The sequence below is a fragment of the Alnus glutinosa genome, chromosome 9 (assembly GCF_958979055.1).
Source record: "Alnus glutinosa chromosome 9, dhAlnGlut1.1, whole genome shotgun sequence".
Classification (NCBI taxonomy): domain Eukaryota; kingdom Viridiplantae; phylum Streptophyta; class Magnoliopsida; order Fagales; family Betulaceae; genus Alnus; species Alnus glutinosa.
The window spans coordinates 12300613-12372701 of NC_084894.1; the positions used below are offsets into that span (position 1 = coordinate 12300613).

At 37.5% G+C, this 72089-nt stretch overlaps 1 protein-coding gene, 1 long non-coding RNA gene and 1 pseudogene across 2 annotated transcripts; all 3 read left to right on the forward strand.

Moving 5' to 3' along the window:
- The first annotated feature begins 4628 nt into the window (after positions 1–4628).
- LOC133877261 (uncharacterized) lies at positions 4629–5210 on the forward strand. Its single transcript, XR_009901718.1, has 4 exons — positions 4629–4653; positions 4725–4822; positions 5008–5087; positions 5181–5210. It is a non-coding gene; the product is annotated as an uncharacterized LOC133877261 (long non-coding RNA).
- Positions 5211–13898: 8688 nt separating this feature from the next.
- LOC133878572 (ABSCISIC ACID-INSENSITIVE 5-like protein 2) lies at positions 13899–29495 on the forward strand. Its single transcript, XM_062317135.1, has 4 exons — positions 13899–14230; positions 16604–17262; positions 17368–17439; positions 28906–29495. Exons 2-4 carry the CDS (start codon positions 16615–16617, stop codon positions 28984–28986), a joined length of 801 nt encoding a protein of 266 aa, XP_062173119.1. The 5' UTR covers positions 13899–14230; positions 16604–16614; the 3' UTR covers positions 28987–29495.
- Positions 20746–22034, forward strand: LOC133877609 (alpha-galactosidase 3-like; annotated as a pseudogene).
- Positions 29496–72089: the final 42594 nt, after the last annotated feature.

Genomic DNA, 72089 nt, shown 5'->3' on the forward strand with positions numbered 1-72089 from the left:
AGATACGATAGCTACATCAATTATGTGAGTGTTACTGTCTATTTATTAGCTTTGTCTTCTGATAGTGAATTTCCTGGGTTTGGCTACTCCAAAGTGGTTTTTTTCTTAACTGAGTTTTCACTTCGTTAACAAAATAATTGTGTCATTTAAATTCTGCTTTTACATTATTTTGTTATACATTGTGCACACACACACACGGTTAAATTAGAAGTCATCTATTTTTCAATTGGTATCAAAGCTTGGTACACTCTAGTTAGATTTATTTTTTGAGTGTAATCCTTTTGACTTCTATTTTTTTGCTGTCTCAAAACCTTAATATTGTTCATGCCTTTGATGGTACGAACTATGGCTATTGGAAAGCTCACATGCATTTCATTTTAAAATCCATTGATTGTTGGCAAATTGTTAAATCTGGTTGGACTAAACCAGAGGATGCAACTCTCGAACTAATTCCTACAAGAAACTCACGACTTGCTAACGATGAAGCCCTCCATGCTTTCTGTCAAGCTCTTTCACCATCTGAATTTGCTAAAATTTCAAACTGTGAAATCGCTCAAGAAGCACGGCAAATCCTAGAAACAACATATGAGGGCACAAAATTTGTTAAATTTGCCAAGCTCCAAATGTTGATTTCTAGATTTGAAGAGATTAAGATGCTTGAAGATGAGACATTCGGAGAGTTTTACACTAAGATAAGCGACCTGAGAAAATCAATGGTGAGTCTCGGGAAGACCGTCTAGAATGTAAAGCTCATCTGAAAAATTCTAGGATCTTTACTTGAGTCTTTCAGAATTAAGGTGACTAGCATTGAAGAAAGCAAGGATCTAGAAGAGATGAAGATTGAAGAGTTGGTGGGATCTCTTCAAACATATTAGCTTTCCCTGCCTCCAGTCAAGAAGGTCAAGACCTTTGCCCTCAAGGCATCCAAGAAAAAGGCCAAAGTCTCATCTGAAGAAGATTTTGATAATGAAGAAGACGTTGTGGTAATGCTGGCCAAAATTTTTGGGAGATTAATGAAGAATAATAAATTCAAGAATAAATTCTCCAAAAGACTGAAGAAGGCCCCCAAAGAATCTAATCCTAAAGAAACTGAGAAGAAAGACCCAAGAGGCCCCAAATATTTTGAATGCTCAGGCTTTGGGCATATATGGGCTGACTGTGGGAATCTCAAGCAGGGAAAAGGGAATGCCTACAATGTGACTCTCAGTGATGAGTCTGAAGAAGAAGAAACTCCTGCTCCAAATCAATTTCTAGCCTTTGTGGCTCCACATGAAGACGAGGAGAATTCTTACTACTCTGAGCACTGTGATGAAGACGGGGAAGAACTCAAAGAGGTTTATAAAATCCTCTATGTAGAGTTCGAGAAGTTGAGGGAGACTCGCAAGTAGCACATCCATGAGTTGAACAGTTTACAGACTGAGAAGAGTTTCTTGCTGCTCAAGATACATGATCTAGAGGAGAAGCTACTGGAGACACAGCTACAGTTAGAGAGGGTCATTGATGAGAAGCTAACCCGTATGCTTTCAATCCAAAAAAAGCCCAACAGACAAGACCGGACTAGGGTATGTAGCTTCTTCCTCTGATATCCCCTCTACTTCTAGGACTGTATTTGTCAAGCCCACAGTCCCCGAGCCTCCAACCATCATCAGGGATAAAAGAAAGGAAGTTATTGGTGGAGATGTTTCGACTACTAAATAGGCTACTCAGAAGCTCCCTACCATTAGTCGGCTTCCTATATGCCACCAATGTGGGTTAAGTGGTCACATTTGACCTCAGTGCTCCCTTCTCAAAGCTCAAAGATCAAAGGTCAAGAAAGAGGTGCCAAGACAAGCTACATTTGGCACTAGACCTCTAGCCCAACATCAAGCTCCCCAGTATCAAGCTCCATGGCATTAGGCTCCCCGGCATCAAGTCCCACAGCATCAGGCCCCATGGCATCAGGCTCCTCAGCATCAGCGGCATCAACAGCGATTTGTTCCTACCAATCAGAATGGCAAACCTAAAAAAACACAAATCAAGGAACTACATGGATGAGCCGTAGCAGCTTGAGAATGATCAATTCCATAGGGAGCTACCTATATGGATGCAGAGTATGATACAGTGGATGGATCACCAGATGAAGCCCTGTCATCAACCACTACAGGGAAGGCATGCATGGGTCAGAAAGGATGAATACATTTACCCCTTAAGGGGGAATAGACTCACCTAGATGGTCAGGGTACACATGCCTAAGATTTAGTTCCTAATTCTAGAGCAACAAGGTTTGATTGCATTGCTTTATTTTTTCCATGACATATTTTGTTTGCTTTGCAATCTAGGAACCATTGTTATTTTTCCCCCTATTTCTTTTATTGTTTTTGAAAAAATTTTGCAGGTACTATTTGGGGATGACAGAAAAAGCACGTCAGGCGGCTGCTTTTCTATATTGGTAATTTTGATCATTTCTCCTTATAGACAGGTTTGATCTTGCCACACATGCTAGGTTTAGTTTTATTTTCTTTACCGTTGAAGCATGTTTGTGTTGTTTTCCATAAAAAAATAAAAAAATAAAAAAAAATAAAATTTTTGGGTAGAAGATGCAGATTTCTATACTTTCTTTAAAATAGCCTACCAGATATTATATGTATTTTCGCCTGATATCTATGTTCATTGTGCATTGATTGACTATGCTTAAATATGATTGAGAGTTTATGCCTGATATCTACTAAGTTTTCCTGTGCATCTTAATGCTGGATAGATACTTTTCATGCGATAATTTTGTGCACTATCTAAGACTCTCCTAAGGTACATTTTTTTTTCTCTCTGACTTTTAGCTCCTGAAAATTCTATTAAGAGAGATTTTTTTTTTTTTTTTTTTTTTTTTTTTTTTTTTTTTTTTTGGCTCAGATGATCAAATTGACCAACTTGCTAGTTGAATCTAGAACCTAAAAATTCTAGCATTTTAAGTTACAGCACCAAGTGATAAAAAACATTCAAAAATCAATAAATATGGATAAATAAAAAGATTCACTACTTTTATGCTATAAATCTGTTCTTAAACTTGTCCCTAAATAAACAATAAGTGACCAAATTATTGTAGAAATAAACGATCACTAAAGGACTAAGTAAAAGAAAAGTGTTGCATCTTAAGGGGAGTATATTAGATGAGGGTGGCTAGACCTTAGTAAGATAAGGTTTGACTTTTGACTGATCCATCATTGATTTTCTCTCTTGTTTAGAAAATTAAGTTGGTTTAAGTCATATCAGTGAACTTCATACCTTATTGAGAAATTCTTCACACACACACACACATGCACGCATTGCATGAGTTAAGTAATCTGTTTAAAATTTTTATCTACAGGAAAATTTGTGCTAATTGAACCCTCAACTCTCAATTATGTCTTTGTATATTTTTGAAATGCTATTTGACTGCTATATCAGTTGATTATACATGTGTGATCTGAAGCTATTTTTAGAGTAATATATTTTTCTGCAATTTTTCCTTAAGTTTCAGATTTTCAGTGTGAAGTGTCAGGACGGTAGTCTCTTACTTCCGGACGGGTGCAGTTTAGACGGCCGGACGGTCAAGTGACACGTCCGGATCCGCGTGGTTCTACCGAAGGATGACATGGCAGCCCGCGTCCGGATGGGATAAGTGATGCGTCCGGATGGTTACCCTACAGGTTTTAAAATCGAGTAATGATAGGCAGGGGCCATCTTGCCGGCCCCTGCCCGGCCCTTTCCTACATGGAAAGGGCCATTTTAGTTTTAGAGTATTTTTTTTTTTCAACAAAAAAAAAAAATTAAAAATTAAAAATTTCGAAATTTCACCAAAACCAATTCATACCCCCCATTTTTCTCATTTTTGTTTCACCGAGCTTCCCCCCAAATTTTCCCTCCCTCTCTCCATCTACCCCAAAATCTTCCCACCGTCGACCACCACGCACTACCCGCCACCGTTCAGAGCTCCGTCGTTCTTCCGGTTCCAGCGACCAGTTTCGCACGAGCACCGTCGACCACTGCCTACTTCCATCTCCATCTCCATCTCCGGCCACTAGGTACTGCCAGGCGCCATCTCCGACAACCCATACCCAACCACCGGCAGTCTTCCAGTTCCGGCCCTCTTCCATCTCCGGCTGTCTTCTAGTTCCGGCGACCATTTTTTGGTTTTTTCAGCTACTGTGACCCAGCTCCGCCACCGTCGACGACCACGCATGACCCACCACCGTCTTTCTCCACCTTCGGCCAAAACCCAACCACTGGCCGTCTTCCAGTTTCGGCCCTCTTCCATCTCCGGCCGTTTTCCAGTTCCAGCTTCCCCCCAAATCCGTCTCCTTCAAGTCTAAGTCCCCGTCAGGTATTAAAGCAAACACCTTTCCTTCATTTTTTTCCTCTCTCGGTATACAAAGTCATTTTCTTCTGAGTTGTCCTAAATAGTTTTGATCTATGATTGTTTCCTCCTGTCTCTTTTGCTATGTATCTTTCTTTCAGCTGAGGTATTTTAATCTGAATTTCTCTTATTCTGTTTCTATTAGATATTCTGATCTCAGTCTGAAAGGAGAGAACCCTGGAAAAAAAGTTCACTAAATGAAACAAAACAAGAACAGATGTACATTAATGCATGGTCTGGAATTTTAAATGTCTTGAAGAAATATGTGCTTGTTGTCTTTGGAGGTAATTTCTATCTGGTATGCTGAGATATACCCCCCAAAAAATGTACTCTCTTCTGATGTTTGTCTTTACAGGTCTTGTTGGCTACCCCAGTGACGATATTAATAAGTTCATGTGGATGGTCCGTATAGGAGGTGGTGTATTTCCTCATATCAAGGAACCTGATTACCTTGTAAGTGATTATCACTACTTTCCACAAAAAAAAAAAAAAAAAAAAAAAAAATGGTCTTGGATTTTTTTAAGGGTCTTGGATTTTATTTTATTTTTTTGGGCAAAGGAACTAGATGATATTGTAGCTTACTATGTAATTCATTTTAGTTAGCAATGTGTTTTACTATGTTTTGTTTCTGTTTGCAGAGAGATGGTCAATATCGGATCAATTCTCAGGCCACACCCACCATGCTAAACTGCCTCATGTACAAACTCTCCTATTACAGGTCTGATTTTGCTGTGAAGTCAGTGGTTTCTAGATGGAGGATACATTTGTTTTAGCTGTTTAAATTTTGAATTTTTTCATCTCTTTACTACAGGTTTGTGGAGACAGATGGTAAAGCCTTTGACAAGCCTTTTTAAAAAATGCGTTGTGGGATATAATTAGCATTGTATGTGATTAATATATTTGATAATTATGACTATTAAATTTTGCTAGGGCATCTTTTTAATAGTTAACTCCTTGCTGAATGTGGTGGGCTTTGAAATAAAAGCAGTTTAATCCATGCAAACGTTATGTAGTCTAGGAATCTGGTTTTCATAACCTCTGTTACTCTTCCATACTGTTAAACCGTGGCGCCCAGGGTGTAGAACATTGCCAATAAAGCCGCTTCTTTCTTGTCACATAATTAACTGTGGCCTCTTGGACCGTTGCTAGTTTTGGCCACCTCTTCTATATGATTTGAAATGGTTAGCTCCTTGTGATGTTTGCATGGATTTCTTTTCCAAAATGTTGTTTTATTTAAGCTATTTATTAAAAAAAAAAAAAAAAGAATAGGTACCATAAGCAAGTGCTCATTCTCATTTCATATGAGGGCAAAACCAATGATTGATGAGCTTTACTGATCTTGGTGCAACTAGTCAAATATATCTGAAATTTTTCTCATGTGAAGTTCCTGTTCTTTTTCTGATTGGATTTCTGTGGCTTTAATATCAATTTAGGTGTTCACAACTCATCATTGGATGGTTCGCAAATACAAACTGAAACCTCCGAAGAACAGGATCAGGGGCAAGGCAAAGAAATCAAAATCAGTATGTATTCTTCCTCCTTACTCAGTTATGTCTTGAGATTGGGCCCAATGTTATCTAAATAACTGCTTTAATTATTTTTGGTCTTGGCAGAAAGCAAGCTCAACATCAAGCGCCAAAAGAAGTTGGACAAAAAACAAGAATCCATGGCACTGAATGTTATATTTTCTTTTCTGATAGGCAATTTTTCTCAATTCAATTACTGTATTTGATACCTATAAATGTACCTGAGAGCCATTGGAGAAGGATTGCGCTGGCATGGTTAAGTCATATTCCTTACAGAAATGCAAATGATCTGGTCAAAGATTTTGTACTTATCTTAGTCTTGTCTTTTAACACTTGGGTAGAGCGGATGGGAGAGAATAGTTTTGGATTAGTTGTTTGGGCTTGGCACCTAGTGCTACATTCAGTGTACATCTTCTATGGTCCATTGAAGGATTATATTGTTTCTTCTTTTCCTTTTTTTTTTTCTTTCCTTCACAAATTTAATGGGTTCTTTACATTCTGACAAAGCTCTATTGTTTCTGGGTGGGGGCACATCTACAGTAGCTACATTTTTGGCCTTCTGTACCATCTTAATGATACGAGAATATATTCTTCTTTGAAACCCCAAAGTTGGAAGTCATAGCCAAAGATGAATCAACCGATATTAGAAATTGTCCAAAATCACTCAACAACTAACCAAAAGACCAAAGAAACTGCAGGAACAATTCAGTTTAAGACCAAAAGACAACAATTCAGTTTAACATACATTTAGGAAATTCATACAAACAGAAAAAAGTCTCGTACAACTGAATTGTTTCCATAATTTCATTTTAACATCAAGTTAGTATGTCTAGGTTCACTATAACTACAAAAATAAAAGGCTAAAAGCAAAATGACAACTAACAACAAAACACGAAACATATTCTCATTATGTTGCGCTAATTGCTCCTTACATTTTTTTTCAATCAATTCCTCAACTTTCTCCTCCATTTCTTTCAAATGTTGCGCTAATTGTTCATTGCATTTTTTTTCAATTAATTCCTCAACTTTGTCATTGTCAGCTTGTCTTCTCTTCTCGTATACAGACATCTCCTTATCAGCCCATTCAAAAAAATCACAATCACCAGCTTTCTGCATGAAAAAAAAAGGGTCAACAAAAATATCATAAACTACTAACGACGAAATATAACACAAAGCTAATTTCAGAATATAACAAGAATTACCTTGTAGTTATTACATCCATACCACTTTTTAGTGTGATTGGATGTGGTCCAAGAGTTCCTTAGACATGCAGGAATTCCACACTTACATAACGGATGACCGCTTGACAAATCACTTGTTGTAGACATTTACTTGTGCCTAAATTCAAAAGCACATGACATGAGAATCTTCTATATATTGAATTGGGGGGCTAAATATATGTTACTCAAACAAGAAAGATACAATCATAACCTTCAGATAAGTGCATCACCTTGCACTATACATTGCAGTGAACCAAACAAGCTCAAATTTCACCAAAATCCATCTAACATAATAAAAAGAAAAAAAATCCTCAAATTCTACCAAACAAAAAAAGTAGGTTTGCCAATAATTTTTGGGCAAAGAAAATGAGCAATGTTAAAGCACCCAACTAAAACACCATAACAGTTCCAGCCGAGCAGCACCATATCAAAGAGCCGTGCCTATAAGTTGTTGTGGATGAAGGTTGTTCCACAATGATGTCTACAGAAATTTATATATCATACATTTAATCTGTTGTATGACATAAAGAAGAAGTATATCTTACATCCAAGGGCAAAGAGAAGCCAAATTTATAAACATCTTTCTTATCCTTTGAGACAGACAAGCATTCAGGGCAATTCTTTAGATGGCTTGCTCACCCCAAAGGATTAGGACCACCTTTTACAGCTAACTCCCAAAGATCAGCAGTATTAGCAGTGAAATGGTCTACAAAGTTTGGATAAGAGAGGCTTGAAAGAAAACTTTAGCAAGTCCATTAAGCCTACTTGATATCTAATTCATAATCCCACATACAGGGTGAACTCAAGATCCAATCTGGATGTGTGTGTGAATCAGCAAATCCAAATCGAAAAAAAATATTATTTAAATGAACTCGTCAGATTTCTTCTTTTGTCTCTCAGATTTCTGATGCCAACATTCCACCAACTCCATTGGGGTTGTGGATTGAACCAAATGAGTTCATTTTCAAACAGCACACATCCCAATAGCTGAAGAGGAAAAAGGAAAACAATGTGACGTTGCTCAAATGTAAGGACAACAGCCAAAAGAATACGTCATTTAATCATTTAAACTTCATACTCATTAAGATGGCATCAATCAAGTTTTCTCACTTTCCGAAAATCAAGTTATCCACCATGAAGTTATCAAATTAGCCACCAACCATGCAAAGAATCTTCATTTTAGGAGGAACTAGAGGTTTTCCCAAAACTCATGAGAGCAACAAACTACCCTTAGCGTATAGGAAAAAGTGGAATACAATGTTACAGTGAAGATACCATAATTCCAGCGGAGCTTTAGCAATGCTGAACTTTCAAATATTTAACAATGTCTTTTAATTGACCAAGTGAATTGCAAATGTATTTCTATTTCGTACGTGCTAAGAGTGTTGCTTAACATTCAGCATGGGAAAGCAGTATTGCTGAACTTCTATTGGGCTTTCTCATTCCTAGTTGTCTAAACTTCTCTAAAGCCAAACTAAAGCCTTTTCGTTATGAACCATGAATTGCATCAATCAAAATGCAATATCCTACTCCTTTAGTAGCATCAATTCTACAACAAAACTGTAAATGGGTTTAGTGCCTCGACAGTGAGAAAACCAGCATGAAAAAAAATTAATCACGAGAACAAAAAATCTGCACCCCCGGTTCAAGGATCTAGAAGCTCAAGCTTTTGGATATTGGCTTTTCAAGAGTTTGGAACAAGGGAATAATGACCAAGAATCAGACATCCCATTCTGAAGATCATGTTCGATAGGGGTTTTTCGGTTTACAATCAAGGTTTCACAATCCACATAACACAAACATGTAAGAAGGCATTTTATAACTAGAAACCCAATAGCAAAAAACCACAAATCACAGCAAGGAACTAAAAAAAGCAAATCTGAAAACAACTGAAAAAACGCAAAAATGGGGGAGATCGGTACCAGAGCCGGAAAATGGGGGAAATCTGGGCCGGAAATGGGTCGCTGGAACTGGGGAACCTCGTCGGCGGTCGTTCGGTCGGAGATGGAGATCGCACGGTGGTTGGGTTTTGGCCAGAGATGGAGAATGACGGTGGCCGTTTGTAGTGGTTTTGGGGACCAAAAAATTGGTTACAGAGAAGAAGACGTACTGCACTGGTTTCGCACGGTCGCCGGAACTGGAAGACGACCGGAGATGGAAGACGACCGGAACTGGAAGACGGCCGGAGATGGAAGACAGCTGGAACTGGAAGAACGACGGTATTGGCCGGAACTGGAAGAACGATGGAGTTGGTCGAAGATGGAGAACGACGGTGGCGGGTCGTGCGTGGAGAACGGCGGTGGCAGGTCGTGCTTGGTGGTCGACGGTGGGAAGAAAATGGCTAGATGGAGAGAGGGAGGGAAAAATTTGGGGGGAAGCTCTGAAATGAAGAAAATGAGAAAATGGGGTTTCAGAACTGGTTTTGGTGAAATTTCGAAATTTGAATTTTTTTTTTTTTTTGAAAAAAAAAAAAAAATACTAAAACTGAAATGGCCCTTTCCACGTAGGAAAGGGCCGGGCAGGGGCTGGCAAGATGGCCCCTGCCTATCATTACTCTTTAAAATCGCATCTTTTTCTCCCTAACCGCCGCATTAAACTCTTTTTCTCTTGTTTTTGTCTTGAGATTTTTGTACTTTTTGGTGCTTTTTCTCGTGTTTTCTCACGAGTTTTCATCCTATTTTGTCACTTTGTGCTTTATCTCTCCATCTCAAGTATTTTGCTCTATCTTTTGCAATCTTTTTAGTTCTTTTTAACTGTTAGTACTTTAAAATATATTTTAAGTTGGATATTGCATAATCTTGATTATTTTATCTGCATTGAGATTGGGATAGTTGTTCTATTAGATATGTGGACTGTGTTGAGAAAATTATTGTGTTTGTAATTTCTAGGAAGTCCATTTTTCTGCTGTCGTAATGCCGAAATATTTGGAGATTAATAGAATCTAATTTCATTAGTGTTATTTTTTGGTAAAATGTTTGACTATTCTTTTGCAGAACTATGTCTGCCAACAGCTCTCAGCGCAGGGTCCGACAGAGGACCGAAGAAGCTCGCGCTACATCTTTAGCAAAAGTGGAAAACATGCAAGTTGTTTCCGAGAGGAATGTCCTTAGAGCAGATGTGATGGTTGCACCTTTAGATTTTATTGTTGATATAAGGACAATCACTGGGGCTATCTATATAACTGTGCTTGCACAGTTTATCCTAGGCTGGCGAGGGAGTTTTACGGGTACCTGGAGGTGGTTCAACATGAGGACCATGAGATCATTTTTCAGACTTACGTTCGGGGCCACATGCTTAAGATTGATCCTCAGGTGATCAATGACCTTATTGATGTTCCCGTACTACCCATTTTTGCCAGTCCCTTCTCAAAGGACATGAAGCCCCCTACAATGGAGCAACTCAGAGAGTACTTTCATGCTCATCTACAGGGCCATGAGCGAGCCCATGCCTTTATCAAGATCGATGCCTTTTCTCCCCCGCACCAATTGCTTGCAAAGATTGTGTTGCACAATCTATGACCCATAGCTCGTAGGAGTGAGCTTGTTCTGAAGATGACCCAGTTTTTATATGCCCTATGTTTGAGGATGCCCTTTTGCTTGTGTAAGCACATCCTCAATCTGATGCTAGAGATGAGAGACGAGCACTCTACCAGGCTCCCTTTTGCTTGCTTGATCACCAAGCTTATCATTCAGTCTGGAATAGATGTCTCTGCCCAGCCGGTGATGAGGATTCAGGACCCCCTTGGCAGTCAGACTCTCACGAAGTCTAATGCCCAGCTAAGGTTCGAAGGTCACGATGAAACGCCTCAGCCTCCTCCAGTCTAGGTTGAGATACTTATAGGAGCCTCATCCTCTTAGACTGCCCCTCCTCCACAATATGATACAGGGTAAGCTCAGTTATTGGCTGCATTAAGTTCGATGTAGGGTGATATCAGCTCTATTCAGCGGGAGGTTCGCTCTATCAGCACTCAAGTTTAGCAGTGCCTGCTTGATATCTAGGAGTGTCTCAAGCACCATCATCTTGATGAGGATTGATTTGTTTATTGTTTTTGGTGTTTTTGATTTATTTTGAGACATTGGTTTTTATTTTGGGTTATTGTAATACTTTATAAAGTCTAGATTTTATTTATACCCTGTTTCCCTTGTCCTATTGTGACTTTAAGGGGGAGTATCTGTGGTTTTTCTAAATACTCTATTTACCCTTTGTCATTTTGAGACAAAAAGGAGGAGTATTTTTTGTTTTTGGACCGGGATTGTATTTTTAATCGGTTAAGTGATTTTTGTCCCAGAATGGCCAAATGGAGAGTTTGTTAGTTTGTAATTGACTGCATTCTGTTGGAAGACAAAATCACTTTTATGCAATGTTACCATTTGATCAGAGATACCGTTTATTTCAGAGTCTTCTTCTCAGGAATGTGCTTCTCAAAGTTCAAAGAAGATTCTATGCAGTTTCCAAGTCAGAAGAAATCGGATCCCAAGCTTCCGTCCAGATGGCCCAGTCATGTGTCCAGACGCCTATCAGTGTCTATTGTTCAAGCTTGCTTCTGTTCGAACGTCTCAACAACACGTCCAGATGCTCTTCAGAGTTCCAAAAGAATCCAGCGTTCAAGTGCTTTTGTCCGGACGATGTGGCAATACCGTCTGGACGCTAGTTAGTGTTTGACAAGTAAAAAGATTTCCTTCGCAGACACAGATATGGGAAGACAGCTGCAATCATCCAGACGATATCCTTGATAAGGCAAGACGTGGAGAAAAATTGCAACTGTTCGGACGTCAGGACAACATCGTCCGGATGCCAGTCATTATTATGGAAATTGCGTGCAACAAAAGTGCAACCGTCCAGATGGTAGGGCAACACCGTCCGGACGCGGCCTTATTCAGGAAAGAATTTCAGTGCTTTTTGAAAAGTCGGTTGCATAGTTGTCTGTCCGGACGGCTTCAGCTTGCGTCTGGATGCCGCCTCGAGAAATCCGTTCCAGACTCAATTTAGGTTTGCTGAGCATATAAATAGAGGCTTCTAGGCATGTATTATACACATAATTCGGTATAAGTCTTTAGAGCTTAGAGAGAATATTTTAGGAGATATTGTGGTGATCCGCTTGCTCTCAAGCCGTTGCCATTGTGTGCTGTTACTGTGCTCGTCAATTGAAGTCTATCTTAGGGAGGAGCCCTAAGGTAAAGGAATCCATAGAAGACCCTTTCAAGTAGGAGACTTGGTTGTGAGGCGTTTACGTTGGGTTACGTGTCAGAGTACTAGATACGATCACTGCATCAAGTATGTGAGTGTTACTGTCTATGTACTAGCTTTGTCTTTTGATAGTGGATTTCCTGGGTTTGGCTGTCCCGAAGTGGTTTTTCTCTAAACTGAGTTTCCACTTCATTAAAAAAAAATTGTATTATTTAAATTCCGCTTTTACATTATTTTGTTACACATTGTGCACACACACACGGTTAAATTAGAATTCATTTATTTTTCACACACCTTATCTATTCTATGAGAAACTTCATTCCCTTTCCAATCTCGTTGGCGACTTGATGCCATTTCTCTCTTTTGTGACCTCGGTTTTGGGATTGTTGGGAAGACAAACCATACAGCTGGAATCGTCCACGAGAAGCTCTATCGGCCGGATCTGCTTCAAATTCTTCGTTTGATTTGGAGAGAAACGATTATACTAGAGTTGGTTAGGGTTCAAACATTTTTGGGAATTTGGGGGAACTGTGGTGAGGAAGAAGAAAATGGACATTTTTATCTATTTACATGGATTAAATTCATTTTATGTGGCATTGATTTAACACGTAGGATGTGTCTAATGACATCTGTGATAGGTGTCGACTTTTTAAAGGGGTTTAGTGGCATTAACGTGAACTTTTGTCCATCTCCGTCTTTAGTCATAACTAAGGTATCATTTGTGATACGAAATGAGCTACAGATGGCAAAAAATAAAGTCTTTAAACCACCGGGAGGGGGGGTCAAAGGTATTTAACCAAAAAAAAAGAAAAAAAAATCAGTTGTTAGAAAAGTTGACAGAATCTGTCACATTAACACCAATCACATTGTGACATGTATCACTTCAAATAATAAAAGTACATATAAAAAAAGGAAGGAATGATCGAACCACCCGTTTTACCCAAATATGGGGTAGCCGAACCACCATCTTCGGCCAAATGGAGGGGTGGCCGAACCACTCTTAAGGCTATGAAGTGGTTCGACCACCCCCTCTAAGCATATATGGGGGTGGTTGAACTACTCTCAAGCCAGGCACCCCCAATTTGGCCAAAAGAGGTTGTTCAAGCACCCTTTCAAATTTATTTTTTTGACCATTTAGAGTTGGCAAAACCACCTCCAAAGGTCATAGGGTAGTTTTGACAACTCCCATTTAGGAGTAGCTGAACCACCCTAAATGACCATGTGGTAAGTATGGGGAACCCAATTTGCCTTTTTTTTTTTTTTTTTTTTTTTTTCATTTTTTATATTTATAGCAAATGACACTTGTTGATGTAGCCAATAACAGATTCTATCAACTTTTCTAACGATTGACATATTAGTTTTGTTTTGTTTACTCCATAGGGTGCTTAATCACTTTTTAACCCACAACAAAACTATTTGTCAAAACCTTAAACAACATTGAACAATTTTTCGTTATCCAAAAAAACAGATTATTTTAATGGATAGGAACTGGATTTGAGCTGGAGACTAGGCTTAGTCGACCCCATTTATTTAATTATTATTTTTGATAACGAACAAGACCCTTCTCATGTGAACTAATAACAAAAGGAAAAAAAAAAAAAAGGAGACCCGACCCGATGAATTGAAGCCACAGACCCAGCCTCGAACGCGAAGGTGCAACGGGCAAAGAATCAATGAGCCAACCGCAAACTAAATGCACAACAGAAAAAGGCATCAATTTTGGGTTCTCTGCGTTGCGCTTCATCTTCTAATCTCGATTCGCTTCGGTCTCCCTCAGTTGGGTTGTGTTGCGGCATACGAATACTCCTCGTGGATTCCTGGTGTAATTTACGACTCAGCCAAAAAAAAAAAAAAAAAAAAAAAACCCACGCCTTTCACGATTTAGATCCATATTCCCGTCATCCCATAATTCTCTTCCATTTCTCCAGGTAGATTTTGTTTTCTTCTTTCCTTTCTTTTATTTTATTTTTCAGTTTCAAAAATATTCTCTGACAAATTTTGGCTGCTACTCCTATATCACAATATATATATTTTAATATTGCATAGTGAACTTCAAATTTTGACATTTCCATATTTGATTTTGATTGATACGATCTTGATTTCTTTGAATTGATGCCAAGTGATAACGCACTTCCCCTCTTTATCCTTCCTTCTTTGAGAGTCGGAGGGAGGGAGGGAGGGAAGGCAAAGATACCTTAATCTCTCGTTAAAAATGAATGTGAGATAGATCTGTCTAGGCTCACCTTTACCCTCCTTTGGCTGCTGAGAAATGCTGGGAAAATTTGTTGGTGTCTGTCAGTTCTTCTTTCCATTTTTTTTTTTTTTTTTGATTGGAATTAGCTCGGAAGGGTAGGAATAGGATTACTTCTCTATTCACGGAATTTCCTTGGAAACCAAATGAAGCATTTCTAGAATCCGTTTGAGCAGTATGGTAGGTAATTTGGGCATAAATCGGTATTCATTCGAAGTACTTCTTCTAGATTGTTATTTACTTTTGCTCTTTGAGCTGCAGAACTACTTTTAAGGAGAAAAAAAAAAAAAAAAAAAAAACGCTACCCAAATAGTGCACTAGGGTTTCTAGTCACTCCCTACTAATTTTGAGCAATCATGCTGTTAAAGATCCAACTTACAACATTAATGACAAACATCTCAATGAAGATAATGAAAAGTCATTCATAGTTGAAGATAATAATAACTAGACAGTTGAAGAGTTCTCACAATACATTGGATACAAAACGTTAGAAGATTGATAGTGAGATATGAGGTAAATATTTATAACCATTCATAATTATAGTAGAAGTTGTATAGTTGTTATAAATATCAAAGCAATGATCCCATAAAGGCAACACTGGTTTTTCTTCGATCCTCGATTTTGTTTTATTCTTAATGGCTATCCCACCATCTTCTACAATTCTCTCATCTTCGTCAACCATTGACAAGTCCACATAGTCAAATTCTTCTTCTATAGTTTCTGCTCATTGATAACCACTTCTTCTTTACTATCCCTATTTTCAATAGAATGACACACCAATAATGCGGTGTTCTTCACCATCCTCAATGCCAATTTTGAATTAATGCATGTTAATTCTATTTTAGCCATCAAATCATCAATTCCTCTTTGGGCTTCAATAAGGTTCTTTTGTATCAAATCTTTTTCTCACCAAATCTTCCACGCAGCTTTCTATTGCCTTGTTTCTCTTATGACTACTCTCTTAGTTTCACAAATCAAAGCCCCTTCTAGTTTTCATGTTTACATCAAACATTCATGCTCCCAAGTCTGCTTCCAAGTAGCCCTTTGTCTCCTTCTGTCCTAAAAATGATATGGAGATTGTTTGCTTTTCTTTACCTTCTCAAGATGCCAGACATCCCGAGCTCAACTACTACATTCCAATATCTAGAATGATGTTCCATCTTCTTTGAACAATGAGTGATAAGGTCTGTACTTTCCAGCCATTTGCCGAACGCGGCCCTGTCAATGATTGTATACCTCAGGTATTTACAATTGTCTTCTATGTCCTCTTCTATATCTAGGTTCTGTGAGCTCAACAACTTGATGTCTCGCTAAACAGAGTTTGTTCTTTTCAAACTGTGTTAGTCATTTCCCTCTTGAAACAATAGAGATCCTTGGGCCTCTGGTCCTTTTCTTCAGATCTATTTCTATTTCAAGTCCTAGTTTTGCAAACTTTCAGGACATTCTTCTTGCTAACCCATACCTCGAATGTAACGAGGTTAGACTTTACTGCGAGTGCAATAATAACAAGAGGTGACCAGAGGCCGACCCAATGCGAGTGCATTTCAACAAGCTCTGAACATCTGTCAGATTCTAGCACTGCCCTACTGCCACTAATGGACTGTTGCCCCACTTTGCGGACTACATCAGGAATCATGGTGATTGTTTTCCTACTATTTGGAGGCGTGTTAAATATCGACCTCTTGTTTCTTTTCGTTTATCACTCTTCGCTCCAAACACAACATCCGTCCCTTACCATTGTGTTTGCGGGGGTGTTTTAAAGATCCAACTCACAGCAGTAATGACAGGTATGTCAATGAAGACAATGGAGAGTCATTCATAGTTGAAAATAATAATAACTAGACAGTTGAAGAGTTCTCACAATATATTGAAAACAAAACATCAGAAGATGTATAATGAAATAGGAGGTGAATAGTTCTAACCATTCATAATTGTAGTAGAAGTTGTATAATTGTATAGTAGTTATAAATATTAAAGCAATGATCCCATAAGATTCATGGGGAGAAATATGTAATTCTTAAATCTTACACATGCTTTTTTGCAACTATAGGTTTTTGTTCCATGGGGATTCAAACAATGGGGTCTCAAGGCAATGGCCAACAGCCTCATTTACAGCCATCCCCATTGTCAAGGCAGAGCTCATGGTTTAACCTCACCCTAGACGAAGTTAAAAACCAGTTGGGAGACATGGGGAAACCGGTGGGTAGTATGAACCTTGACGAGCTTCTTCAGAAAGTGTGGACTGCTGAAGCAAATCAATCCATGGGAATGGACAATGAGAACTTCTCTTCGGCGTCTTCCCTCCAACGTCAGGCCAGTGCAACATTGGCTAGGGCATTGAGTGGGAAGACGGTTGATCAAGTGTGGAGAGAGATTCAACAAGGGCAGAATAAGAGGTATGGTGAAGGCATGAGTGGTCAGGATAGAAATATGACGCTTGGGGAAATGACTTTAGAAGACTTCTTGGTACAAGCAGGGCTTTTTGCTAAAGCTTCTATAGGTCCTACCATGGAGTTGGATATGGCTGAGCAGAGTTTTCCTCTGAAAATGGCTTTGTCATCATCCCCTTCAACTGGCACCTTATCAGATACAACAATGCCAGGACGGAAAAGGAATTCCTCGGATACGTTGGAGAAGACTATGGATAGGAGGCTAAGGAGAAAAATCAAGAACAGGGAATCAGCTGCGCGCTCACGAGCTAGAAAACAGGTAGGCTTCTAAGTTTGTTGTTTCCTTTCTGAATTTACGTATGTTAGTTTATCCTATCTTTGCCATTAATGCATGATCATTGCTGATTCATGTGGAACTACACAGGCTTACCATAACGAACTGGTGGGCAAGGTTTCACGATTGGAAGAGGAGAATATAAAGCTCAAGAAAGAGAAGGTAAGAAACCTTTCATTAGTGTCTCAGGTTTTAGTTCTTTAATTGTTTTCTCATGTGTTTCTATTATAGATGCTTTAATCTTTTGAGAGTTCCTACTATTTTATTTTTTAATTTTTTGATAAAAGTTTACTATTTTATTGTTTCTAAAAAAGTTATATTAATATTTAATTCTTTCTGAAGTTGATAAGGCATAAGCGTTGCACACTGCATATAAGTTTATCTTGTCATAACTTGTTTGACTTCTTGTGGTGAACTTTTTCATCTTCATAAAGATAGTTGTTGCCACCTCAAATTATTTGTATGATTTCTACATGAAATGGAACCTCTTCCCCTTATAAGAAAATTATGGAGGATGCACTGTGGATTCAAGACTTATCGGGTGAATATATAAACCAATCTGGTAGTTCATTGAAACAAGAATTTTCATGTATGGAGCACAAAAAAGGAGGTTCTCTACATACATATAATCGGTTGAATTAGCTTATTCTAGTAGTTGGATGGCAACTAAAAAGTAAAGAATAAAGAATCTTAGTTCTATGCCAAGTTTAGGCTTCTATAATCTATTGTTTATATGAAATTAATACAGATCTTAACTATTAATAAAGGAAATGTAGGGAAAAGTCCACATACCTACCTCAAACTACCACCTAATTATCAATGTCCCCCCAAAACTTTGGATTGCATCAATGTCCCTCCCAAACTATAAAAAATTGTCATTGTTCTCCTTTTGTCTTGCAAAAAGACAAAACTACCCTTAATAACTTTTCAAAAAGATAAAAATACCCTTATAAATTCGATAAAAGAAAAGAACAAAAATTTGAAGATCCACAATGCTTCCATGGGACTGTGGGTCACCATTTGACACGTTTAGATTTCCTAGGGCTATGTGGCAGTACCGTAGCCTCAAGGAAGGCGGCAGTGAAGAAACTGACAGTGCATAACAAGGAGTATAATCTCCATATTTCTTTTCCTTTGTGTTTTAGCTAATAAGGAATGTATTTCCACTAGTTTATTTCTTTCCTAGTTAATTTTCTTGCATGATGTAACGATGACTAGACCTAATGGTTATGTCTTATGACCTAACCGTCTTCTATTTAAGTATAACCCTGACGAATAAAATATCATGCTGAATTACAACCAAACCTAGAAGCTTTGTTGGTATCTTGGAGGTCACGGCTCTTTCGAAGTAGCTATTGGAAATCATAGCTCTCTTGAAGTAGTTCTCTTGAAGTAGCCCATATTCCTTTTTCTTTGTCCTTTTACTATTTGATTGCATTAAGTGGTATCAGAGCGATGTTGATTGTTTTTTTTTTTTTGATAAGTAAGAGAAATTTCATTAAAAGCGCAAAAAGCGATCAAATACACAGGTAGTATACAAGAACGACAACTAAGAAGAAGAAGAAAACAGTACAAGAAAATCATTAAAGCTAATCACTAAAGGGGTAAGGAACGCAGCCGTCCAAGAGTACAAACAATAAAAGAAAAAAGAAATGAGCTCCTCAATGGTTATTTCTTTGTCCTTGAACTGTCTATTATTGCGTTTCTTCGACAAGCACCATAAGAGGCAACAAGGAACTATCTTCCACACAACCGCACTTCGAGAGCGACTACCTGTCCACCAGCAAGCGAAAAAATCAACCACCCGACGAGGCATAACTCAAGATAGACTAAAGAGGCTAAAGATGACATTCCATAGAATGCTAGCGACATCACAATGGAGAAGAAGATGATTTACATTCTCCCTATTCTTTTTGCACATACAACATCTATCAATCACAATGACACGCTTTTTTCTGAAATTGTCCAAAGTAAGGATCTTTCCAAGCGCTGCCGCCCAAGCGAAAAAGGCCACATTCAAGGGAACCTTGGTACGCCAAATACTTTTCCAGGAGAATTGTCTCCTTATAGGCAAGAGTCTTATAGAAAGATCTAACATCAAACTTCCCTTTGCGAGAAGGAGACTACCAAAGCTTATCTTTCCCATCATGATCTAGACTGATGGAATACAATAAGGTAAAGAAAGAAGCCAAGACGTCCACCTCCCAATCGTGTACCGCTCGAATAAATCTGACATCCCACTGAAAAGATTCGCTCTCCAGAATCAAATGAGCTGCCACGAACGAATTGTTGTCGCAAGCTATGTCATACAAACCTAGAAAAGCTTCCTTGAGGGGCATCTCTCCGCACCACACATCATCCTAGAATCTGATCCTGGAACCATTTCCCAAAATAAATTTGGTATGACTACTAAACAGACTCCACCCCTTCCTAATTTTCTTCCATAACCCCACTCCGTGAGACCCATGGGGGTCTAAGGAACACCAACCAGCCCACGAAGAACCGCACTTTGCATCCACAACTGATCTCCACAAAGCCTCTCTCTCATGCGCATAACGCCACAACCACTTCCCTAATAAAGTCTGATTGAAGATCCTCAAATTCCTGATACCCAAACCACCTTCTGAAATAGGGGAACAAACTGTGGACCAACTAACTAGGTGATATTTGAATTCTTCACCTAGACCTCCCCACAAGAAATCTCGTTGAAGCTTCTCTATACGACTAGCAACACTGGATGAAATAGGGAACAAAGAAAGGAAGTACGTGGGTAGATTAGATGAAGTACTCTTTATAAGGGTAACTCTACCACCCTTAGACAAATATATCCGCTACCAACTAGCCAGCCGTCATTCAATCTTACCAACTACATCATCCCAAATGGATTTAGCCTTAAAAGGGGCCCCCAACGGAAGACCGAGATACTTTAAAGGTAGAGAGGAAACTCCACAACCCTTGATGCCGGCCAATTCATCCATATTATCCACATCACCCACAGGAAACAGTACTGACTTGGCCAGATTGATCTTTAAACCTGAAACAGCTTCAAAAGACAATAATAAAATCTGAAGAAAATGGAGATGATCAGGATTAGCCTCGCAAAAGACTAAAGTATCATCTGCAAACAACATATAAGAAATATTAAACACCCCGTTGCTACCAGAACCCATTGAGAAATCTGATAGAAAGGATAGAAAACATGCGGTCAGAATGAAGAACAATTTCCAATCCACACCATCACCATGTCTTTCCAAATTTTCTTGAATGAAGAGCAACAAGCAAGGATAGAAAAGATGTGGTCAGAGTTCCTCCCGTGGAAAGATAAATCTAGCAGACAGATGGAGGAGCACATGAGAAGAATTAAAAGTTCTTTTCTACCACACACCTCTCCAGCAAGCCAATCCTTGCCCATAACTGGAGAGTTCAACGCATGTTCTGTTGGTACGAATTTTATGCCCCATATAATCAATGTCAATGCTGGACTGGAGAGTCACAATGCGGCTTGATTCTTCTGGGGGTACTTTAATGTATAAGGGTCGTTTTGAAATACTTTCCTTGTTTGGATCTTTCATTCTTATTGAGACTCAAGGGACAAGGAGCAGTTGGGGAGCTTTGATGGTCGTGTTGTTGGGGGAGGAGTTGCTAGACTTCTTGTAGCGGCTAGTCCAGTGCAGGTTGTCGTTGGCAGTTTTCTACCTAGCAACCAACTTGAGCCGAAAAGAAGCTGAAGAATGGGTTTGGCAAGCCAAGAGAGTTCCTGTCTCTCTATCCGGAAGGGGCTGAAATCATTAAGGGGGTGCTGAAACAGAATGGGAAGGAAAAGTAAGAAGGGATGGAGCAAAGGTTGGAAGAGCAGGGCATGATTTTTGCTTGGTTCAGGAAGAGAAAGAAGGAACAAAAAGAAGAAGACGAAGTTGATCAAAGAAGTTGGGATTTTATCGCTGGATCGGAGCTGATGCACTTATCTCAACGGGTTTGGCTGAGCTAGGTTATCTGTATCTCAATATAGATGATTGCTGGTCTATTGCTAAGCAGAATTCAGAGGGTCAATTGTTCTCAGACCCAAAAACTTTTCCATTTGGAATTAAAGCTCTTGCTGATTATGTACACGCGAAGGGCCTCATTCTGGAATTTATTCTGATGCTTGGATTTTTACTTGTCAAGTGCGACCATGATAGCTTTTTCATGAAAATAATGATGCAGAACAGTTTGCTTCTTGGGGTGTAGATTATTTGAAATATGACAACTGCTTCAATCTGTGCATCGATCCAAAAGAAAGATACCCACCAATGCGTAATGCTCTAAATGCAACTGGATGCACAATTTTCGATTCACTTTGCGAATGGGGTGTGGATGACCCAGCCTTATGGGCAGACAATGTGGGAAACAACTGGCATACTAGTGATGACGTCAATGATTCATGGGCAAGCATAACTACTAGTGCCGATATGAATGACAAATGGGCAGCCTATGCGGGTCCTTGTGGATGGAATGATCTAGATATGTTGGAAGTTGGCAATGAAGTGATTTTTGCAAAACCAATATTCTTCCTTGGGGACAAGGAAGTTGCTATGGGGGAGGGATGATACGTTCAGATTTCCTAGGGCTACGTGGCAGTACCGTAGCCTCAAGAAAGGTGGCAATGAATAAACCGACAGTGAATAATGAGTATAATCTCCATATTTCTTTCCCTTTGTGTTTTAGCTAATAAGGAACGTATTTCCATTAGTTTATTTCTTTCCTAGTTAATTTCTCTGCATGATGTAACGACAGTTAGACTTAATGGTTATGTCTTATGACCTAGCCGTCTTCTATTTAAGTATAACCCTAATGAATAAAATATCATGCTGAATTATAATCAAACCTAGAACCTTTGTTGGTATCTTCGAGGTCACGACTCCCTCGAAGTAGCCATTGGAGATCACGGCTCTCTTGAAGTAGCCCATATCCATTTTCCTTTGTTCTTTTACTATTTGATTGCATCACCAATTTTTATTTATTTAAATTAAGTGTATTTTTGTCATTGGGGGACATTGGCAATTTTTGGAAGTTTTTTTTTTTTTTTTTTTTTTTTGGGGGGGGTGGGGGGGGGGGGGGGTAGTTTGAAGAGGGTTTGTGGACTTTGCCCTTAAATATAATATATGACTCTTACAGAATTTGAAAATGTGACACCTAAAGGCAGTTTGAAGATCACAATGATATGTAGTGTGATTATAATGAGAAACAATGTTGAACATGTCTAGAAATTTTGAATTACATACCACGAACCTTAGTTGCATATTTTGAGAATCCCTATTGTAATGAGCTTTATATAAAAATTACCATATGAAACTGTTGCTTTTACCACTTTGTTTCTAAAATGTATTTGGAAGGTCTCACGAAAAATGTAGATAGGTCTCCCTTGAAATCTTTTAGAAAGTTTTTGTTTAAATTTTATTTTATAGGTAATTGAAATATCATTAAAAAGTGTAAAATGAACAAAAGTATATAAGAGGAACACCTAATTTGAAAGAAAAAGACTGTTAAAAAAAAAAAAACCATGAAAATAAAGCATATAAGGAAAATCTAAAGTAGCTACCTAGTGGAAAAGAGTATTGAAAAAGGACTTTAAATTCACTACCGTCTTCTCTTGGTTTTCAAAACTCTTATAATTTTTTTGATAAATAATAGAAATTTCATTAAAAAAGCATAAGACGCCATTAGGTACACAGGGAGTATATAAATGAACAACTCAGCTAGCCCATTGAGTAGAACCCAACAAGACCCTCTAAAATCTAAACACCCAAAACCCTGATGAACCCCAAAACCCAAAACAGTAAAAGCCCCCAATAAACACCTAAACAACAACAAAACCCTGATGAAACCCAAAACCCAACTATAGCAAAAGTCCCCAAAAAACACCCAACCCAAAAAAAAACAAAAAAAGCCCCCAACAAACCCGAACAAACCCTCCCCAAAACCCAAGAGAGACACCCAAACCCGAGCTAACAGCAGCCGAAAAACAGGCCCAAAATACAAAAGAAAACCCATAAATGCAGGGAAAAAAAAAATTGCAGAGACGGTGGTGCGTTTCATTCCAATACCAAAATATAGGATAGAATCATCTTCTTCACTTTTGCACTCGGGGGATTGCTACTCAACCCTCTCCAACAAGCAAATAGGTCAACCACTCTCCTAAGCATTACACAAATAAGACTAGCACAACTAAAGTTAGCACTCCATAAGGCACTAGCAATCTCACAGTGTAGAAAAAGATGATCCATTGACTCTCCTCATCTCTTACACATACAACACCAATCCACTAGAATGACATACCGCTTCCTAAGGTTATCTAGGGTAAGGATTTTCCCTAGGGCAGCCAACCATGCAAAGAACGCCGCTCTCAAGGGAACTTTATTCCGCCATATACAGTTCCAAGGGACAAGAGTACCATCATAGGGGACAAGGACATTATAGAACGATCTAACATCGAACAACCTTCTCTTGGAAGGGATCCAACAAAGCTTATCTTCACCTCCTTGGATCACTTTAGAGGAATATAACAAATTGAAGAACATAGCAAAGACTTCCACCTCCCAATCATAAGCCACTTTGATAAAGCTTACGTTCCACGGATGGGAGCCACTAGAAACCTCCAAATGATCCACCTTAGAAGCATCCTTGACACTAGCCATACTATGTAATGAACTTGTTTCTTTTTGTGTTTTGGAAATAGGAAATTTAATGGATAATTGCGTTGAATGTAAATATGATAGAGAGAATGAATGGAAATGGAATGAAGGAAATACATGATGTTGTATTGAAAGTATCTGATTCGAGCTCAAATAAAGCTCCAAGAAGGGAGATTCGAGCTCAACCCCAAGCTCCAAGAATTACAGTTTCTGAGAAAACACTTAGACAGTTCCATAATCCTTTCCTTGCTAACTTGGGCTTTTATAAGTCCCTTAACTTCTAACTACTTAACTACTCAGCCCAACAGAAAACCCATATACAACCAATTAACACGTGCTACTACCCAAACCCAATTACACGGAAATACAAAACGGTGCGTTACAAACAATTACAAAATATTTTTCCCATAAGTACCTCTAGCTTCCTTTGAGCACCATCCCCCTCTATGGATCCTGTATTTCGACACAGTCACCTTCCATAAATAATCTTGTTCATTTCCAAACCTCCAAAGCCATTTACCGAGCAAGACTTTGTTAAGCCGAATAAGATTTTTGAAACCCAACCCTCCTCTCACAATAGGGGAACAAACAATCGTCTAGTTTACCGAACGTAACTTATGTTCCCCGCCTGGGTTGTCACACAAAAAGTCCATCTGAAAATGCTTAAGTCTTCTTGCTATGCTAGCTGGTAAAGGGAAGAGAGATAAAAGATAAAGTGGGGATACTAGAAAGCATACTCTTAATGAGAGTAAGACACCTTCCATTGGACAAATACATCTTCCAACTCGCCAGCCTTTTTTCCATTTTCTCAACCACCCCATCCCAAATGGCTTTAGATTTGAAGGGAACACCTAAAGGAAGGCCCAAATAATGCAATGGAAGAGAAGAGGTATTGCAATAGAGAATATTAGCCAGCTCCTCAATGTGCAGGACCTCCCCCACTGCGACTTTCTCGGATTTTTGGAGGTTAACCTTTAAGCCCGAAATGGCCTCGAAACACTAGAGAATATGGTCCAAATTATGGATACACATAACAAGAGTATCATCTGCGAACAATAGATGAGAAATTCCCAAGGGGAAATTGTTGAGATTTTGTTAACTAACAGCAGATTTCACACTTCATCCACTATTTTAGTGTTGGGTTAGGTCTTAGCTCTAAACGTTGCATAGATAGCGAATGAGAGGTTTTGTGGTAATGTTGGGAGTCAGCTGTAATATCTAAGGTTCCCTTCAAAGACAAATCCTAAGCATTGGATTTGGGGTTTTGTCAATCGTTTTAGGTGTAGAAACATATGCTTTGGAGGAAGAAAGCTGCATTTTACTTGGCGCTAGACACACTGTCATTTATCGTTTGCTTTTATTTTCGGGTGATTAATCATCCCAGGTTGAAATATGATCAATGTGTGCAGATTTTCTGTTCTTTTCTTTTTTCTGTTTGTCAAACAATATTAAAGTGTTTTCGATGGGAAGTTTTAATAAACCAAGTTTTGTTTGCCTGCTGGATGTGGTGATTATTCAGAGTCATTTTCTTTTCTGGCTTCTGGTTATTTACACAGTATGGCATCAACCAAACGGGAAGTTTTGGTCTAGTTTGTATGCAGGTTAAGTAGGACGAATTGCCAATTTTTTTTCTTTCTTTTTTTTTGATAAGTAATTGCATATCATTAATAAAGCGTAAATTGGCACAACCCTAATACATAGGAAATATACAAGAGAACCTCAAATCTGAAGAAAAAGAACAAAAATTCAAAAAATCTGCAAATATAGAAACAAGCAAGCTATAATGTGCAGCTATCCAAGTATGTAACGTCTTAAACACAATCTTCCGCAACAGGCGAGACATAATGGGTGGGCACGAGCAGTCTGGTGTCCAAGCCAATTGATCAGGCTGTCACCGATGTCTCTATATCTTGAAAGTTCCAAGCATTTCAATTTCTTTTTTGTTCCAATTTCTCCTCTATATAATGTATATGTTTCACGACGTAAGCATTCAGAATCAATCAAATATTCATGGGTTATTTTCCTCTGTATTTTGAGTCTTATTGTCAATTTTTAATTTGTTTCGCTTCCACCATGTCAGGAGGTCCCATAGTGATTGGACTATTGTCAACTAGATAGTGAGCCTCATCCTGAGACATTGTTGAACCTCCAGCTTACATGTTTGAATCACGACATCTTTAGACTGCTGGATGGCCCCTGATATAGAGTCTTTTCTTTTGTTCCACGTTCTCAAAAATCTCCCAAAAGTGAAGCAAACTAAGGGAGCAAATTCACAATATTAATGAATTTTTAGCAACTAATTTCATCCTCAAACATGAATCAAACCATAAAAGGCAAGGGTCTAAATTGGAATGAAGTGCTATCACGTACCTGATTGGGTGCCTTTATACTTGTGCGGAATGACATCAGTTTATGGAAGTAGACCTTGATTGATGATGATTGATGGATGATCCTTGTGAGGATAGCCTGAGAGTGGTTGGAGGTCTTTCCTATGAATCAACATATACCATTCTCCCCTTAAGAGAGGATAATTTGATAAATTGTAGTGTAGTTGTACTTCTCCTCCTTTTAGTTTGGGGTTGACTCCGTGCTTGCATCTCTTCGCTGCACTAGTTTTTTTTCTTGCATATGCATAAAAAACACAGTTCATTCCTGGAAGGGACTCTAATAAGAAAGTCAAAGACTTTGTTGATTAGCTGTTACAATTGCTGCCAAGGAATGAACTTTCTTTTTGTCTCTCATCATTTAAGAATTACTTCTGTTTACATGGTTTCATAACCAATCGTTCATTTTTGGCTTGATCATCGTTGCAATGTGGGGTTAACGCTATAATTTGGCTCAAAAAAATCAGAATGCCTTAATTACACATTAAGAGAAAATAAATTCACATTACTTAGTAAGGAAAAGTTGACATGGTTACGTCCTGTTGGTATTAGAGCTTTTGAATATGAACATTTACTTAAAATGAAGCTGCAATTAGGATGTTGTGCATATAGAGATGTTTGCATTTAGACTTATTATTTTTACCTAATAATCAATGTTTGTGTTCATGCATGTGAATTTACATACAATTTATGCATGTATGCTCATGTATACATAAACTATTATTTTATTGCATGTTGGTGTCAAAATATGAATGATTTAGTGGCATTTAATCACATCTTATAATTAAGATTGGATTTTCAAGCTTATGTCTCACCTTTATTATGACTTACCTGCCCAGTTTATAAGCTTTTCCAGCAAAACGGGTGAGCATACTAGAGCATGACATTAGACCTGTTGGAGTTACCTGGTTGGGTCATTTTACTACTCATTAGGCCAGCATAGATATGATATTACTGTTCATATATTACTTGGAATATGTCAGAGATGCATATGGTATCCTTACAATTCTGGATGCTATTAAATCAGAGTGACTTTGTCGTTCTAATCTATTAGGCCAGCTTAGATATACTAGGAGTTTTTCTATTTTCACAAAATTGTTTTGATTCTATTTCTCACCAACTATACCAGCTAGCATGTGTACTATGTAATAGCATATAGGATAATTCAAATTTTGTATTCATACTCGTCGGCTACTTACTAATATGCCTTTGGTGGGGTTGGGGTTAGTTTATGGTCAACCCTAGTTGAGGGAGCACCCGTGGTTTGTCACGTTCGCACGGACCTGTCTAGGTTCCTCCTGTTTGTGCCTCAGCGGGCTGGATTCTATCATAGTAACATCTTGGTAGGGAGTGTCAACCTCTAGTTGCCCCGTCCTACCCTTTTCGCTTATTAAAACAAAAAATCAAATTTGTTTGGAATTTGAGCATCCAATCTTCTCATGCCATTCCAGTGTGTAAACCCACAACTTTAATTGGTTAGAGATTCAAGTTCTATATAATGGTGTGCGCACACTTTTCAATTCCAGCATTAGTAAGAAGACATAAAAGTGATACAATTCTGAGAAATGGTATTCCATAATAGACAACTTCAACATGTCTAACTATTCAATTTCTATATCAGCTGTATTTAATTCTTTTATGTATGCCCCTCTAACATATCGACTATTTTACCCTGTACTATTTTCTATAGTTAACCATCTAATATTTAGTTGCTAGATGCACTTAAAGAGTTAAGATCTTGATGAGGATGAGTTACTACTTGCTGTGATATAAGAGAAATTTTCCCTTGACATGTTGTTATGGGAAAAATATTGTTAAGGTCCCTAGGGTCCAACCTTTTATCAAATTGTTTTCAAGGTTTAGATTTTGTCAAATAGCTACTTCCGTACACCTGCTATTAGGTTTTATAACGGTGAACAATTCCTTGTAGGCTGATGACCATGTTATATAGCCAATAATTTATCGACACATGCGCATATCATTGAGTCAACTAATTAACTTTGACACATCAATAATAATAAGAAAAAATTAAATAAAAAGAAAGAAAAAAGAAAAAGAGAGAGGTAGCTGGGGGTGGCCGACCATCCATTTGGTCACTAGGGGTGGTTTGACCACTCCCAAAGGCCAAGGGGTGGTTGAACCACCTCCAAAGGCCAACAACCACCCTTTTTTTTTCTTTTTTTCTTTCTTTTTTTTCTAATAGGACATTTATTAGATGATGATATGGAAAAGTTAATTGGTACTGGCTCAGTGACAAATACATGTTTTGTTTAATTTTTGGCTATAACATGGCCATCAGCCTACGTGGTACTGTTCATTGTTAAGAAACCTAACGAGTTATTTGATGATGAAACATACGTCAAGGAGTTATTTGGTAAAACTTAAACCCTAAGGGGCGATTTGATAAAAGGTTAAATCTTAGAGATCTCTTCAGTATTTTTTTCCTGTCGTTAATTTGCAAATGTCCTTGGTAGATGTTTCTATAAATATTCCTTCTCTCCGAAGCTTTTGTCCTTCTGTACTTTTCAATGTTTATTTTATTCCAATATGGATGTTTGCTTTTGGTCCTGTAGGAATTTGATAAAATGTTGCCTTGTGAATCATCACCTGAAACAAAGTATCAGCTTCGAAGAACAAATTCAGCCTCTTTCTGAGATCATCTTTGCACTGAAGGTTTGGAGTTCCTTATTATTGTTGGGACTGATGTGATGGACACGTGGGGAAGCTGCTTTGGGATTTCTGAACCAGGCGGCTTATGTGCTTCCTCCTCTCCCACCATTATGGGCTGGCTTTATGTAAATTTATGATTTTTAACTGATTTTCAAATATATATTTCAGCAAAAGTGCTATGTTTATAAATTTCGGCTCTGTTTTGCTGAAAACTATATCAGGAAAGAAGCGAGAGTCCATGTCAGTCGAGATGCATATTGGTATAATTACAACATGATTATATTGCTTGATCTCTAGTCTATTTCCTGGAAAGTTGGCTTGCAAGAGGAAAGCAATGAAGCCTCTTTAGGATTTTGAAGTTTAGGACTGCAATTGACCAAGTGAATATTCTTGGTGAAACTTAGGAGTCATGTCATATCCATGTTGAGCTACCAAGTACTTGACTGTGAAGCAAGGGATTTTACCTTTAGTTTTTAATTTTTTTTGGGTCTCAGATTTTTTTGTTTTTGTTTTTCATTTGGCGTGTTAATCCCAAAGAATTGAGTGCTCAACCCTCAAGCTGGATTATTTGGCAAATTGCTGGGAGTGCAGATTTCAGGACATGGTAACAAGTGTACAGCAAATATAGAGGGGTATAATTTCAATATTTGCTGTATTATAATGTGGTACCTAGTGATCATTCAATGAAAGGGAGAAGGGTACGTTACAAGGAGCAAAAAGTTAAAGAGGTCTAGGCTCCTCAACATCAAATCGAAACGAAGTAAACAACGCCGAGATTGGAATCAGCAAATATAAAATAAGTGCGTTAATGACTCTAATGTCCCTGTTCTTTAAACTTTGAGCAAAAATTAAGGAATGGGCCGCATAAAGCAATATAGACACCAAACAAAAGTATGGACATGACCCTTACGAGATTTTTCAACCCTATACAAACTCCTAATAAAGGGGACACGAGTAAGGGCATGACCCTCAAATGACCTTTTAACCCTACTAGAACGTTCCTTGCGAGATCTTTCAACCCTATCCGTACATGCAGATGCAAGACCCTTGAAAACCCCTTCAACTTTACCAGAACATCTGTTAGGTAAAACATAAGAGAAGAGGGAGGCAATACTGAACCCAGATCAAAATCTGTCAATGTTGAGAAGTGACACTCTGAAAACAAAAGCTCTTCCAAAGGATAAACACATGAAGATCCAAGGAGACCATAACCCACAAACAACAAAAGGGTGGAGGACGGGTGGAAAACCAAAGAAACCCACCAAAGAGGGTGTCGGAGCTGTGCTGAGACGGGGAAAGACAAAAAAAATTGAGGAAAACAAGAGAAAACCAAGGGAACAAAGAAGAGGAGAGGAGACATCCTCCTCCAGAAGGCACTCCCAAAGGGAGGTGGAAGTCACTAAAACAAGATAGAAAACCTGTTAGAGCATTTGTAGTTGAAGTCGTCAAAATTTCAGCTAATTTTGACGAAAAATGTCACTTTTGTTATTTTAGCTACCTTCTTTTTTAAAGCTCTAAATACTAAACTCTTCAAATATTCACTACTTCAAATAAATGCTAATTTTTTATTAGTTTTATAAAAATAAAATTAAAAAAATAGAACCTTCCAGTAGATCGGCGGGAGCAAAAACAGGAGAGAATCGACCGGATTTTTGACGATGGGAGCGGAATCGGCCAGATTATCAACGCTGGGTACCGGATTTTTGACGTCAGGAGCATAATCGGCCGGATTATCAACCTTGGGTACTGGATTTTTGACGGCCGGATTGTCACGCTGGGTACTTGATTTTTGACGGCCGTAGTAAAATCGGCCAGATTATCAACGCTAGTAACACCAACGGGAACTGGTTCAGTCACGTTGTGGTTCGCCGATGATTTGTGGTACCTCCGCTTGAACAGCTCGCCACACCGGTGCTCCGTGCCCAACCGGCCAGCCAGTCGACTTGTCAAATGAAAGGATCCTACTCTGGTCGTCGCATCTGAGATGATGATGATGAATAGGATAGTAAGAGAAAAGAGATGAAATAAAAAATTGAAAAAAATTAAGAGACGATCGACGAAACCCTCGTCTCATCAGACGAGGGTTTCTGACAATCCTCAATTTAACGATGGTGTTGACCAGCTTGTTGGAGACGAGATTTTGAGCAAAATTGTCTGATTTTGGTGATTTCATCTGTTCGATGACTTCACTACGAATGCTCTTAAGTTTTCCAGAATTGTTCGTTCTAAACAAGAAAGAGAAAGAGAAGGATCATATTTGTTTGGTCCAATGGTTTGACCCCACACTTCCTTCCCCTTTGGTGTAGTGTCCGAGAAAAGCTCCTCCCCACCTTTTGTGCATGCTGTCTTCCTTTCAACTCCCTAATTTTAGGAAAAAGTACATGTCTTCCCATCAAACTATCAAAAAATTTGTAAGTCTTTCCAAACTATCAATTGACAGAATGTCCACCCCCCTTCCAAACTACTAAAAAATTTCAATGTTCTGAAAATGACAAAAATTCCCTTAGTGAAATTCAAAAAGTTAAAAAAATGGCTGGTCTTCGCACAAGATCTACAACATGGTGGGTTGCTTTTTTTTTTTTTTTTTTTCTTTCAAATTTATAAGAAAATTTGTAGGTTGAGGAAAATTTGTGTACTTTTTCCTTAATTTTATCTACTCCTTCAAACTATAGTCCACACACTAGTCTAACGCATCATTAAATTCCCTCCCCAAATAGTAAACTTAGCTGATGTGGTGTGGAGTGTACCAATAATAAAACACTCGCAATAGAACGAATCCTTGTAAGATATGATCTATGTGAGGGTGTCGAATCTCAAAGATTAATGGTTTTGTATCGTTAAGTTACCAAGATTAATTATAATATAATCCAGAAAAAAGAATTGATTGATTTGTAATAATTATTACTAAAATAAAACGTAAATGAAAGTGTAACATAATCAGGATAAATATAACGGATTGATCTCACTTCTAACCTCATCATAATGGTAAATTGCATTTAACATGGGAAGTTCATGTACATGAATATTATGACTCGTGTGTGTGTGTGTAAAGCATGCAACGATGTTGTCAAGTAAATTCTTTTATTAAGAAATGAGCATAATTCATATTTCAAAAAGCTATGAATACTCTACCTAAACTAGGGTGTAGAACAATTCATTCTTTCTAGGCATGGGCTATCAAATATCCTAATTAGCTTACACATAATAAAGGGATAAGCATAACTCATCTTTCGGCAAGCATAAGTTGATTTACGTAAATTAAACTAACTAAGGTGTAAAGCAATTTATTCTTTCTAGGCATGGCCTATCAAAGTCTCTTGATTCCATCTCCGTTAAAACCATTATAAAACCATCATTTACACAATCACAGAAAAATATGAACGTTGAGTTCAATCAAGATAAATAATTTTCTAAGACAAGATAAAAGATTTATCAAAATCGAATATAAACATTAGAAACAATCTCAAGATTAAACAACCAATACTCATGTTCATAAAATTCCCAAGAGAAAACACAATTACACCATTACGCTAGAAATAATCTGTCGTAGAGAAATCCATCCCAAATCGCTGCTGGAAATCCTCCACTTTTTTCTCCAAAACCCTAGCCTCTAATCCTATTGATTTCTATTCTTTAATGTAGTGTAATCTGATCTCTTTTTAATCTGGGCGAGTCTAGGGTATTTATGGAGAGGACAGTGAATTTCTTCACGGATTTGTACATATAAGAACATCCAATCCAACTAGAAATCGTAAAACAACTCCTTAGTGAATTCAGTGTCTTGCTGTCAACTCTGCTGCACAGCTGCGCTCGAGATCAGGTTGCACTCGAGCCTAGTTGATGTGCGCTAGAGCTCAATGTGATGGTGTTCTGCATGCGAGTTATCTTACTACACTTGAGCTCTTGATGTGCGCTCGAGCCTCAAGTGTGCTTGATGTGAGCTTAACTGATGTGCGCTCGAGCTCACTTGTCTTGGTGAATGCTAGAACTTTCCTTTAAGTCCAGAAGATTACTTGTATTTTTCCCTTGGTTCCTAAGAGTGCTTTGAACATAAAACAATGCAAAACATCATATTACAATGAAACTAAGAGGCTAATACATACGAGCTAAGGGGCTTGAATGTGCAATCACATCTCCAAACTTACATATTGTTAGTCTCTTAGCAAGACAAAACAAAATTTAAAGAGATAAAATGCAATCTACACTACTTCCTCTTTCGTGGGAACACGATTGCATTTAGCATATGCTACAAGCCTTTTAAACCCTTGAACTCCCTAATGGACGAGTGAAGTCTCGTGAGGGTTTGCCAGAAATGCTAACCACAAACATTACACAAATCATATTATCCATAAGATAGAAGTATCGCAATAACAATGTTTCTTATTCAATAGCAAGCTTAACAAGATAAACTACATCTTCAAAACTTTTTGAGAATTCCAAAGTTTAAACATTTACAGATGGATGGTTGAGGCATCACAAGGTCAAATTAGTGTAAAGTGAACTAATACACAATTATGAGGCTTCAAATCAATTCTAACGTGCATGATTCAATACCTAAAAATTCATTGGGATCCCCATTAGATGAAACAACCAAGGTATGATGATATTATTCTTTTTTGTTCTTTTCTTTTTATTAGGCTATGCAATGTTTAGCTTCATTAAGCTTTCTAATTGAGTCATGTATCAAGTGTTAGGGTAATGACTCCCAAACCAAATGGCTTTAGGGCACTAAATGTAAAACACTCTTACAGGCTTACTAACTGGAGTAAAAAATGCTATAAAGCTAAACTTACCCACATTATCAATCAATCCAAAATTCTCACATTTTAACGTGAACACTCAATTCTTAATGAGGCCCAAACCAAATGGCTTTAGGGCACTAAGTGTAAAACACCCCTACAAGCTTACTAACTGGAGTAAAAAATGCTACAAAGCTAAATTTAGCCATATTATTAATCAATTCAAGTTTCTCACATTTTGACGTGAACACTCAATGCTTAATGAGGTAAGAAGTCCAGTTACTCAATGAAAAATTCAATTTTTTTGTTCTTTTTATTCTCATGCCAAGGTCATTTATCTAATAAGTCACAAATTCATTTCAAGATATTGAAAACAGACATAATCAGATTCACATGTCATACCTTAGAACTGTGTGCTAATGTGCTTGGGACAGTTTCAATATGAAACTTGTGAAATCTCATGTGCCAAAGGTAAGTGCGAAGACTTGGATTTCCTAATGAAATGATCATGTGTTCAAAATTTTAAGCTCACCAATGAAATGCAAATCACAGTTAAAGTTCAATCCAAATATCAGAAATAACATGAAAATTTCTAAAAAAAAATAGAGTAAGAAAAAAAAAAAAAGCATAAGTCATTAAAGTAGAAAAAAATAAAACAAAAAGATAGCAGTGGCTTTCCGTAATCCCAAACTTGAAATGCACATTATCCTCAATGTGTGGATAGAAAATCATACCTGGAGGAAGGGACACAGAAAGGCAATACTGGATCATGGGGATGGAGGCGGTGGTGCACTGGGAAATGTGTGTGGGGCATGTGGAAATCTCTTCAAAAGGGACTGCAGCAGCTGCTGAATCTGTATGTGTGCCTGTTGATTCCTCAGTTGTTCCTCTCGATATTCCCATCAATGGTCAGTGATCTCGAATTGTAACCGAGCTACGTCATCACAAAGATGTATCTATTCTGCTTGTGTGATAGGCTCGTGCAATTGGGCAGCGACATCGTCCTCATATTGAGCTTCATCCTCCCCAGAAGGAGTTGCATCTTCGTCAAATTGATCCTTCTCCATGGCCTCGGGAGAATCCATCTCCTCAACGTTTTCCTCCTCAACTATGGCAGGGGCTTGTTGTCGCATGTGGGAAGTGCTCTGGTTACATTGCTACAGGCCGAACTTAAGAAAGTCTATTATGGAGAAGTCTTCATCCAAGAAAGCCACCCCTTTGGATGCAAGAGCTCAGTAATAAGGAAGGGGAGTGGTGGGGACCAAGTCTCTGCAGCCTTTATTCTTTTAGCGATCAGCCCTTCCCAACACTTGTGCATTTGATCCCAGATAAGGACTGGGATGAAGAACCAATAACCACTATGGACGGCATACAACGCTGCCAAGAATGTGCCATGTCTCTTAGTTTTGTACCCTTAAGAGCACACATTTTTCTGTAAGACCGTATCCAAAAACCAGAGGTGCAGTGGCAACATGGATTTGCTAGTGCAATTGTGATGCTCGTTCATGTAGTGGCCATCACACATATCATCAACCATGGCTGGAATTGTGAGGCCGAAAGGGGGCCTACTATATCGAGGAGTGTCATCCCGCTTGACCAAGTTGGGTGGACACTCGTGGGGGCAGTCGAGAGCAAGGGCGATGTCGCTTGGAGTAACCTAGAGATTGACCCCATCAAGAGAAAGGGAGAGAACACCTAGATGTTCACAATCATAGGACAAATTTTGGTAGAACAACCTGACATGGCATTGGTAAGCCGTGTCGGTGGCCGGGTGGAATAATGATGTTAAGCCTTGCCGCTTAAATTACCAGACAGCCCACCTTGTAGCTTCAAGGTGCTTGAATTCATCCTTGATCATAAATTGGATCTCAAGATTGAGCCCCCAGTGTTGCCACTCACCACTAATGAAGGCGCTGCAAGCGTTGGAGGAGCGAGATGTAGAGGCCTGAGTAGTATGCATGCTGAAATTTGGTTGGGGCAATCTTTTGAGCACTTGTTGGGCGTAGGGAACTGTTGTATGACAAACCTTGGATGTGGAAGAAGCTGGAGCTGATCTTCACAAAGGGAGGAATATTTGGAATCCCTCTTAGCTTGTAAAACTAAAAATCAAAGTGAGAAAGAGAGAGAGAATCAATTTAAGGAATGACCAGATGGAGAGAGCTACTGCTGGGAGGGAGAGAGAGCTCAAGCATTTGTGAGTGAAATGAACAAATGGGTTGATTTCTCTTATAAAAAGAGTCACATGCCCTACTCTGTACAACTACGCATGAGCGCTTTCTGAAAGTGCGCTCGAGCTTAGTTGTGTGTTCGAGCTCAGTGTTAAGCTTGAGCCCATCTGGAACTAAGCTTGAGCTCACCCTCTTGTGCTGGAAGTGCTCGACTGCATGTCTAAATGCGCTCGATCCCAAGAACAATTGACCTAAACCAAAAAGTAAAAAAAATAAAAATAAAATTATGAAATGGGTTGCCTCCCATGAGAGTTAAGTTTAACGTCTTTAGCCAAACATGGGTAGAAAACAAAAATAATAATAATAAAATAAAAAATAAACAAAGATAAACAAAAAGAAAAAGACAAGAATGTAGTGGGTTGCCTCCCAGAAGTGCTAAGTTTAATGTCGTTAGCCAGACCCGTCAAAACTGACATCTTATGAGCTGATCAATGAATGGGAGTAAAAAACAACCCTTATTTAGAATGCTAGGACGTGAGTCTTCAACCAATTTTTTCAGTGTCTAGGAAGAAACACTCATTCTCAGATGGCGATTGTTGGGCGGCACTAAAGATGTTGCGCTTTACTCCCACTTTCTCTATAGGCTCTTCGAGATGGTGAGGAAAATGAGCATTGGGCTCATATTCCATCTCAAGAGGAACTGTGTATGGAATTGGATCTTCCGGGGGGTCAAAATTTTCATTCTTCCTATCCTCCATCTCGTTGTCAATTATTCTCTCACTCCTCAATGGGATGTTGGCCTGGATCAGTTCATAATGAGAACTACTTGAAGCAGTTTCATCAATCATGTAGTTCAAAGAATTGTCTTTAGATTGACTCCAAAACTCCTCTTCCTCTATCTGATTGAGTGCATTAATTAGCTGGCCCACTTGGAATGCTAGCTTATGCACCAACTTAGTGTCTGCCTCAAGTTTTTCAAGAGCCGCCAACATTTTATCCTCACAGCTAGCACTATATGTAGATGAATGCCATTCCTGGTAGGGAGGATGGAAGCTGGATGGTGGATAGAATTCTTGATTATTGAACTGCGGATTCGCTTGATTTTGCAGTCCGTGAAAGTAAGGAGCTGAATTTCTCGTGGTTGGAGCTTCCCAAGAGAAATTATGAGGGTTTCTCCATCTCGGGGTTATAATAATCAAAGTGATTAAACCCAAAGTGAGTTTGATAACCTTCATATGGGTCCATAGATGATAAATGCTGAATGTTAGTCTTGATAACTTTCATATGGGTTCATATATGTTAATCTCTTAGTTTTGTTATAGTTTGATGTTTTGTGTTGTATTTGTGTTTTCTTGCATTTTACAGGTAGATTTGTTTCTTTTGGAAAGATCCAACTCCAAATCAATTTTGAACTTGTTTGCTGAAGAAAAGAGAAGTTGGCAAAAATCTGTGATTTTTGAAAAGATTACAGAATGAGCATGTCTCTTTAATTTGTGACTGACTTCTAATTTTTTGGAATTTCTAGAGCTTCTAGTGTTCTCCTAATCCCTATAAATAGGCCTTTAAACATTAAAGAAAAAATACACAAGCTTTGGGGGAGGAATTTGAGGCTAGATCAAGAAGGGTTTTGGTTTTTTATTCTTCATTTATTTATTTTCTGTATGTATATATTTTTAGTCCAAATTAGTAGTAGTTAATTACTCTTGTTGGTGCTTGATTGAAGCCCTAATCATGTTTCTTAATTGATTATTTCTAGTTTTCTTGAATTCCTCGCATGTTTATACTTGATCATCATATGCATGTGGTATGGATTTGTTATTTATATCAATTTGGATGGCCGAATCCTGAGCATACTAGAGTAACGAAAGAACCCATCACAAGTTCTTGGATTAATCAACATGAAGACAACTGGAATAGATGCCATGTTCTAGCCTGAGTGTGTTTACCGATTTTCATAGTTTTATGCTTTCTTGAATAACAACTTAATAAATGCCATGCTAAATCCTTCAAGGAAGAAAAGAGTTAGAGTAGATGTCATGCCTAACTCGTTGCTTAAGGAAATTAATAGCTTTAGGAATAGATGGCATGCCCTTGTTGCTAGTAAACATTAAGAATCACAATATGGTTTGTAGCATGGTGCATATCGTTTCCTGAAAATAGTATGATTAGTGGTGAATATTAGAACCCTACCCTTTTATTTATTGATTTTAATTATGTTGTTTACTTTATTTTATTGCAATCATATTTTACTTCATTCAAAATATTCATCTTATAGAATTCTCTCTGAACACAATTTATCAATCCTCGTAGGAATGATCTTGTACTTGCTCTCTATACTATTGTTTTGATCTTGTGCACTTGCGAGTAAAACGTACATTTATTCGCCTATTATTTAGGTGTATATTTGCACAACAATAGCCATGGTTCAAGGTCAAGGTCGCAAAGATTAATAGAAGTGACAAAGAACAGCGACCAATCATAATCAAGTAAAACAAATACAAATTTAAATAGAAAACAAAAAATAAAAACAAAAATAAAAAAAAATTTAAAGGCTACAGCTTTTCGTGGTGCATGCAGTAGCTTCAGTACTACTGGGTTGTCATTGGTCTGCTTTGGGCAATTGGGCTTGAGTTCAAAGGGTCTACACTCAAGCCTTTCAATGCAGTAGTGATGCGCTCGAGCTCAATTATGTTACGCTCAAGTGGTTTTGGCAGTGTAGATCCTGAAACAGAAACATAAAAAAGAAATAAAATTAAACCCTACAATTGTCCTAAGTTAGGAATCAATATTAAAATTAATCCCAACAATTTTAATGATGTAGCCATAAACAATCCCCGACAACGACACCAAAAATTGATGTGGTGTGGAGTGTACAAATAATAAAAACTACTCACAATAGAATGAATTCTTACATCGTTAAGTTAACAAGATTAATTGTAATATAATCTATAAAATGAGTTGATTGATTTGTAACAATTATTACTAAAGTAAAATGTAAATGAAAGTGTAATGTAATAAGGAGAAATATAAGGGATTGATCTCACCTCTAACCTCATCATAATGGTAAATTGCATTTAACATGAGAATTTCACATACATGAGTATTATCACTCATGTGTGTGTGTCAAGTACTCAACGATGTCATCAAGAAAATTCTTTTATTAAGAAATAAGCATAGTTCATCTTTTGGCAAGGTATGAATGCTCTACCTAAACTAGGGTGTAGAAGAATTCATTCTTCCTAGGCATGGGCTATCAAATATCCTAATTATCTTACACATAATCAAGCAATAAGCATAACTCATATTTCGGCATGCATAAATCGATTTACCTAAATTAAACTAACTAAGGTGTAAAGCAATTTATTCTTCCTAGGCATGGCCTATCAAACCTTCTGGATTATGTGTCAATTAAAACCGTTGTAAAAACGTTGTTCACATAATCATAGAAAAATATGAACGTTGAGTTCAATCAAGATAAATTATTTCCTAAGACCACAAGATAAAAGATTTATCAAAATCGAATATAAACATTAGAAAAAATCTCAAGATTAAACAACCAATACTCATGTTCATAAAATTCCCACGAGAAAACACAATTACACCATTACAACTTAAAAAGGGCTACCTCAATACCCTACGGAAGGTTTAGCCGCTCATGGAGACGTTGGAAATCATCTTTGTCAAAAAGAAATCCATCCCAAATCGTTGCTGGAAATTCTCCACTTTTTCTCCCTAGCCTCTAATCCTATTGATTTATTTTCTTTAATGTAATCTAATCTTATCTCTTTTTTAATTTGGACGAGTCTAGGGTATTTATAGAGAGGACAAGTGAAATCCTTCATGGATTTGTACATATAAGAACATATAATCCAACTAGAAATTGTAAAACAACTCCTTAGTGAATTTGGTGTCTAACTGTCAACTCTGCCGCACGACTGTGCTCGATCTCAGGTATTACTGTGCTCCAGCTCATGTTGTGCTCGGGCCTAGTTGATGTGCGCGCGAACCCAATGTGATGGTATCATGTGCATGAGTCTTTCTGTTGAGCTCGAGCCTCAAGTGTGTGATAAGTCACAAATATTGTATATTTGGACCCCCTTAATTTGCACTTGGTAAACCTTTAGTTTGGTCAATTTCTAATATCTTTTACAAATTTTAGTGTTTTAGCGTTTATCGGGTCATTGGAAGAAAATGGGATGCAATCACGTTTGCCGGTCGAATTGATGGTTTTATTCTGAGAAAGCTTGGACAGATTTTTTCTCCACAACAATGCAGCACACGTGAGGCCCCTAACCAGCAGCTCCAAAGCTGCTGGACAGCAGCCCTCTCTCTCTCTTGTCTCCCCATGTAAGTCTCTCCTAACAAGGCCATCACCGAATCTCCAAGCAGCAATGACAGCAACTCCCAAGATGGACAGCTCCCAATGCTGTCAAAGCTGCTGGACAGCAGCACTTAGTGATGGCAGCTTCTCCAAGGCAGCTGGAGCATGCACCTTTCGACCAGCAGCTTACCCAAGGACAGCATGCACACATCTTCAAGGCTTGGACAGCTCCTGCAGCTCCTGAAAGGGACAGCATCTGCTGGACAACCTTCTTCCACGCCACCTGCAGCAGCCCCCATCCTCACTTCACCACACAGCAGCTTCTCCAAGGCAGCTGGAGCATGCACCTTTCGGCCAGCAGCTTACCCAAGGACAGCAAGCTCTCCTTGGACAGAAAAGCAGCATGGGCTGCTCCATTCCCCAAGCTGGCAGCAAGGACAAAAAGAGAGAAAAGGGGAGAGCTTGTTTCAAAAAAAAAAAAAAAGAGTAAAAAGGAGACCACGTCCATTTGTAAATGGGGGGGGGAAGCTCCTGGAAGGGCGGTGGACAGTAGGCTGCTGGAGGAGAATTCCAGCACCAATTTTCGAACTGTTTTTCGGTGGACAGCAAGGGGATGGACGACTTTTCAACTCCAAATTCTCAAAGGACCTCCATGTGTGGCTAAAGCTCTCCCTAGGGTTTTGATAAACTCTATCCAAGTATCAATGGCTTAATTGTGTTTTATTTTGGGATATTAATTTTGGGCATTGATGATTGTATAACTATGAGAATTACATTTTTGTAATTGGTTTTAAAGTTAAATGCAATTATGATGAAATGTTTATCTAGAAAGCTTATCATTTTGATTGTGCTCAAATTATGTTTATTGTTCAAAAGATGGTAAATGTAATGGTTATGCAATGGTATTATTTGAACATGCAACAAGAGGTTTTGATAGTTCATGCATAGGATAGACAAATGATGCTACACCCTAGCTTTAGGTAGATGATTTGTACTAATCTTAGGATGGGCTACACTTAATCATTGTTTGCATGTAGCTAAGTTAATAAATTTGATACCTCATGCCTAGGATAGATGGATGATGCTACATCCTAGCTTAGGTAGATGATCCGTACTAATCTTAGGATGGGATATGCTTATTTTTAATGATGGTATTTTTTTGACGCCTTGTTGTGCGCTTGACAACCGCACACAGGTAATATCATGCCTATAAAGAATGTCCCATATTAATGTGATGGCCATTGGTACAAGGATAGCGGTGAAATCAATTTCCTAGTTTCTTATATCATTTCATACAACTTTAATTTACTTTGTAGAATTTAATTTCTGTCAATAGTTTACAACTTGAAAATCACAAAAACAACATACCTTCCAAAGGATAAATTAGGACCAATTTTATTAAAGCTTGATGCATGCAACCAATACATTCCTTGTGGATTGACACCCTCAATATATATATATATTATTCTACAACGATTCGTTCTATTGCGAATGGTATTATTATTGAAGTAAGAAAAAATCACATCAATTTTTGGCGCCGTTGCCGGAGAATGGAGCAGCCCATGCTGCTTTTCTGTCCAAGGAGAGCTTGCTGTCCTTGGGTAAGCTGCTGGCCGAAGGGTGCATGCTCCAGCTGCCTAGGAGAAGCTGCCGTGTGGTGAAGTGAGGATGGGGGCTGCTGCAGGTGGCGTGGAAGAAGGTTGTCCAGCAGATGCTGTCCCTTTCAGGAGATGTCCAAGCCTTGAAGATGTGTGCATGCTGTCCTTGGGTAAGCTGCTGGCCGAAAGGTGCATGCTCCAGCTGCCTTGGAGAAGCTGCCCATCACTAAGTGCTGCTGTCCAGCAGCTTTGACAGCATTGGGAGCTGTCCATCTTGGGAGTTGCTGTCATTGCTGCTTGGAGATTCGGTGCTGGCCTTGTTAGGAGAGATTTGCATGGGGAGACAAGAGAGAGAGAGAGGGCTGCTGTCCAGCAGCTTTGGAGCTGCTGGTTTGGGGCCTCACGTGTGCTGCATTGTTGTGGAGAAAAAAATCTGTCCAACCTTTCTCAGAATAAAACCATTAATTCGACCAGGAAACGTGATTGCATGCCATTTTCTTCCAATGACCCGATAAACACTAAAACACTAAAATTTGCAAAAGATATTAAAAATTGACCAAACTAAATATTTACCAAGTGCAAATTAAGGGGTCCAAATATACAATATATATATATATATATATATATATATATATATATATATATATATATATATATATATATATATATATATATATATATATTTATTTTATTTTTTTAAAAAAAAAAAAAAAAATTACTGAGAGTCATTCTTTTTAAACAGAATTTCGGAACATCTGGCAAGTGCGCATATTTTCTTTCGTTTGTTTGTTTATGTTTTTAGTACCTTTTCTTTTTAATTTAATTTGTGTAGGTAGTGTGAATTGTAGATTAGTTTATGCTAGGTCGTCGATCTTTATCACTTCCTTTGAATTTGTGCGACCTTGAGCTTGGGCGTACTCTTAGGCAAAATAGGACCAGAAGAACGGCTAGTGTGTCTAGAGAACATTCTAACTCAGTCATGGCCGATGAAGAAGAAAGACCTGTTTTGTTAAGAGATCACTATCTCCCGTCCACCTACAATTCACCTTCATGTCTTTAGCTACCTAATGTCGCGGTGGCTAATTATGAAATTAAGTCCAGCATAATTCAAATGCTTCCATCTTTCTATGGACTTAATAACGAAGATCCTTACAAACACATTGATGAATTCTTAGAAATCTGTTCGACGATTAAGATGCACGGTTTCTCTGAAGATGCGTTGAGGATGCGTCTTTTCCCATTTTCTCTGAAGGAAAAAGCCAAGCATTGGCTAAAGTCCCTTGAACCCAACATTGTCACGTCATGGACTCAGATGCAGCAAGAATTCTTGAAGAAATATTTTCCCATTGGCAGGACCAATCAAATAAGGAAAACCATCATCAGTTTTTCACAATTTGAGGGAGAACAATTCCATGAGACATGGAAAAGACTGAAAGACCTTTTAAGGAAATGCCCACACCACGCAGTTCCTAAATGGCAGCTGGTGCAATGTTTCTATGATGGCTTGTCTGAGCCACAAAGGCAGATGGTTGATGCCTCATGTTGAGGTACTTTCATGATGAAGAGCGAGAATGAAGCATGGATTCTATTTGACAATTTAAGTGAAAATTCTATGCAGCATGCTTCTACTAGTCGTAGGACACCTGCTCCCAAAGCCCCAAAGACTGAAAGTCTTTTCGAAGCAAGCATTCCATTCGATGTGACCGCCAAGGTGGAAGCATTATCTCGTAAAATAGACCAATTAATGGCAGTCGGTTTTGTCCATACTTCCTCTTCAAACATTTTCCACAGCATGAACCATGTTCATTCTGCTCTAGCACTACACATCACGTGAGAGATTATCCCAGCAATGGGCAATTCTCTAATATTTCTACAGAGCAAGTGAATGCTACTTTCTCTAGACCGGGGAATGACCCTTATTCCAATTCCTATAACCCGGGATGGAGAAATCACCCTAATTTCTCATGGCGAGCTCCTGGTAATGAAAATTTTGCTAAACAATTCAATGGACCACACCATCAAGTTTATCCCCAGTCCAACAATCAGTTTTTCCAACCTCTATCTGACTCTTGTCCTCCCCACCAACAATAGCAATTAGCCCCTCCGCCTCTTAAGAACACTGCTTTTGAAGATAAAGTGTTGACTGCTCTTAGCAAACTTGAGTCACAAACTCAATTGCTCCATTCCCATTCTCAATCCATAGCCAAGCTAGAAGTCCAAATTGGACAGCTAGCGAATGCACTCAATCAAAGAGAGGAATGGAAGCTTTCAAGTTAACCACTGCCTAAACCTAAAGGACACTACATGATTGATGAGCATGCTTCCAGTAATTCTCATCATGAGCAGGTCCAGGAGAATACTAATCTTAGGAGTGGAGGGATAGTCAATAATCGAGTGGAGAAACGGAGAACCGAGCAAATAGGGCCAACAGAAAAGCCTAAACAGGCCAAAGGCAATGAAGTGATAAGTGAAGTGCCTTACTCAGCCATTGACCTTTTTGAGACAGACTATCAACCCAAAGCTTCTCTCAATGTCTCAAAGAGCCTAATGGGAACACGGATGCTGAACCCCACATTTTCAATGCCGCACACCATCCATCGTTTATTGATCCAATCTTTGGAAGTCAGTTTTGAAGGGTCTGGCTGAAGACGTTAAACTTAGCGCTTGGTGGGAGGCAACCCATCCATCCAGTTGATTGTGTTTGTTTACATTCAGTTCATTTTCTTTATTTTCAGTAGTTGTTTTTATCTACTAACATTTTTTTCCATGCATTTCATGATGCCTATTCAAGGGACAGATGTGCTTATGTCCAAGTTTGGGGGAGTTTGGTTCGCCCCATCTTTTCCTTCTCTCCCGGTAATGTATCTCTATTCACACATTGGGGACAATGTGTCATTCAAGTTTGGGGGTAAGGAATGTCCTTTTGTTTATAAGCTTTTTTTAAAAAAAAAAACAAAAAAAACAAAAAAAAAAACAAAAACAAAATCGAGAATGTGTGACATTTTAACTCTGATTTGCATTCATTGGCGAGTTTAAACTTATGAACACATGATCATTTGACTAGGAAAGCTGATTTGGTTACTTGTTTGTGAATGGTGATGACATCACATGTTTTACCTTGCACTTAGCATAAAGCACACTAGCATGTAGTTGTGAGGACTGAAATGTGAAACTAAATATGCATGTGTTTGATGTCTCGGATTTCAATTGGTTGACGTGTTGGGTGAATACCTTGGCATATGTTTATAGCTTATCTTATTAAAAAAAAAGAAAAAAAAAAAAAAAGAAACCAAAAAAAAAGAGAAGAAGAAAAGTAACTATTCTAAGCCTTTTGTTGAGTAACTGGGCCTCTTGCCTCATTAAGCAGTAAGTGTTCGTGTCAAAAGAAAAGAAGTTTGGGATGGTTAATGTAGTGTTTAGGACTAGTTTAGCTTCGTAACCTTTTTGACTCGAGTTAGTAAACATTTAAGGGTGTTTCAACACCTAATGCCCTAGAGCCATCGGGTTTGGGAGTCATTGGTCTAAAGCTCGTTACATGGGTCAATTAGAAAGCTTAAGGAAGCTAGACATTGCATAGTCCGAACGAAAAAAAAAAAAATACATATATAAAAAAAATAAAAAAAAAAATAATAACAAAAAAAAAACAATAAAAAAAATAAAATAAGAAAAAAATATTTAGTGTGTAAATTTTCTATTGCCTTGGTTGTCATCCAATGGGGATTCCAATGGATTTTGAGCATTGAATCATGTATATAGGAATTACATTAAAACTCATGATTGATGATTGTATAACTATGAGAATTACATTTTTGTAATTGGTTTTAAAGTTAAATGCAATCATGATGAAATGTTTATCTAGAAAGCTTATCATTTTGATTGTGCTCAAATTATGTTTATTGTTCAAAAGATGGTAAATGTAATGGTTATGAAATGGTATTATTTGAACATGCAACAAGAGGTTTTGATAGTTCATGCCTAGGATAGACAAATGATGCTACACCCTAGCTTAGGTAAGTGATTTGTACTAATCTTAGGATGGGCTACACTTAATCATTGTTTGCATGTAGCTAAGTTAATAAATTTGATACCTCATGCCTAGGATAGACGGATGATGCTACACCCTAGCTTAGGTAGATGATCCGTACTAATCTTAGGATAGGGTATGCTTATTTTTAATGATGGTATTTTTTTGACACCTTGTTGTGCGCTTGACAACCGCACACGGGTAATATCATGCCTATAAAGAATGTCCCATATTAATGTGATGGCCATTGGTACAAGGATAGCGGTGAAATCAATTCCCTAGTTTCCTATATCATTTCATACAACTTTAATTTACTTTGTAGAATTTAATTTCTGTCAGTAGTTTACAACTTGAAAATCAAAAAAACAACATACCTTCCAAAGGATAAATTAGGACCGATTTTATTAAAGCTTGATGCATGCAACCAATACATTCCTTGTGGATCGACACCCTCAATATAGACATTATCCTACAATGATTCGTTCTATTGCGAGTGGTATTATTATTGAAGTAAGAAAAAATCACATCAGTGTGCCTGATGCGTTCGAGCCTAGCTGATGTGCGCTCAAGCTGATTTGTCTTGGTGAATTCTGGAATTTTCCTTTTAAGTCCGGAAGATTACTAGTGTTTTTCCCTTGGTTCCTGAGAGTGCTGTCAACATAAAAAAATGCAAAAAAATCATATCACAATGAAACTAAGAGGCTAATATATGCGAGCTAAAGGGCTTGAATGTGCAACAATCAATACTCATCATTAGCCATTATGCAACCTCTAATTTTTCCCTTCGATCAATATGGTAGACTAACACCCATCATTCTCCCAACTCATAGCACAACCGAAGAGATTAAATTGTAAAGACACCCCTTAAGTTTCCAACTTGAGCAAAATTACTGCTCCAAAAATCCAAAACAAGTGGCCAATCAAAGCTACTGAAACCAATACCTACTTATTCTTAAAAGACTCGTCCTCAATTCAATTCTCAATTCGTTTGTTTACCACACATTTATGGGTATAAGCCTAATGTCTTCCACTAAAGGACAAGAATATATGCCAAAAAAAATTGGCGCCATGATTGAGAAGATAATTGAAGTTGATTTCATGGGAAAAGTAGGAATTTCTTGTTATAAATTGTTGGAGGAAATCCGTTGACGTTGTAAGAAAAATGAATATCATATTGCTTCAAGGCGCATAATTAATTTGTTATCATTAAGGCGATACTTTCTCCACCATTTTTTTAATGTATTTGGTGCATTAGATTGGATTATAACAAATTTTCCTCTAGGATACAATGAAGCCCATATCCGATTTGTTTTTTAACTGCATTATGCACAAAATGAAGTTAAATCGAATATCTTCATACTATTTTGTTAAGAGATTATAAATTTGATCTTGTAGTAAACATATTCTAATGATAATTTGAAGAAAAAGTTTTTAAAAGGTGAAAAAATGTAGACTCCTAATTTAACTTTTGTGTGTGTGATCAATTGTGAAACAAAATATTAAATGCCAAATTTAAAAGAGACAAATATTTTGTTGACGAAGTGGAAACTCTTATCAAGAGAAAAACCACTCAGGGGCAACCATACCCAGGAAATCCACTATTTAGAAGACAAAACTAGTTACAAAGCACTCGTACTCACATACCTCTGATGCAGTAGTCATACCTATAACTCTAACACGTACATATACATGAACGCCTCCCAACCAGGTCTCCTACCTGAATGAGTCTTTAATGGAATCCTTTAGCTTATGGCTCCTCCCTAAGCTAGGCTTCAAGGGTTGATCAAATCACACAATAAACACATTAAGAGAGCTAGCGCATATGTCTGTACAAAGGAATTCAGTACCGAATTCTGTAAATAATACAAGCCTAGAAACTTCTATTTATAGAATTTAGAAGACCTAATACAAGTGTGATTCGAAGTTCTCTGGGCAGCGTCTGGACTTAGACAGAGAGCATCCGGACAGCAAACAACAACCGTTTTCCATAACGCGTTTCTTCATTAAACTTCAGTCTCCACATCTGGATGATGTTGCCCTAGCGTACGAGCGGTTGCATGCTATCTTCACCAACTATTTTTGCTAAGCTGTTCAGAATCTTCTCGAAAACTGATGGGCGTTCAGACGTTTCTCTGGGCTGTCCAGACGGCAACTAGGGAATCGACTTTTGCTGAGTTGTAAACTGCGTAGAATCTTTCTGGAATCCGAAAATTGCTTTCTTGAAGCTTGTGACACTGATACTTGTCATATTAAGACATTTTCATAGTTGAGAAAATATGCTCTGAATATTTTGAAGACACTAAATAATTACAGTGTCCCTGTTTCAGTAGTACACTAATATGGCAGTGATTTTGTCAACAAAATATAGCCAATAAAAGTAACAAACTCCCTTTTGGCTATTCTGGGACAAATTCACTTAACCAGTTCAAAAATTAAAAATACTCACCCTTTTTGTCTCAAAAGGACATATGGTAAACAGAGTATTAAAAACCACAGATAAACAGTACTAATATTCAACAAAACAGGAATAAAAGTAAACTGTTGGAAAGTAGCCCAAATCAAGTTGTAATTGAAAACAACTGAAAAGATGAAAGAAAATCCTCAAGGCACCAAATCACTGGTCCTTTGGCATCAAGTGACGGAGAGTGTTCCACACATTGATTTGAATTTAAGCCACTTCAACTGCTAGCTCCGAAAGCCAGGAATCGATAGACTGAAAACCTTCAGTCACTTGAATCTGCAAAGCCTGAAACTGATCGTCCACAGATTGAAATCCTCTAGTCAACTGATTTGCAAGACGATTGTGAAGATTCACCACGGAACCTCTAACTAGTGCAGATATGAAGAAAGATGCTATGGAAGGCTCTGCATAAGCTGGGGGAAGAAGCTCATATAAATCCTGAGACCTTTGGAATTTGAGCATATGACTTCAACAACAGTCTGTTTTCCAAAGGATCTATCTGTCGAATACTATGCTGGGAAAATTAAACAGAAATATTTTCCTAAAAAAAAAAAATTAAACAGAAATATTTTCAAAAATACCAGCACAAAGAAAGATTAGATCCTATTAATTTCAAAATAATTGTGGTATTATGACGGCTGTCAATTTGATGCCAAAAAATACAAACGCAAATATAGCAATCCAAATGGCACAGATATATCAATATCAACCCAACACATAAACAAAATAGGATTTTCATGCACAATATTTCAAGAAAATATTCTAGTCAATAAATATTTCATTATTCTAAAAGAACATAACAACTTAAAAGAACAAGGAAGATACAATGGAATGAGAAGAGATGTACAAAGAATGCCAAAATCTTGGAAGAAATCCGCGAGAAAACGCACATAGCAAGTTATGATAAATCAAGAAAAATGCACTGGTGTGCGGCTGGCTGAGAAAGTAATGGACTAGCATCCAGACGTGTTACTCACTTGTCTGGACAGCACACTACCAGATCATCGATCAGCAGAGCCGCGTACATTTGGACCAAAGAACAAGTTCGTCCGGACGTTTCACATTGGAAGCTTAAAACAGAGGAAATTCTGCAGAAAAATAATTTTCCCTAAAGTTAGCTTCAGAACATGCATGTATAAATAACTGATAAGACAGTCAAATAACAATTTAAAAATATGTAAGGATATAATTGAGAGTTAAGTATTCAATAAGCACAAATTTCCCTGTAGATCGAAATTTTAAATAGATGACTTAACTCATGCTATGTGTGTGTGCGTGAAAGCTTTCTCAATAAGGTATGATGTTTGCTGATATGATTTAGAATAACTGAATTTTCTAAACAAAAGAAATATTCAATGTTAGATCAGTCAAAAGTCAAGCCTTATCTTACTAGGGCCTAGTCACCCTCATCTGATACACTCCCCCTAAGAAGTAGCACTTTTTTTTTCTTTCACTTAGTCCATAAGTGACCATTTGTTTCTGCAATGAATTGATCACTGACTATTTCTATAAGGACAAGTTCAAGATTATATTTTTAAGCACATTCAGCAGTGGATCTTTTGAATCCAGATTTTTTGATTTTTTAATGCTTTATTTATTGCTTGAGCTGCAACCTAGAGAGAATGCCAAAATTTATAGGTTCAACTAGCGAGTTGGTCAATTTGACCATCTTAGTAAAAAAAATCTCTCTCATCAGAAGTTTTAGAAGCTAAAAATCAGAGAGTAAAATTTCTTTTACCTTAGGGGAGCTTTGGATAGTGCACAATTTTTCATCGCATGATAATAGTAACTATCTATCATTAAGATGCAATAGAAATACTTTAGCAGATATCAAGAATAAACTCTCAATCATAGATAAGCATATGTCATCAATGCACAATGACTGAAATATCAGGTAAAAATACATGCAATATCTGAAAAGCTATAAAAAGAAAAAATAAAAATTCCTGCATCTTCTCCCCCAATTTTTTATTTTTTTTATTTTTTTATGTTGAAAGAAAATAAGACAGAAAAACAACAAAGACATGCTATTAGGAAAAGAAACAATACCTAGTCCTAGCATGTGAGGTAAGATCAAGCCTGTCCTCGGGGAGAGAGGTTCGAAATTACCAAGACAGAAAAGCAGTGACGTGCTTTCTCTATCATCCCCATAAAATACCTGCAGAAATTTTCTCAATACAACAAGAGAAAATCTGGGAATAGAAAATATGATTCCTCAAACAGAATGCAAGGCATGAAAAATATATGACATGATAAATAATGCAATGCAAACATACCTGACATGCACTAGGATTTAGGAACCAAAATCCTAGGCATGGTGTGACTTCACCTTTACTAGGTGAGTCCACTCCCCCTCAAGGGGTGAATGGTCTCATCATTTCTAACCAATACGTGCTTGACCTATGGAGGTGGTTTACGGGTCTTGTCCAGGTTGTCCATTCTTCTTAGCATACCTTGCATTAAGCTTAGCAACCTGTCATAGCCATGGTTGCTATTGGGCTTCTGCGGCTTTCTCTTGAAGCGCCTTGACTTGCTCTTATTTGGTTTGCTACTTTGATTGGCAGGAATAAACTTCTGTTGTCCCCGCTAATGTCGTGGAGCCTGATGTGCCGTCGGAGGTAGAGTGCCTGATGCAACTTTAGTTGGCAGCTCCCTCTGAACCTTCGACTTCTGAGCCTAGTGCTGTAGACATTTGGGTCGGATGTGATCGGTGATGCCGCAGTGAAGATAGGTGGGTAGGCTTCTTTTGTTTGAATGCTTTTTGGTAGTCTCTGTAGAATTAAGGTTAGCATTCTTACAAATAACAATATCCTTACCTTTTATATCTCTCCTATACGAAGGGATATATTTAGATGAGGAAGGTTTCTCAACTTTACCTTTCCTCTGAGCATCCTGCTTAATCCAAGATCTGTGGGTTTTTAACAGAAAATAATTTGGTCTAATGTGACCAACCTTCCCACAATTATGACAAGTAGGAACAAACATACCATGAGCTTGTGTTCTTGAATCTTTGGACTTATGCTTCACACAATTATCTAAGCAAGAATTTTCAAAGCTATCTAAACAAGCTGTAACTACTATTACATGCTTAATAAAAAGAGAATTTAATTCAGAATGAGAAGCATGTGAAGTAGAAGCACCCAAATCATCAACAATTATGCCAGGCTTGTTAAAATTATCTGTATGAATACAAAGCATGCTTTTTAAATTATCACTTGAGAATTTTCTCAAGAGATCTGCAGATTCTTTTAATTTATTCTCAAGTGTATCAATAATGTTAAACAGCATGGAATTCTCAGATTTCAAAGAGTTAATCAAAACATGTGATTCAGACAATTGAATGATTAAAGACTCTTTTTCTTGCTTAACCTTTTTGAGCTCTTTATTAGACTTTTTAGAATTTTTACTCAATTTAAGAAAATCCTCACATAGCTCATTATCAGAATTCTCTTTAGATAACTGAGAAGAATTCATGATAAAATGAGTAAACAAAAATATGGATCACACCCAGGAAATTAATCCAAACACGAGTGTACCCGCTCTAATACTAATTGAAAAAATATAGACTCCTAATTTAACGTGTGTGTGTGTGTGTGTATGTGTGATCGATTGTGAAACAAAATATAAAATGTGGAATTTAAAAGAGAAAAATATTTTGTTGACAAAGTGGAAACTCTTATCAAGAGAAAACCACTCCGGGGAAGCCAAACCCTGGAAATCCACTATTCAGAAAACAAAGCTAGTTACAAAGCACTCATACTCACATACCTCTAATGCAGTAGTCATACATTTAACTCTGACATGTGCCTATATGTGAACGCCTCCCAACTTGGTATCCTGCTTGAAGGGGTCGTCAATGGAATCCTTTAGCTTAGGGCTCCTCCTTAAATTAGACTTCAAAGGTTGATCAAATCACACAATAAACACCCTAAGAGAGCTAGCACATATCTTTGTTTCTCCCTAAACACCCTCTCTTAGTACAAAAGAATTTAGTATCAAATTCTGTAAATAATACAAGCCTAGAGACTTCTATTTATAGGCTTTAGAAGACCTAATACAAGTCTGATTCAGAATTCTCTAGGTGGCGTCCGGACTTAGACAGAGAGCGTCCAGACGGCAAGCAGCAACCGACTTCCATAACGAGCTTCACTTGTTTCTTCATTAAACTTCAGTCTCCGCGTCCGGACGGTGTTGCCCTAGCGTTAGGTTGTTGCATACTATCTTCACCAACTGTGTCTATTGAGCTGTTCAGAATCTTCTCGAACAGTGATGGGCATCCGGAAGTTTCTCTAGGCCGTCAGGACGGCAACTAGGGAACCGACTTTGGCTGAGTTGTAAACTGCGCAGAATCTTCCTGGAATCCAGAAATTGCCTTCTTGAAGCTTGTGACACTGATACTTGTCATATTAAGGCATTTCCATAGTTGAGAAAATATGCTTTGAATATTTTGAAGACTCTGAATAACTACAGTGTCCCTGTTTCAGCAGTACACTAATATGGCAGTGATTTTCTCAATAGAATGTAGCCAATAAAACTAACAAAAGTAATGAAGTCTTTGGAGAGAGAGAGAGAGAGAGAGAGAGAGAGATTGTATTGTTTTTTGGATAATCAATATTTTTTGCAATTGAAGTGGGTTATTTATAAATTTGGAGACAAACATTTTCACCAACCATGGTGACTATTCTGAATGGGGAATAGGATCCTCTCAATTTCAAGTGAAATTGAGAGAATCAATATGGTTCATATTTCATTTTATTGTATCTAACAGTGTGCACGGTACACATCATTTAAAATTTTAAATAACGTGACAACATACACACCATTAGATATGTGAAATCTAATTTGGATCATGGAGTGAATCCTCTAAACAGGTATCTTCTCATGATGAAGAGGTGCCTTTTTCATGATGGGTAGGTGTCTTTTCATGATTAGATACCTTGTTTTGAAATGAATAGTCACTTAGTTTTAACGTTTTGATCGTAACAATCATTTAATTTGGACCATTGAATTTCAAAGATCACATCTCTTACAAAAAAACACATCCTCTACTAATGATCATCTAATTCTGACCATGAGATCGTACCTATTACTAATGATAAATTAATCTTGTGATCCAATTAATTGCATCGATAGATCATACTGCCAAAGCCCAAAACATATAAGTAAATTTATTATTGATTTTGAAAATCGTTACAACAATCCCCCACCATTTTCAAAATACATCTTGATCATAATATGAAAACTATGACATAAATAAAGGTGTCTTGAGAAGTTGGACATTCATGTAGTGATAACATACCAAATTAGGATGGCATGATAGAGATGCTTAGAACTAGATATCCCAGATGATATGATGGACATATATCATGCGCAAGATTTCTTCTCTGTGGGTAATTCTAGAAGTCAACACGTCAATTGACCTTATGTCTATATCCTTGTTTCATAAACGCTCTAAAGACAAAGCTTAAGTCTCATAGGAGGCAGCACCACCTCCAACACTCATGTAGTTAGGCTTATCAAAAGTGCCCTATAATTATTACACTTCAATAGAAATTTGTTATAAGCCTATTAAGAGCTTGATGCTATTCCTCTCCATTTACGTTACAATTACTAAGCACTTCTAACCTTGGGATGGTAGATTAGTTTAGAATTAATATAAGTTTCACAGTGCTTGTGATCACAACATATAATCTACTTTAGCTCAACGAACTAAAGGTCTTGATAGTTCAAGAGTTAAGTTGAAGTTTCCATTATTTGTAATCATTTTATCTAGGCTATAGCCTTATCCCTTTTGATATTTTACACATCAAGTCCCTTACAAGTAGAGGCGAGCATAGGGCGGGCGGATTTTTGCCCTTTTTGCCCCTGCCCCATACCCCTGTGGGTTGAGAATTTCTCACCTGCAGTCGCATAAAAGAAGGGGAATCCGCACTAGGGCGGGTTCGTGCGGGATGGGGGTTCAGCGGGGCAGGGGTGCGAGTTCAGCGAAGTGGGGTGGGTTTAGGTAAAGAAGATGAAGAGACAAAATTACAAAAACATGAAACATCTATCCAATCTATCCAGAATCCCAGATTGAAGACAAAAATAGAGAAATAAATATAAGAAGATTACAAATGTACTGGATTATCGTCGACCTCATTGATGCAGAGCGGTCGTCGACGTTCCACTGGACAACAAGGCCAAGCAAATGAGAGATCTGCTCTCGAGCTTTTATTCCCCGGATCGTTCCATGTCCTCCTCCCCTAATACAACGTTGTTTTCCTCTAAATGCACCACCCTCGACGCCATCAACTCCCCCTCCTTCAATCCTGACCAATACATGAATCTCCTGGTTCGCCCTAACCCTATATGCGAGTCGTTGAAGAGAAAGGGCTGGAAAAGGTGAAGAGAAAATGAAAACTGAGAGAGTGAGAGTTGAGAGCGGCGCAGGAAATGGGATGAGGTATGAGGTGTTAGGGTTTTTTACTTAGGTTTTATGTTCTATGCAGTGTGGGGAGAGGTAAGGACCAAGTAATTTTTAAAAGTACAACCTGGGCCCCGGCCCGGCCCGGACGATCTGGAGAAAATCCAAATTGTGCCTGCATATTTCAACGTAAAAACCATGGTGTGTGGTTCGGATCGAGGAGGGGACAGCGGGTCAATGCGGTTTTTCATGGTTTTGCACACCCTTACTTGCAAGACCTTTCTCAATGGATTTGCCAAATCTAGCAAAATCTCACAAAATCAATTGTAATTATTCCGGCTATGAGTAATTGCCTTATATGATTGTGTCTTACACCAATATATCGAGATTTGCCATTGTATATATGACTATAAGCCCGTGACAATGTAACTTGACTGTCATAATGCAAAGATATAGGTGGCATTGGTTTTGGCCAAATAAGAATTTCTAACAACAAATTCCTCAACCACTCTTTGCTCCAATAAGCCAATGCTACAAACTTTGTTGTCAAGTTAGGGTCTATAATACATGGTTGTTTCTTTGACCCCGAGAGATAGTTCCTCCACCAAGGGTTAAAGTCCACTTATTGGTTGATATATGATCATCACACTCAGTGATCCAACTGACATTGGTTTCTTCTTCTATGCCAGTAGGATACCCACTGTACTGAATACCATAGTTTATGGTTGTAACACCCTCAAAATTAAATAATTATATTTACTTAACATGGAGTGTTAATCATAGTGTCTTCAAACTAATTAAGTGGTAATTAGCTGAATTCAGTACACTTCACTAATTATCACAGTATACTATCACGCAAAGCAGATGGAATGATCTGATATATCTAACAATGAATGAATGATCCGATATATCTAACAATAGATCCTTTAACATCATTATGTATCGTTAATAATAAACTCAGAGTGTCCAAACAAACTTGCCAATAACATTAATAACTATCTTCTAACTAAGAAAACCTAATAATGTGAGTCATTCACTCGGAATCTTCATCTCGACGAATTTCTCAGTCTACAGCTTGGCAACCTGCTAATCTGAAAAAACACCGAGCTGTTTCACAAGTGGAAAAAGTAATTGTGTAAGTTCACAACTTAGTAAGTAAATTATTATGAAACTGATTTATGTAATGAGCCTTAAGTAACAATTCATAACATTCAATCATTAGACATGAGTTTTTTTTAAAGGAAAAATGGTATGTGTTGTCTCCATTATTGTGCCGTCTAAAACGTGTGGTTTATTTTGAAAAGGGATGGCATAATTTCAGTAACAAGTCACTTATGTTTCAATGGAAGAAATCATATGTTATACATACATATTGATGTGTTCTTGAGTGTATCAATAATAAAATAACTACTCGCAATAGAACAAATCTGAAAAAATAATATGGACTTCTAATTTTAACAAGTGTGTGTGTGTGAACAGTGTGCAACAAAATATTAAATGCGGAATTAAAGGAGACAAATATTTTGTTGACGAAGTGGAAACTCAATTAAGAGAAAAACCACTCCGGGGCAGCCAAACCCAGGATATCCACTATTCAGAAGACAAAGCTAGATACAAGACAGTAACACTCACATACACCCGATGCAGTGGTCGTACCTTGATCTCTAACGTGTAACCCAACACAAACGCTTCCCAACCAGGTCTCCTACCTGAAGGGGTCTTTAATGGAATCCTTTACCTTAGGGCCAACCCCTAAGATAGACTTCACAGCTGATCAAATCACACACTTGGCAAAGCTAGAGAGCTAGCAGATCTTCAATATCTCTCTAAACACCCTCTCTAAGCTGTAGAGAATTCACCACCGAATTATATGTTGAAAGCATGCCTCAAGCCTCTTATTTATAGGCTTAGGAAACCCAAAAATGCATCCAAAATGGAGTCTAAAACACGCGCGTCCGGACGGGTCAAGTTTTTCTTGTCCAGAAAGTAATTTTGGAATTTTCTGCAGGGCCGTCCGGATGGGCAAATCTTTCCGTCCGGACAAAGGCCGCCCAGGCACTATTAATGGACATCCAAAAGCTCAAATTACATAACTTTTTCTTAGCTTTCCAATGAAGCCAATTTCGTCCCAATCCGATATTTGAGTAAAATGTTATGACCAAAATACCCGAGGGTGTCCGGACGGCTTGACCGAACGTCCGGACGGTCAACTACAACTGCCTTTCCAAAGTAGCACTGAAAGCTTCCATAACAAGGCCACGTCCGGACGTTGTTGCCCTAGAGTCCGGATGGTTGCACTTTGGCTGCACGTAATTACCATAATAAGGCTTTGGAGCGTCCGGACCCTGAAGGGTGACGTCCGGACGGTTGAGCTGGTGCACGCAATTTCCATATATGAAGCTTGATCGTCCGGACCATGAAGGTTGACGTCCAGACGGTTGACCTTTGTATGCACGTTTTGCCTTATGGAGAACATCGTCCGGATGGGATTACACATCATCCGGACAGTAGCAGCCGTCTTCCCATAACTGTGTCTTGAGGTAGAAACCCTAATGCTTGTCAAACCCTGAATGGCGTCCGGACGGCATAACCACGCCGTCCGGACAGATGCAATCTTGAACTGTTCGAAGCTTCTAAACACTGATGGGCGTTCGGACGAAAAGTTCTCGTCGTCCGGACGGATGTTGCTGACTGATGAGCGTCCGGACGGAATACCACATCGTCTGGACGGCTGATAGGGAATCGAAATAAATCCTTGAAAACTTCACAGAATCTTCTCGAAGAATCCTTGAAAACTTCACAGAATCTTCCGTGAGTCCATCATTGCCATAGTACTCTTCTTAATACTGTCTTCAGCCAAAGAAGCCTTGTTAACTAATTCCACAAAATCTTTGATTTCAAAGCATACGACTCGATCAAGAATTCGTTGATTGAGGCCCTGTTCAAACTTCCTCACTCGGTTTTCTTCATCTGCTACTAAGTATGGTGCAAATCGAGCTAATTCGTTAAAACGAGCAGCGTACTGAGTGACCGTCGTATTCCCTTGGGTCAGGTCCATAAATTCCCGTGCTCTAGCGTCTCTGAGGATTTTAGGAAAGTAATGCTGAAGGAACTCTTTTTGAAAACATTCCCAAGAGATCACCCTTTCACTTCCTAATTCTTGGACTAGTAGTACTTTCTTGGCATTCCACCATCGTTTGGCTTCACCAGATAATCTGTAAGCGGTATATTGTACCTTTTGTTCTTCTGTGCATCCTGCCAACTGTAATATTTCCTCAACGTCCACTAGCCAATTTTCAGATTCTATAGGACCTTACTTCCCATCAAACATAGGGATGTTAAGCCTTTCAAATCTTTTGAATGGGCAACCTTGCTCCACGTCACGAGGTGCCTCACCTCTGAAATCGGTTATGGCTGCGACGAACTGCCTAGCCATTTCTTGGAACATTTGGGCCACGTCGGAGGTAGCTTCGGTTCTCATGCCTTGTGATGATCCTTCACCTCCATCTTCCATAACTCTGCAATGCGTCAAGATTTAGAGTTTCCTATAAATTTGAATCATAAGCGTAGTGGTGCAAACTATCTTAAGTCTAGATTTCCACGTTGCTCCCTAGGTTTTCAACAAGTCAACTTACGGTTGACTTTGCTCTGATACCATGTTGTCACGCCTCCGTTTAGGGAAAATAAGGGAAACGCGAACTTAAGCATGTAACAATAATTAAAGACTAAAAGACTTAAGGCACATGTGAAAGGAGTATTTTCATAATTGTAATAGCAGCATCAAAATATAAGTCTATTACTGGGGACTATTGTCTAGTTTCTTTTTTTTTTTTACAAAAGAGAGGAAATATACATCAAAAATCAACAACCGAAGTTGTGAATAATCCTCCCAGATACATATAGGACGGTTAATGTACAGCTACAAAAAAAAAAGATATAAGCTGTACTACATCGAGACTAGTCGCTCTACGGTCCAGGGTAATGATAGGGTCCCCAGGCTGCTAACTGATATTATGATTAGACCGCTACACTATAATACAATATGTCCAAGTCTCCCACTCATAGGGCCAAATCCGGGGGTCCCTAACCGTCAACAGGCCTATGGGTACTCCATCCCTCAGTACTATAATGTATACTGCCATCTGAAAAATGTTGAGGGGAAAGGGGTGAGTTCGACAACTCAGTAAGTGACACAACAAAATATATGGGGGTATACTACAGTTTGATATTTTAAAATTTCCAAAGTCCACGTATAAAAATAACAGCATTAACAAGCAATGTACATATATAATCATCATGCATAATGTGTAAGTTTTGTCTATCACTGGCCCACTTCTGCATTTTTACCATGAGCGGTGCACGTTGGGCTCGTCCATAGGACCGGTCCCAAAGGACCCATGGCTCATCCTGTCGTCACAGGGGAGAGCTGCCGGGTTAGGAAGCTCCCTAGGTGAGAACCCCCCGGCTGATAGCCCCACACTTTTGGTGTGGTTGCCCCGCTACCCATCATCATCATCATAAGATCCGGATCGCAGCATTATGGTACCGTGTGACAAAACTTTGTGTGGTGCACATAAAACAAATATTCAATCATAAATTCATCATCATGTTCATTTAGTACACATGTAACACATATATCATCATCCTCATTCTCATGGTGCACATGTATCATATACATATTTGAAAATCATAATTACATCATCCTCTTCATTCTTATGGTGCACATGAAATATATAATCACCAGTTTCATTCATTCATGTGATTAAGATAACATATTCATTATTTCATACTTGAGATAATAGAACAAATAATAGTAAAGTGAAAGAGTCTTTCGAAAATTTCCGACACTTTTCTTTTGAAAAGATTTTATTTAAAAATTTGCCGGGGTTTTTAAGGTTGTGTTCCCTTACCTGGATTTTCTGAGAAGGCTCTTAAATTTCTCTACCTAGATCAAACCATAAAATTATTCTTAGAGACCATCCAAAGGAAAATTAAATTATGTCTTATAACTATTAAAATTTCAGCATTTCAGAATCAATAATTGCAATTATCTCAAAAACGGCTTATTAAATAATAGTAACGAATATCTATAGCAAGAATACCACTATAGATAATCATCATTTTTAAGACATGACCAGGTTAACTCTATAAAAGTGAAGACAGAAAAAGGCCCCACTTAAATGAATCTTCAAAAGAATCGTTTCCATAATAGTACGAAAATAAATGATAAAAAGTATACTAATAATCTAAAAAAAATAGATAACCAATATTGCAAACCATACTAGGACTACAACCATAATCATTAATCCCTCCACAACAGCCACTGTGGGGACGGCAATGCAACAACACCTGAATAATAAGACCACTACCTTCCGGTCTAAATTAATATATGGAACCAATATATCTCTTCAGTCTCACGAAATTAGTAGTCCAAGTTACTACTACAAAACTTGCCTAATTATAATACAGTGTGTTTTTAGCCAACGCAAGCCCAGTGAATTTCAATGGAATACGAGCCAAAATTCATCAAAGAAAGCTGAAAGACAAATAACTTAGATAGATGAACACAACAGAGAGATAATTAACATCAATTCAAGCAGGAGAAATAAAGACATTGTGCATGTTCTTTATTAGAAAGACATTTCCCTTAGCAAAACAATAAGGGAAAATAAACATGTTAACGAAATAACAGTTGGCATAAACTAAATACCAAGAAGCGGATGACAAACCGAAAGCAAGGAGTGTATATATATATATTTATCACGAGTACTAGAAGCCATCTAAACAGTGTCTAAACAAAGCACAGGACATCAAAATGATACAAGAATTTGTACATATTGCTGGTAGAAAAAAAATTGAAGTTTCGGAAAAGAGACAAGATGTAGACTACAAAAATTTTCACCGAATAAAAAAATAAAATAAAATCAATCATGAAAATGAGTAATTTACCAGGGAAAAAGTTCTGCTTGCGGAAGATTGAATCTGACTAATTTGCTTGTGAGTGAAAAAAAAAAAAACAAAGACGAGAAGTGTGATTTTCTTTAGTAGAGAATGGGAGCAGACAAGTGTCCCAAAATGTACAAGCATGAGTCTGCATGACAGACAAGTGTTCAAGAAAATGAGGGAAAGGATGAAACGTGGAAGATGGATGAAGGAGATGCAAACCTGATTTATTATTAACATATGAAGGAAAGATGTTCGTGGCAGCAGTATACTAAGGTGGAAATGCATGGCTGCCAGGTGTAAGGGGGACTGCAGCCATATGGAGAAGAGGAAAGAGTGAGGTGGCTGAAAGAGAGGAAAAAGAAAATAAAATACCTGCAGTGACAAAGTCGCTAAACTTGAAGAAGAAGACTCTTGATGGCATAGTTCTAGTTGGTTCTACACATCTCTCACTCTCTCTCTCTATATACATATATAATATAGATATTTTTTTTTACATGGCTGGTGGGCCATGCGTGAAGGACATCACATCCAAAACCAAAACCCAAATGAAGTCCACAGCATTTCTAGAACCTTTCCCTTTTATATATATTTATTTAACCTATCAATATTTTATTTAAAAGTCTTTATAAATAAATCAAGCCTTCACCCATTTCTTTAGAAGATTCTCCTGGAGCAACATTCTAAAAAAAATCTCCACGTCACTCTCTCTTCTAGTTTTCTAGAAGTTTATTTATTAATAACACCTTATTATTAGTCCTAACTAAAACTTAATCTCTTTTAATAATATTATTCTTAATAGATATTTTCTAGGGTGTTATAGATTTTGTCCAACAGAATGCAGCCAACACAAAAACTAACAAAATCTTTGTAGAATAGGTTTAGGAGAGGGTGTCGAACCTCAATGACTGTTTGGTTATTGTTAATTACTTAAATTAACTCTAATCTAATTCGGAAAAGAAGTTTGATTTTGTTTTTCAATTGAAATTAAATAAAAACTTAAAAGTAGAAATAAAATAAGTTGGAGAAGACATATGGAATTGATTTCACTACTAACCTCATAATAATGGTAAATTGCGTTTAACATGGGAATTTCATTTACATGAATGATATGACTCGTGTGTGATTGTCAAGCACCCAACGACGTCGTCAAGAAAATTATTTTATTAAGAGATAAAAATAACCCATATTCGAATAGTACGGATCGTCCAACTAACCATTAAGATGCGATACGATTCGTCTTCCCTAGGTATGAGCTATCAAATCTCTTAATTAGCATACACGTAATCAATGGATAATTATAACTCATCTTTTGGCAATCATGAATTGTGTAATGCCTAGAAAATTCAAGCTCTTAAGAACTCATTGATATTGTTGAGAATACAATATCAATAATTTTATAGCCAAACCTAAAAGTTGTTTTTAAAGCTTAAAGACCAAGTCTCAAAACCCTTAAAACTTAAAGTTGACAATTGAGCTTAAAACTTTGACTGAATCAAAAACAGGTTAAACAAACTCAGATTTAATTGATTCAAAGCCCATTATGCTCACAAAAGAAAGATCTATCATATGGAAAAAGTTTGTAAAAAGTACACCAATTGCCTTTTGACTTTAAAAAATGACTATTTAGTGACAAGTGACACTTTTTGTTGAAGTTTGACATCTAAATTTGAACATGATAAATATGTTTTTTATGGCTTATAATGACTTAATATAGTATATATATATATATATATATATATATATATATATATATATATATATATATATATATATATATATATATATATATATATATATATATATATATATATATATATATATATATATATATATATAATTAATACTTGAATTCTGTGAAGTCAAAATTCAATTTGGAGACAGTTGACTTTTTGGCCAAAACCGGTGCCTAAATCATCCAACTGTTGATTTTTTAGCAAAATCAAATCCAAAGCCCAAGGAAGCTGGCCCTAGCTGGTCTCTAGAACTGAGACAAGCTGGTTTCTAGTCAGTTTTGAAGTCTATTTAGAAACAAAGTCTTAGGTTGAAACTTGGTTAGACTTTTTAAGTCTGAAAGCAAGAAAAGAGACAAAATGAAGCTTCCTTTTGTTTCTGATTTTTCCAGCAAGCAGCATTCCTTTTTACTCTACCAACCTCAACCCTTAAGTCCTCTATAAATAGACACCAGCTGGTCCCCCTTTGCCTTAATGTATAATCTCAAAAACACATACAAAAAGATAGACAAATTCCCTAGGATATCACTCGGCCAACTTAGAAAAAAGGAGCATAAACTTTTTGTTTTCCTCTCATGCAAAAAGAGAGACAATTTGTAACGCCCCGCTTTTACAAAAAGCGTGAGTGAAATTTTTTGAATTTTCTCGTGACATTACGATCTCATCAGAGTTAGATATATAATACAGACTTAGGAATTAAATAACACTTCAGAGCTTCTACTGAAATACCTCAAGATAGATATAATAAGTTAGCATAATTATACGAAAGTAGTAGTAGTCAGGCCTCACAGGGCATATATAATTATACAAGCCAAAATATCTAGAGTTTAGTAATTACACAACAACAGAAATAGAAATATTGTTTTTGAAACTAGGTTAATGAACTACAATATAGTAGTCCAAAAAAAGGAGGCAATCTAGCCTCAAATACTAATATCATGATCCATCTAAGGGTCTGGATAGTCCTGATATTCTTCTTCTTCATAACTTGATTTATCACATAATACAGAGAGAAAACAACAGCACAACATACTAAAATGAGTCCGCTGTTTCCCATAATAATATGAATGCTGATTTATTTAATAAATGCAACATTATGCACTATGGCTTTATAATCACATGTATACGCAATATATAATCTATGGTCGCGAGTCATAGACATAGATTGAATATAAACATAATCATAAAGCAATGATATGACAGTTTTAAATGCAGAGTTTTAAGTATTTTCCTTTTTCCACTCCTCTGTTGGCCTAGGCACAATTAGCGTCTTATTTGAAGCCTAGGCTTCCTCACTTAAGTTTTAATTATATTCTTTGGGAGTCTAGGCTCCGAGAAACCTGGGTCTTTCCTGGTGACCTAGGTACACCAGTTTTTGTACTTATTATTCTCTTTTTCAGTACTTCTACATTCACTATACCTGGGCAACCAATGAATCGTCATGTACCACTGTGGATCTAGATCCACAGCTTGTTATTAAACAGATTATTAAAATAATAAAACGTGCAAAGTCACATGCGCAAACAAGTAAATAAGGCAGTAGACATAATATTATAGGAAAAATCAACCAGTTTCGTCCTTAATAAGTATAGAGATACTTACTATTTCTGCTCCAAAGGTTATGTTCAGGAACTGCATAATTGTAATCATGTGATAATACTAAATTAGTGAAAAGTATTATGAGAATGTTCATTACTACTACTTCACTTATTTATTAGAGGTTATTTTTTCATTACAACGGCTATAGATTTAAATACAATAGTTGATAATAGCTTAAAAGTGCTTATTTTTCCTATTAAAATAAGTATTATCATACTTTATTATAATTTAATTCTTGCATTTTATATTTAATTGTGGAATATTGTTTAAATATTAATATTAAGATTAAATGATATATTAATGTAAGAAATTGTGTTATGTAGGAATTACAAAAGAAATCAAAGAGTAAAAGCCAAGATGTGGGTCAAAAGAAGAAGTCTATCATATGCCCAAGATAGAGTCCAATGTGTAAAACAAGAAGAGGTGAAACCAAACTGCTGGACCCATGAATTGGATAAACATTCTAATACTACTACATGACAAAACCAAGAAGAAAAAGGTGTCTTTGGCTCTTATAAAAAGAAGCGGAGTTTTATTTCAAGTGTAAGAGAGAGAGACATGGAATAAAGAGAAGACTGAGATTCTTATAGTAGTACGAATCTCAAAAGAAGAATGACTCTTATCTCTATAAGAGAAGCAACACGGCAACAAACAAGGGGGCCGGAAAATTGCAAAAAAAGAAGAAGAAGACATTCAGCTCAAGATCAAAGAAGACAGCAACAACGGTTCAAGATTTATTTTTATTTTCTTTTCAGTTATTTTATTTTGCTAGCACGATGTTTATGATTTTAACGATGAAATTTATTTACATAATCATGTCTAGCTAAATTTCTAGCTGAGCTAAGGGTGAAACTTTTAATAAGATTGTAGTATTTATTTTTCAACTCTTTTATGGTTTTTAATGTAAGATCTTTTTAATTGATTGCATGATTTATTCTTAGAAAAAGGTTTTTGTTCTGCAAAATTCATTGATTCATTGTTAACTACGGGTACAGTGAATGCTTTGAATTCCTTGCAAATCAAATAACCAATTTTGCGTAATAAAATCAATCAATTTTAAGATTAATCTTTCGATGATATTTTCTCTAGGTATTCACTTATCTATTCTTCGATTATCACATGAGTTGCGAAGTAAATATTATAATTTTGTTCAAAGTAAAACCCCAATGCCATAGCGATCCCTTTTAATTGTTATTTTCATTATATATTTTATTTGCATCATTCTACTAAATCATCTATCATAAATTTTTCTTAATTTTATTTTTTTAGTGTTCTTTGTTTCCCCAAATCCCTGTAGTTCGACACTCGAATTTCGAGAATTACTACTTCGCGACAACCTGCACTTAGGTTCGCACACTTAAGTTGTCAACAATAGTTATATAAACACAACCTCATCCTTATTTTATCCTATAAAATATTTCCACTTATGAAAATGGACGCCATAAAATATCAATGTATGGCGTCCATTTTCGTTAGATGTACCTTCCTCTAAAAATACTTTTAGACACATATATTTGGCACATAGTTAAGTTTAATTATACAAGTGTCACCTAGCTAGGCACATGTATATAATTTTGCACTTCCATAACAAAAGCTCTTGTTTAACCAATACACACACACAATGCACAAAGAAACATACATATTTTGCTTTGTTTCACACACTTATGTCCACCCTACACTCTTATAAATACATCTTCATTTAAGCACACACTCACTTGATTTTAAATTTAAGATACACCTACTCCATGCAGGAAATTCCAGCACATATTTCACACACAAATTCACTTCTTTCTTTTCTTCAATGTCATGCACACAAATTCACATGTTGGAATTAAAACATACATGCAGGAATTTAAAACACAGGCACTCTTTATTCATTTTTCTCTTCACACACAACTCCTTACACCCAAACTTACACACACACTTCATTTTAACTCAACAGCACACATACAACACTCTTTACAGCACACACACAATTAGCCTTCTAAGTTATCACTCACACACACTTTTAATTTAAACATAGCTATAGTTTCCATAATTATTTCTAATCCATTCTTAAGTCTTTCAAGCTTCAAACTTACTGATTTGCTTATGGAAGTGGCCAGAAAATCCTTTGATATTAATCAAAAGAAAAGTTTATAAATACATATGCATGCAAATGAGATGCTTCCTCTCCAAAGGAGAAGAAGTCTAAATAAATACATTTAGGAAAGGAAAACAAGGTGTCCAAGTAGAAAGGAAAATTACTTACTGAAGTTGCTACCAAGTATCCTAAATGAGTTAATGTGTTGTTGTCCAAGGATTAAAACATCCAAGATGATCAATACATATTCTGTTTTAAAAATTCTAGAACAGGGACAGTTTTCTGTTCTAAGTTTTCTACTGGTTTTGGGGTGAAAAGAGGGTGGTTAGGACTTTGATTCTTGGTTTATTAGCTGCTGGAAATGTGGAGGAATTAAGGAGAACTCCTATCTTTGCTTTTGCAGTGAAAAGAAAAGAGAAACAGGAAGCTTTACATGAGAGAGAGAGAGAGAGTTGCTGAAATTTTGCTCTTTGGTGGTGATTTTGATAGTTCATGCATGCTATATATAACATTATTGGATGGTTGAGATCAAGCCAGCAACTAAGTGCTTCAATGGCTGGATTTAAGACACCTCAACTAGAGAAAACAGTAACTAGATCTCCCATATCTTCTACAATAGGATTTTCAAATCTTTGAGTAATTATTACACCATATCTCATTGGTTTTGAACTAAACCAGCTAACTAGACTAACTAGATGAATTTTTGATCTCCTGAGACCAATAGCATGGAATGGGTTCAAGAATCAAAGGTAGGAAATCGTCACTTGCAGCTTACACGTAAACTGCATCGCACTGGATAATTAAATCGCTTGATCGACTATAAAATCGCTCGATCGATTCCATTTACCCGCAAATATTATGTCACTTGATCGATTTAATATTCGATCAATCAATTTCGCTTCCAAAGTCCCTCGATCGACCATAAATCCACTCGATCGACTTTGGCTGAAATATTTATTATTCATTTGATATATATATATATATATATATATATATATATATATATATATATATATATATATATATATATATATATATATATATATATATATATATATATATATATATATATAATTAATCTATAATTAATATAATTAGGTCTTATACCTATGTACTTATATGCAAATATTAATATCTATTCCTGACTATCCTAAATGTAGTATTTTTCGGGTATTACACAAGTTCCCTTTATGTAGCCACTGTTCAGCATCTTAGGAGGCTTAGGATCACTCCTTTCCTTCCCCTTTCATGTCCTAAAAACATAGATAAACATCAAAAATTAAATTAGCCCAAACCCCCCCCCCCCCCCCCCCATTCCGCCACTTTTATCTTAAGAATCAGCTTTGTCTGGAAATTGTGTTGTATCATTCCTATTTATTTAAGTATTCTGTAAGTGATTTTTTAAGATATCACAAAAGAAATTGTGTTCTCTCTAAAATACATATCACAAAAGAAATAATTTGGGAAAATTACCTTTTTCCCCCCTGAAGTATCCACCCCTGGCGAGTTGGCCCCCAATGTACAAAATTTGGTACATGACCCCCCCGAACTTGCCAAATGTGTCAATTTTAACCATCCGTCCACTCACCCGTCTGTTTGGACGGAAAGTCAATCACGTGCATTGCACATGACCATTTAAGTGAGTTTCTCTTCCCAAAATACCCTTGCCCCATCCAGACGCATGCGTGCCTTAGATTTACTTGGACGCGTGCGTGGCTTAGGTTTATATTTACTTAGAAAATGACTTGACTCCAATATCGGTCCCCACTTTCAAAGCTTCTACACGAAGAGTGACCCACTCCTTGTCGCTGACATCTTTGAGCAACCCACTAAATCAACACAGAGTTCGAAGGAATCTGAACCTAGCAATTGAAAAAGGCGTTGATAATCATTGTTAAAGAGGTTAGTGCTTTTTTTTATAGGGTAAAGTTTTTTTTTTTTTTGTCGGTGATTTGGGGGTTTTGTTAACTCTCTCCATGTTAGATTTGGGGGTTTTGTTAATGTTGTTTGTTTAGTTTCATTTTTTATGTAGAAATTGTCTGCAATTTGGGTATAAAAAAATGTTAGGGTTTGTCGGGGATTTGGGGGTTTCGATCCATTTGTTAGATTACTTTGCACGGGGTCTCGATATTCCTCTTTTTTCAATATTTTGGTTTGTTTTCTCCAAGACAGTGATTGGATGAAGTTTCGGTTTGTTAGATTCCCTTTCTTTTCTTTTTTTTGCTGCACTTTGCATTGCACGTGGTCCCGATCTTACCCTTTTTTTTGTAGCTTTTGGTTTGGTCTGTTTTCTGCTGATACAGTGATTGGTTTGGTTTGTTAACTTTCTCTACTTTAGACACCAATATGGTTTGTTTACTTTATATGCAATGGGTCCATGTGAATGGTGGCTTATTAAATTATGTTGTTGCATACTATTTAATTGATGTTGTACTTATGTTGGAGCATTAAGGTGGACCGTTATGTTGGATTATTTAATTATGTGAATGTACTGCATTGGGTCCTTAGTTAATATGTCTGTCATTAGGCCCTCATGCTTTTGAGATGTGCATATTAGTTGCAATGCCTTACTATAGTGGTCCTCTTGTCCCATTCATAATGTTTTTTTTTCATTGTTGCATGTGTAGGATGAAATTGGTGTTTGAGATAAACTTTGGGGGAAAGGTCCACAAAAAATTTGGATGTATTTATGTGGGGGGTCAAATGGATGTTCATCCAGATCATACTGATCCGAATAATATGACATTTTTTCCAGATTGAGTCTATTGTGAAACAATATGGGTACAGTCCCGGTGATTTAATTTACTTTAGAGACCCTACTAAAAATCTAGTTGATGGTCTACAACTACTATCCTCGGATTATGATGTGGCTTATATGGCTTCTAATAAGCACCATGGTGGACCGAGTCTTAAAGATCCCTTGCAAGTTCCAGATGGGCCAATCACAAGATCAAGAGCTAAGAAGATCAAGAAAGCAATGCAAGGATTGGTGCAATCCACTTGGGCTGAGTTTGCAAAATTTATCGAGCAAGACCCCAACATTCAAGATGGGCTTGAAAGAAGAAGAAACCAACTTTAATCCATGTGATACAAGCTACAGAGGGGGTGGCATAGCCTAGTAGTTTAGTGTAGACTCTTTATTTCATTAAGTATAGGCATGTGGGCCTATTTTATGTTTCTATGGTTGTAGGCGTTTGGGCCTATTTAATTTATTAAGTGGACTTCTTTTATTAGCTATAGGCATGTAGCTTAGGATGTTTTAGGCTTGAAGATGTTCAACCCATGTCTTTTAATTGATGTAGGCCTTAGTAGGCCCTAGGGTTTCATGGAGGGGTTTAAAAAGACTTGTAGCCACATTTTCTAGAGAAGTTGAATGTGAATGGAGTTTATTCTTCATAGAAAACTTTTCAGTTTTCTCTACTTGTTCTTGATTGAGTAAGAACTTATCAAAGGCAAACCCTTTGTGGCGTTCTCACTGAATCTAGGTTCTTGGAACAAGATTTCAACAGGTCTAGATCATCTTGACTTGATTCTAGGTTTTTGAAACAAGATTTTAACGGGTCTAGATCTTCTTGACTAGATTCTTGGCTTTCTTGGGTAGGTTTCAATTTGATTGTGGGTTCAAGGGAGTTCAATCCCACGGGTTCACATCAGTTGGAACCTAGAATCAAGTCAAAATGATCTAAACCTATTGAAATCTTGTTCCAAGAACCTAAATTCGGTGAGAACGCCACAAAGGGTTTGCCTTTGATAAGTTCTTAGTTCAATCAAGAACAAGTAGAGAAAACTGAAAAATATTCTATGAAGAAAAAACTTCATTCACATTCAACTTCTCTAGAAAATGCGGCTACAAGTGTTTTTAAACCCCTCCATAAAAACCCTAGGGCCTACTAAGGCCTACATCAATTAAAAGACATGGGTTGAACATCTTCAAGCCCAAAACATCCTAAACTGCATGCCTATAGCTAATAAAAGAAGTCCATTTAATGAATTAAATAGACCAAAACGCCTATAACCATAGAAACATAAAATAGGCCCGCACGCCTATACTTAAGAAATAAAGAGTCTAAACTAAACCACTAGGCTATATCGCCCCCTCTGTAGCTTGTATCACATGGATTAAAGCAGGTTCTTCTTCTTTCAAGCCCATCTTGAATGTTGGGGTCTTGCTCGATAAATTTGCAAACTCGGCCCAAGTGGATTGCACCAATCCTTCCATTGCTCCCTTGATCTTCTTAGCTCTTAACCTTATGATTGGCCCATCTAGAACTTGCAAGGGATCTTTAAGACCCAGTCCACGATGATGCTCATCATTCCCCCTCTCTTCAAAAGGATTTGACCTTGAATCGTAACCTGCATCATAGGGAGAAAGATCATAAACATTGAAAGTAGTAGAGACATTATACTCACCTAGAAGATCCACTTTATAAGCATTATCATTAATTTTCTCAAGGATTCGGAAAGGTCCATCTCCTCGAGGATGCAATTTAGTCCTTCTATGGGCTGAGAATCTTTCTTTACGTATGTGAACCCAAACCCAATCTCCTGATTCAAAGATGACTCGCCTTCGCCCTTTATTGGCTTTGGAAGCAAACTTTTCATTCTTGTGCGCAATTTGAAGTCGTACCCTCTCATGAATTGACTTCACCAATTCGGCCTTCCTGTGTCCATCCAAACTACTCCTTTCATCAATAGGTAAAGGCATCAAATCTAAAGGAGTAAGTGGATTAAAACCATAAACAATTTCAAAGGGAGAATAAGAAGTAGTAGTATGCATACTCATATTACATGCAAACTCTATAAATGGTAAACAGTCCTCCCAAGTTTTTAAATTCTTTGGAATGACAGTGCATAAGAGTTGAGTTAGAGTCCTATTGACTACTTCAATCTGTCGTCAATCTTTGGGTGACAACTAGTGGAAAATAAAAGTTTGGTACCTAATTTTCCCCACAAAACCTTCCAAAAGTAGCTAAGAAATTTAACATCCCTATCAGAAACAATACTCCTAGGTGCACCATGGAGTCGCACTATTTCCTTGAAGAACAAATCAGCTATGTTGGTAGCACCATCTGTTTTATGGAATGGAATGAAATGTGTCATTTTACTAAATCTGTCCACTACTACAAAAATAGAATCTCTACCCTTTTTTGTCCTAGGCAGCCACAAAACAAAGTCCATAGATATGTCTACCCATTGCTCACTAGGAATGGGTAAGGGTGTATACAACCCATGTGGTAAAACCTTAAATTTGGCATGTCTACATGTAATGTACCTACTACATATTCAAGTGACGTCTCTTCTCATCCTAGGCCAAAAGAAATGTTCATGTAAAATTTATAAGATTTTCCTGACACCAAAGTGTCCCATTAACCCCCCACCATGTGCCTTATGCACCAATAATTCACGTATTGAACAATTTGGCACACACAATTTGCTTTCTTTAAACAAATAACCATCATGCTTGTAAAACTTACCAAATGCCGCTTTATCACACGCCATATACACATCTGAAAAATCAGCGTCATTGGCATACACGTCTTTTACATATTCAAACCCAAACATTTTAGCACTCAGAGAAGTAAGAAGTACACACCGCTGTGATAAAGCATCAGCAACAATGTTCTCCTTACCTTGCTTGTAACAGATGACATAAGGAAAAGTCTCGATGTATTCCATCCATCTAGCATGTCGCTTATTTAATTTACCTTGACTCTTGAGATGCTTTAATGATTCATGATCGATGTGGATCACGAATTCCTTAGGCCAAAGTTAGTGCTGCCACGTCTCTAAAGCGCGAACAAGAGTATAAAGTTCTTTGTCATAAGTGCAGTCATTCAAGGCCGCCCCACTTAGCTTCTCACTAAAGAAGGCTATGGGCCTCCTATTTTGCATCAAAACGACTCTAATTCCTATTCCAGAGGCATCACATTCAATCTCAAAAGTTTTGTTAAAGTTAGGTAATGCTAACACAAGTGTAGAACATAACCTTTCTTTAATGGTAGCAAATGCATTCGC

Bases quoted from the DNA above. Each gene is read 5' to 3' on its own strand.
- LOC133878572 (XM_062317135.1), top strand. From the start codon at position 16,615: ATGGGGATTCAAACAATGGGGTCTCAAGGCAATGGCCAACAGCCTCAT. The intron at 17,263-17,367 runs GTAGGCTTCTAA...GGAACTACACAG, and splicing joins GCTCACGAGCTAGAAAACAG to GCTTACCATAACGAACTGGT. The intron at 17,440-28,905 runs GTAAGAAACCTT...TTGGTCCTGTAG, and splicing joins TAAAGCTCAAGAAAGAGAAG to GAATTTGATAAAATGTTGCC.